We start from the raw sequence: 72,089 nt of genomic DNA on the forward strand, positions 1-72,089 counted from the left end.
GAAACAGTAAAAAGAATTTCATTAACATAAACAAGCCCCCCAAATCTTAATGCATTTCAAAAGAAATGGACTCTCATGTAAGCTAAAGTTTGGAATGAAAGCTCGTGTAGAATTCAAACTTTTTAGGAGCTTCTGCACAATGTACTATGATTTCTTTTAAAAGACATGGAAACATTCATGGCAGTAAAATTTCTTCTAGATTTTTAAATAAAGACTGAAAAAATCCAGTCTTTGAGTTCTGGGGTTTTTAAGGAATTAAAGTTCTTACTATGAAAAGGTTAATACTATATGAGTTACAGAATCTATATCCATCCACAAAATTTGAACAGAATTAATCTAAAGCAACCATATAGCATCATAGGAGAGGTTATTTCTGAACCCCCAGGGCATCCCTATTTTCCAATACTCAAATAAAAAGAAAATTCCATTCGTATGCTTCCCACCAAGAGAAATACCTTGCACTGCACGTCTGGCAAAATGGGTCGATATATTTTTTTCTACATCAGTGCTCTTAGGCAACATCAAAGAGCCATGGAAGTACAGAATCAATATCTTTGTGCCAGCAGCAGTGGCAAAGTTGTGACCTAGATGGCGTTTACTGCTAATCAGGTTACCGCCTCTCCCTCTAAACCTTCTGAAAGTACCAGCGGACACATGCACTTGGCAGAGCCTTTCTTTCAGCTATAGCTATTGAACATATTTCACTCTTATCTCACAATGGAAGTGTGATGGCTAAGAAAGGAACAGAGATAAAAACAAGCAATAGAAAAAGGTTTCTAAGTAGTTCATTAAGTGGAAATGTTTCAGAACAACAGTGCTTATTGAATTGTTCTTCTAAGGGGGCTGAGACTATGCAAAAGCTGAGACAGAGTACTAGGGCATCATTAGTCTCGCTCAGGCTACACAATTGGCTTCTGCCAGCTTTCCAGACGTGCACAATACCAAAAGGGAAAAAAAGAAAGGAGTTAAAGATATATCACCAGCAGTATTTCAAATGACTGATGCCCAATTTATACCCAACTATAATGAATGGAATGACACTGTTTAATGTAACTTATTCTGTACTTTAAACAATATTCCCTTAGTTAATTGAAAAAAGCAAGGTTACAGTTGATGATTCTACTATAATATACTCCTGCAGCATAACAGAATTTATAATAACCTAAATGCCTAATAATTCTAAACAGATCTCATGTGACAATAGAAAGAACATTTTTTGACTTCAATTCTTGTTATTGAACCACATGCTTTAAAAAAATCAATACAAAATTATTCCAGATGAAGTAAGTAAATGTTAATTGCTCAGTCACATCCGACTCTTTGCAACCCCATGGACTATAGCCCTCCAAGCTCCTTTGTCCATGGGGATTCTCCTTTAAGATACTGGAGTAAGTTGCCTTCATCCAGGAGATCTTCCTGACCCAGGGGTTGAATCCTTGTCTCTTACGTCTCCTGCACTGGCAGGCGACTTCTTTACCATTAGTGCCACCAAGAAAGCCCAAATGAAGTAAGGTGGATTAATTTAATAAGCAAAATGGAATGCTCAGGTGAACTCAGTAGACACAGATAGTTGGAACCACATAAAAACAATGTTTCTTAATTGAGCAACAGGCAGTATTTGATGTTTTGAATGAAATACTCAAGAAGAGACATTACTACTTAGAACTAGATACATAGAATACCAACATTAAAATGCCACTACTTGTGTCTGACCTGTTTCTAAAATGGTTTAAGGTAACTTGCAATAGAAAGATAAAGGTGCCAACAATCTTAAGCTTGAAGCTTAAGGAGAAAGCAGGGTAGGGTAGGGTTTTTACTCTGCCCTTACTGCCGAAGGATTGAGGCTTCGTAAATTTATGAATTACTTTATTCTTTTTTAAAATGTCTTTTCATCAAAATTTGCATTTTAATTAATATATTTGGAACATAAAGTTGGCAAAGTAGATAGATTTATTTTCTTCTGCCTTGTCAATTGGTAAAGGCAGATGAGATGAGGTGGAATGGGGATGTGGCTCTTAGTAACTGGGTTCATTGCCCATGTTTAACTCCTCATGCAGTCATGTTTGATTCCCCAGTATTCCCCACAATGTCTGACACATGAGTATTCAAAAGCTTTTCATTAATGAGTTAAGAATTAAAAAATAAATGCCAAAATTCCTCATCACTCAGTTTTCTGTGGCTGATAGTATTTGTAAGAGATAGAAACATGCATTTTATTCAAGAAAAAGTCACCCCCAATTTTTAAAACTTTTAAAAATGTTTTTCCTCCTGTAATACTTAGGAGAACTTATCACTTTAAATAATAATGAAGTTAACTATGGGCAAAGATGAGATCTTAAAATAATTAGAATCAATGCTCACATTTGATTTTTTTTTTTTTTTCCAGGAGCAGGATTCTATTGATTCTAGATTCTACCTTAATTTCAAAGGAAGGTTTAAAATCTAGTTTAACTTCATGGCTAATGGATATAGGAATGCAGAGCAAAACACAATTACCACAGTCAAAGTGCAGGAGTTTTGTAACGTTTCATTTTGATGTGATTTTAGGAGTTGTTAGTGATTTCACAAGAAATTCTTACCAAAATAGAGGTTCAAAATTCAGAATTTGAATCACATATGTCCTACTGCAAGACTGTCAGAGAAATATACAAGTGATGGGTAAACATCATAGTCTACATGGTTAATAACAGTGTCATATAGGTGCTATTTTAAAGAGGTGGATTTCTATGAAAAGTACAAGCATAACAGAAGAGTGAAATATTTGCCCACTTCAATAAATTTTCCAAAGTAAAATTTAATTGATATTTCAAATTTTAAGAATTCATGCAGGGAAAGAAAAACACATTTTATAATTATTTAATTCTAGTAAATGTAAAATTATGCAGTTTTTATATTATGATGAAAATCTCTCAATGAAAAGTATTTTAAAATATAAAAAAGCAAATGCTTAAAGAAGCATACAAAAGAAAATAAAAATTAGAATAGGTTGAGTCATTACATAAAGCTAACTTTTGTGTTACATAATTGTCAAACTATAATGTACAAAAGATCTTAGCTGTTATTTAGTGCAAATCCTCAACCTATCAAACAATACCTCTGATCTAGCCGATAAGTTGTCACTAACTCAAACAGCTAATGATAGTCACAGCGTGTTTGGGAATCTCTTCTTCTATAGTGGGGCATCTTCAATTGCTATCAAAATCTTCCTTTTATTAACTGCATATCTGAATCCCATGAATCATCACCAATTAGTCCTAATGAGAGCCCTTCTTTTATCTAAAATTTTAAACCACTTTGTTATCTTCTTGGGGAATTTTATTTCATTCAAGTTTAATTTCCACACTTTGTTGAACTTGTTTCTAGACTTTTCATTGCCTTGCTTATCCTCTGATGGAACTTGTCTGCTAATCAAGAGCATCCTCTGGAAATATAACCTGCAGGGTGAGGTACCATAACTCTCATGTCACTGGGATCTTATTCCACTTCCCATCTATCAATGATAGTACTATCCAGAATTCTAAAATTGCATACTAGATTTTATTTCGCTTTCTATATTTATGTTTAGGAGCTTCCCAGGTGGTGCTAGTGGTTAAGAACCCACCTGCCAATGCATAAGAGACATGAATTCGATAATCGGGTCAGGAAGACGCCCTGGGGAAGGGCATGACAACCTTCTCCAGTATTCTTGCCTGGAGAATCCCCATGGATGTAGGAGCCTGGTGGGATAAAATCCATAAAGTCACAAAGAGTTGGACACAACTGAAGACTAGCAAGCATGCACATATTTATGCTTAGATTTCATTTTATTTTCCACATTTAATAGTTTTGTATCAATATAAATGGCTTACATTGATGACTTGTAAAAGTACAGAAAAGGTCAACTAGTCTTATGCAGCCTAGAGGTGCATATCTAAATATGTACTTAAGTTCTGTAATCCAAGCTCATTTTAGACTTCATGGGCATCTCAAAATTTTTCTTTTCTTTCAAAATATATATGTCAATTTTCTTTCATATGTTAAGCATTCAGTTCAGTTCAATCGCTCAGTTGTGTCCAACTCTTTGCTACCCCATGGACGGAAGAATGCCAGACTTCCCTGTCCATCACCAACACCCAGACCTTGCGCAAACTCATGTCAATTGAGTCGGTGATGCCATCGAACTCTCATCCTCTGTTGTCCCCTTCTCCTATTACTTTCAGTCCTTCCCAGAATCAGGATCTTTTTCAATGAGTCAGTTCTTCGCATCAGGTAGCCAAAGTGTTGGAGCTTCATCTTCATCATCAGCCCTTCCAATGAATATTCAGGACCAATTTCCTTTAGGATTGTCTAGTTTGATTTCTTTACAGTCGAAGGGACTCTCAAGAGTCTTCTCCAACACCACAATTCAAAAACATCAATTCTTCAGCCCTCAGCCTTCTTTATGGTCCAACTCTTTGGTCCAACTTTATGGTCCAATACATCCACACGTGACTACTGGATAAACCATAGCATTGACTATATGGAACTTGTTGGCAAAGTAACGGTTCCTCTTTTTAATATGCTGTCTAGGTTTCTCATAGCTTTTCTTCCAAGGGGCAAGCATCTTTTAATTTCATGTCTGCAGTCACCACCTGCAGTGATTTTGGAGCCCAAGAAATAAAATTTCTCACTGTTTCCATTGTTTCCATATCTCATTCAGTTCAATTCAGTCACTCAGTCATGTCCAACTCTTTGTGACCCCATGGACTGCAGCATGCCTGGCTTCTCTGTCCATCACCAACACCCAGAGATTGCTCAAACTCATATCCATTAGGTCTGTGATGCCATCCAACCATCTCATCCTCTGTCCTCACCTTCTCCTCCCACCTTCAATCCTTCTCAGCATGAGGGTCTTTTCCAATGAGTCAGTTCTTCACATCAGGTGGCCTAAGTATTGGAGCTTCAGCTTCAGCATCAGTCCTTCCAATGAATATGCAGGACTGATTTACTTTAGGATAGACTGGTAAGATCTGCTTGCATTCCAAGAGACTTTCAAGAGTCTTCTCCAACACCACACTTTTGAATTCTATGGCACATCAATTCTTTGGCACTCAACCTTCTTTATAGTCCGACTCTCACATCCATACATGACTACTGGAAAAACCATAGCTTTGACTAGATGGACATTTGCTAACAAAGTAATGTCTCTGCTTTTTAATATGCTGTCTAGGTTAGTCATAGCTTTTCTTCCAAGGAGCAAGCATCTTTTAATTTTATGGCTGGAGTCATTATCTGCAATGATTTTGAAGCCCCCCAAAATAAAATCTCTCACTATTTCCATTATTTCCCCAACTATTTGCCATGGAGTGATGGAACTGGATGCCATGATTTTAGTTTCCTGAATGTTGACTTTTAAGCCTGCTTTTTCACTCTCCTCTTTCACTTTCATCAAGAGGCTCTTTAGTTCTTCTTCACTTTCTGCCATAAGGATGGATGCTGTCATCTTTGTATCTGAGGTTATTGATATTTCTCCCTGCAGTCTTGATTCCAGCTTGTGCTTCATCTAGCCTGGCATTTCGCATGATGTACTCTGCATATAAGTTAAATAAGCAAGGTGACAATATACAGCCTTGATGTACTCCTTTCCCGATTTGGAACCAATCTGTTGTTCCATGTCCAGTTCTACCTGTTGCTTTCTGACCTGCATATGGGTTTCTCAGGAGGCAGGTCAGGTGGTCTGATATTCCCATCTCTTTAAGAATTTTCCACAGCTTGTTGTGATCCACACAGTCAAAGGGTTTGATATAGTCAATAAAGCAGAGGTAGATGTTTTTCTGGAACTCTCTTGCCTTTTCGATGATCCAATGGGTGTTGGTAATTTGATCTCTGGTTCCTGTGCCTTTTCTAAAACTAATTTGAGCATCTTGAAGTTCATTGTTCATGTTGTTGAAGCCTGGCTTGGAGAATTTTGAGCATTACTTTGCTAGCAAGTGAGATGGGTTCAATTGTGCAGTAGTTTGAGCATTCTTTGGCATTGCCTTTCTTTGGGATTGGAATGAAAACTGACCTTTTCCAGTCCTGTGGCCATTGCTGAGTTTTCCAAATTTGCTGGCATATAGAGTGTAGCACTTTCACAGCATCATCTTTGAGGATCTGAAATAGCCTAACTGGAATTCCATCACCTCCACTAGCTTTGTTCATAGTTTGGCTTCCTAAGGCCCACTGACTTCACATTCCAGGATGTCTGGCTCTAGGTAAGATCACGCTATTGTGGTTATCTGGGTCATGAGGATCTTTTTTGTATAGTTCTTCTGTGTATTCTTGCCACCTCTTCTTAACATCTTCTGCCTCTGTTAGGTCCATACCATTTCTGTCCTTTATTGTGCCCACCTTTGCATGAAATGTTCCCTTGGTATCTCTAATTTTCTTGAAGAGATCTCTAGTATTTTCCATTCTATTGTTTTCCTCTATTTCTTTGCATTGATCACTGAGGAAGTTTCCTTATCTCTCCTTGCTATTTTTGGAACTCTGCATTCAAATGAAATAATCGGACCAGATGACACTATCTTAATTTTTTGAATGTTGAGTTTTAAGCCAGCTTTTTCATTCTCCTCTTTCACCTTCATCTAGAGGCTCTTTAATTCCTCTTCCCTTTCTGCCATAAGAGTGGTGTCATCTACATATGTGAAGTTATTGATATTTCTCTTGGCAATCTTGATTCCAGTTTGTGCTTCATCCAGCCCAGCACTTTGCATGAGGTACTCTCCATATAAATTAATAAGCAGGTGACAATATACAGCCTTGACATACTCCTTTCTCAATTTGTAACCAAAACATTGTTCCATGTCTGGTTCAATGTCTGTTTCTAACTGTTGCTTCTTGGCTTGCATACAGATTTCTCAGGAGGCAAGTAAGGTGGTATGATATCCCCATCTCTTTAAGAATTTTCCACAGTTTGTTGTGATCCACACAGTCAAAGGCTTTACTGTACTCAATGAAGCAGAAGTAGATATTTTTCCTGGAATTTTCTTGCTTTTTCTATGATCCAACAGATGTTGGCAATTTGATCTCTGATTCCTCTGCCTTTTCTAAATCCAGCTTGAACATTTGGAATTTCCAGTTCATGTACTGTTGAAGCCTAGTTTGGAGAAATTTTAGCATTACTTTGCTAGCATGTGAAATGAGTGCAATTGTGCAGTAGCTTGAACACACTTTGGCATTGCTTATCTTTGGGCTTGGAATGAAAACCTACCTTTTCCAGTCCTCTGGCCTCTGGGAAGTTTTCCAAATTTTGCTGGCATGTTGAGTGTTAAGCTTTATTCAAGGATTTTAAATATTTCAGTGACCAAAGATCTCTACCCTTGTAGGGTTTATACTGTAGAGCTGTGTGGGCAAGTGATGAATAGTAAGAACAAAAATAGTAAAATTAGTATGTAGGAAATTAAGTGCTATGAAAACAAGGAACTCTAGAGCCAGGTAATAAAAATCAGGAGAGATAAATGGAAATTTGTGATTGGTCTCCTTGAGAAGTTGACATTTAGGCAAATTCGAAGGACAGAAGAAGTTGGAAAGGGCAAATTTTGTATCAGAGTTAAGAGGCATCCTTGAAGAACAATGCAAATATAAGTAAGCTAAAATAGGGAGAAAGGAAAGGTATTTATGGAAAATCCCTGTTGCAATGTAAAGAAATTGTAAGCAATATAAACACTAACACTGGTAAAATTTGATCAGCTGATTTAATAATTTTAAACAAACTATATATTCTTAATCCAGTTATTCTTCCACTCTACGTAAGTTGGTTATTTTATTTCTTTTTCTCTTTTTTCTAATCTGTAACATTTCCTTTTCTACCCTCCAGGTTAGCCCATGACTTTGCTAATTCACTGAGAATATAGAAATAATCAGAAGACAGACATTTCTCATCTACTCTTTTTTTAACCTGCCTCTGCCCACATGTACTTCCTTTCCTCATTTGCAGTTTCTTCCTGGTTCCCACATTTCTCAACAGTGAAATAATATGGTGTTCAATCCTTAGATATATTTTCTTTTCTATCTACCTGTATTTTTTGGGGGGGCGGGGGAGTTGGGGGTGCTGAGCTTTTCCAGTGTTGTTAGCTTCCTAGGTGGTTCAGTGGTTAAGAATCTGCCTGCCAATGCAGGAGATGCAGGTTTGATCCCTGGGTCAGGAAGATCCCCTAGAGAAAGAAATGGCAACCCATGCCAGTATTCTTGCCTGGGAAATTCCATGGACCGAGGAGCCTGGAGGGCTACAGTTCATGGGGTCACAAAAGACATGACTTAGCAACTAAACCACAATAACCCGCAGTGTTGTGGCTTGATATATCATGTACAGGCTGATGATTCTCCTCTCCACTTTTTATGGACTTTTCCCATAAATACTATTTATGATAGGTCTGATTGCTTATAAAAAATATCCATTTGGATGGTGTGGTGGGCAGAATGACCTCTTCCCCTCATGTCAACTTCTTCCTTTCAAATCTGTGAATATGTTGCATTAGATGGCAAAAGGGATTCTAAAGATGTAATTAAGATGACATTGCAAAATAGGTCCTCGATTACCCTGGTGGCCTCAATATAATCCCTTGAGCCTTTAAAAGCAGAGATCATTTTTTCTGTTTGAGCACAGAGATATATAGCAGAAAAAGAAGTCTGAGAGATTTCAAGTGTGAGAAAGAAAAATCATGGTTCTGATGAAGTGCATGCGTGCATGTTAAGTCGCTTCAGTTGCGTCCATAACTTTGAGACCCTATGGACCCGTAGCCTGTCAGGCTCCTCTGTCCATGGGACTCTCCAGGAAAGAATACTGGAGTGGGTTACCATGCCCTCCTCCAGGCCACTTGATGTGAAGAGTTGACTCTGGAAAATACCCTGATGCTGTGAACCATTGAAGGCAGGAAGAGAAGGGGACCACAGAGGATTAGATGGTTGGATGGCATTACTGACTCAATGGACATGAGTTTGAGCAAACTGAGAGATGGTGAAGGACAGGGAAGCATGGCGTGCTGCAGTCCATGGGATCGCAAAGAGTCAGACATGACTGAATGAACAAGAACAATTCCATTTCTGCCTTTGTCCTGTTAACTTCTTGTCAGTCTATCAGTCTGTAATTCTTATAAAGTGAAGTGAAAGTGAAGTCGCTCAGTCGTGTCCGACTCTTTGCGACCCCATGGACTGTAGCCTGTCAGGTTCCTCCATCCACGGGATTTCCTCCATCCATGGGATTTTCCAGGCAAGACTGCTGGAGTGGATTGCCATTTCCTTCTCCAGGGGATCTTCCCGACCCAGGAATCGAACCCGGGTCTCCCTCATTGCAGGCAGACACTTTACCGTCTGAGCCACCAGGGAAGCTCAGACCTTCTGATAGTATCTATGGAGTCAATAATAAAAAGTATGATGTGAAAAAGCAGGCACAAATAGGTAGAGGCACAGGAACCCAGAGAAAGAGGACACCATGCAATTATAAATTCTGTCAATTTCCATTAACCAGGTATTGTGTCTGTGTGTGTGTGTATGCGCGCGCGGGCGCTCGCTCAGTCTCTCAGTTCTGTCCGACTCTTTGCAGCCCCACGGACTTAGCCTGCCAGGCTCCTCTGTCCATGTCTGTTTTTAACCAGGCTATAAAATTAAGAATTCCAAGAACCCTCATCTGTGGTTTAAGGAAAACAAAAGGCGTCACTTTTCAACTAGCTATGATTTAAAAACATACAGAATTATCTATTTACAGTGGTTATAATGGAAGGATGGGATTGAGGGGCACAGAGAAAAGGAGGTTTGTGTTTTGGTTGTACTCTTTCCCACTGTTATTAATTTTTCAATAAGGAAATGTTAGATTATATTAAATAATTACTTAAGAACTTGAGTTTTTACCTGGTCATCTCTGAATAGTGAGGTCATCAAACATAAAGTAGTAGAAATATCAGATATTATAAAAAAGTTTGCAACAGCTTATTTAAATAAGATTACTTATACCAAATAGCCTTTTGTTTTTCCTTATAATACAGGAATTTCACTTTTTAAATGTAAAAAAAAAAAAAGCATCATTTAAAATTAAACTACTTGAACTCTTCTTGTATGTGCTGTGAATGATATTGCAATAAATCAAGCAAATAAATATTCATTACAAACAATAAATTTTTAAGGATGCAAAGGGAATATGATTTATTGTGCTGGAAGAGGAAATAGACATTTATATGAATATATTGACATCCTAAGTAATATAAAAGATGTTCTTTTAAATTAAAAATTAAAGGAAAAGGACTTCTTAAGTAGTCCAATGGCTAAGACTCCATGCTGTCAGTGCGGGGGTTTGATTCCTGGTCAGGGCACTAGAACCTGCATGTTGCAACTAAGACCCAGTGAAGCCAAATAAATAAATGATTAATCTTTTTTTTTTTGCAAAGGAAATAATTACTATACTTTATTTAGATAAATAATAATATATAATTAATACCTATAATTAGACATATGTTTAGTTTTAGTAATTTGAAGTGGAATTATGCTATACCATAATTCATGTTCCAAGGCCAGGGGAACTAATCAAATTTTTAAAGAATATTGTAAAGAATGTTTTGAAATAACACTTTGATAAAAGAAAAGAAAAATACTGAAATGGTAGACAGTCTGTAACTATGTGAAGCTCTAATAATTATCTAAAACACTTTTTTAAAACATATTTTTTGAAAAGCTTTTAAATATCCAAGCAGGTTGAATTATGCTACGCATTTCTTTCATTTTTTAATACACTTTCACTGTCAATTATGCTGAACCATATCTAAAGAATTTTTTTAGAATAAGGAAGCTGCAAAAATAGTTTTTAGAAATGTGGTAGGAAAATATCTGGGAGTCGTGAGTAGTTAGATGATTCAACTCCAGGAATAAAGATTGTTCTATTAGGGACAGATTGAAAGACAGACATTTAAAAAGCACATTTCAATTTCTTTTTGAATGCAGCATAACTATGTCAATAACAATTTGAATTTAAATGTAAAAATACATTTATTTCCAGAAATTGAAGTAATTTGACTGAAACCAATAGTATGTATCTACCAGTGACTAAAGCTAATTTATATGCATAGTAAACTAGGCATTGGACCTGAATATATACACCGATAAACACATATGTTTATATATATATATATAATATATGAAGAAAATAGAAAACAAAGAACATATCTGAAATATTACTTTCACATAGTTTTAATTTTTAGCTCACATTTATTTTACTCAAAAAGCCATTAAAAATAAAAAAAAAAGTACAATGATCAATAACTTCTCATCACAATCTTTTTTCCTCATGTCTTTTTCATCTCTCTTTCTTACATTAGTAGATCAGATACCACGCAAGGCCATTCAGATAAAATGATCATTCAAATACAGACCACACATTAGGGAAGTCAATAGTTTAATGGAGAAGGAAGAAAAACAAATTTCAATTCAATATCAGAAACACTATGAAGTGTAAAAGTGCAGGATACCTACATGAGCATGTAGAAGTATTCAGTAAGGCTAGAAATTAAACAAGTGTGTTCAAATTAACTGCTTCAATTAGGAGCATATATGTAAATATTACCCAATTTTCAACTGGACTACTGTTTTTTAAATGTTGATTTTAAAGATAACACTTTATATTAAGGATTTAATGTCAAATCCTCACATATGTGCCATTATATATATAACATTTTTATTTTTATCTAAGTTTTCAAATTTTAATGTTTTTTGTGACATGTAATTTTCAATTTAGTGTTTATGGTTATGGTTTCTTCCTCACTTTTTAAAGTCATGATTAAGAAACTATTTCCCTTGAAAAATGAATAAGCAAATAAATGAATAAATATACAATTCATTCATAGTAGCAATTATTCTTTAGTAATAGACATGCAATATAATACATTTATATATGTATATATCTACTAAATATTTATATATATTCAACATAGACTGTTTAATTATATTACTTAGGCTATTTATAATTTATAATACTATATAATTATATAAAAAGCATAATATAATAATATATAGCAAAATTTACTACCAAGGAAAATTTTGTTTCATTTTTATATACATGAGATCATATAATGTAATTATATTTTGTATTATTCTATTACAGTTTTCTCTTTCTAAATAATTATTTGTAAGGCTACCTCTTTCTCTTTCATATGTACATGCATATAATTATAAGCACATATTCATAAATGCATCAATATAATGTTTTCTGTTAATCATGTGTATAATTATAAATATACTATTTACTAAGAAAGGACACTTTTTAATTCATGACTCCAAATGAGAAATAAAAAATGTAGTAGTATATAACATATAATAATATAAGAAAATATATATACTAGAAAATGAAATCAGAAATTTTTATATATTATTATGTAACATGTATGATATGTAATATGTATCATGTGTTATGAAGATCTATATATGTATATGTGCAATTGTGTATTTATATAAATGGTAGAGCATAACATGTGGGTGGGTAGGAAACTTTACCATTAGGGGCAATATTTGTAATGTTCAAAACCATCTTTATATTCTTCATATATCAAACTCAGAGGAATTGTTAACTCTGCTGAAACTACTGTGATTTGATCAACTTTATTTTTCTAATAATTTTCATTTATATATTGCAATATAATGTTATTTAGTATATGCGATTTTTCACATATCTTTTTTAGCATATCTTGTTTCCATTTACTTTGATTCAAAGTTTGCAATTCCTCCTTTTTTGCACATATCATTCCTTTTAAAAATTTTTTCAGTTATCTTGCACCAATTTTGTTTGTAAATATCATAAACTTGGACATATTTTGCGCTAATCTAAGATTCATTGTCTCTTACAAGGAAAACTTAACTCACTTTTTCACTTTTACAGAAAGGTTTTTTTATATTCTTTTGTTTGTTTAGCATTTTTTTTTTCCAATTTGCTTTTTGTCTCTTCTTTATTGATTTTTATTTTCTCCAGTATTTTGAAAAATAGTTTTAAATGAGTAATAATCTTTAAAATTGCAAAAATAATGCTTTAATAGCATCAATCTAATTACCAAGGTCAAAATATAGTCTCTTCAATGAATTGAGTTTTCCATTTTCCCTATAAGAAAATCAGTTAGAGTTAGAGACTATTCTAAAGTTCCAGGATGATGAACATTTTCCTGAGAGAATTATATGATAAAAATAAGAAGTTTTGGAAGAAAAGCAAAGTTGGAGCAGAATGGATCTGGAGGAAAGAAGAGTTAGAAAGCAAATTAAATGCCAATGAGTCTGTGACTAAATGTATTGAGTTCTGTGGTGGTGCTTCTCCTCTCTATGATTTCACAAATCTTAAGTAAAATCCAGAAAAATCATGAGATGGCTGTGCTTTTGCTGTTCTTTCACGTTCTCTCTGTCCTCCACCTGCAGACCAGTCTCTTTAACCCTGTACCAACTGCCATTCATCCTTCAGCTTTCAGAGCAAACCCCTGCACCACAGGAGCTCAAACCCCTTAGTTGCATATCCGTAGACTGCCCTATATTTTTCCTCTATAGAATCTAAGAGAACTGTAATTAATGTTTTTGTAATTATCTATGCCTCCCCCAGACTCTATAAATATCAGAAATTGAAGTAATTTGAACAAATCCAATAGTATGCTTCTTCTAGAAAATAAGAATACCAATTTATATGCATGACAAATTTACCAAGGACAGGAACGCTGTTTAATTTTTTCACTATTTGTTCACTGGAGCATATCACAGAGGTCATAATCATTGAATATCTACTGAATAAGTATGCAACTATTAAATAAAGATGTATATTTATTGACATGCAAATCTGTCTCTGATGTATAGTTAAGAGAAAAAAGAGATTGTAAAACATCATGCTTTGTATCATGTTTTCAATAATCATATTGAACATATAACTGTGTTCAAGATGTAGAGCAGCATATCCTAGCCTGAAAAATATATTTAAGTTTATTAATTATACATGTCTGGATGATAAAATTAGATATGATTCTTATGTTTTTGATTCTTTACACCTTCCAAATTTGAATGTGCATTACTTTCAAATTTAGAAAACAAAATTCATTTTGGAAAAAAAAAATTCTCTTGGTAATTGGATTGAACTTTAGTGAAATGTAGAATTTTCCTGAATCACAATTTCTAAAAAGAAACAGAATTTTGAAATCTCTGCAGAATGAACTGAAATGGACATAAACTAGAGTCAGAACTTTCAAGAAAGAATCAATTTCCATAGACCAGAATATTGACAGTAAGAACCTGATATAGGGAAGTAACTATACTTTTTGTATTTTAATTTTGTGAATAATTACACACAAATACCAGATATTGGAGGGGTGAAACTTACAACACTTTGGACATGGTTTGTGGTTGGTAGAAGATTGTTTAGAACATTATCTACATGGTATTCTAAAATTATTACTGAGGCATTTCCCTCCTGTACCTCCTCAATGATAACTTCATGTAAGATGGTCCACTATTAAAATAGATCCTGTGAATACTATAAAATATTTTATATTTTCTCCTGTTATCTCCTCAGTTGATAACAGATTATTTCACTCCACTTGCCAGATTCAAGATTCAGAAAAAGAAAGTTAATTACTACAGTCACTTTTGAGCTTCCCTTGAGTCACTCAAGGGAAGATTGCTGGGAGAAATACCAGTAACTTCAGATATGAAAATGATACCACCCTTATGGCAGAAAGTGAAGGAGAAATAAAGAGCCTCTTGATGAAAGTGAAAGAAGAGAGTGAAAAAAACTGGCTTAAAACTCAGCATTCAGAAAACTAAGATTATGGCATCCAGTCCCATCACTTCACAGCAAATAGATGGGGAAATAATGGAAATAGTGAAAGACTATATTTTTGGCCTCCAAAATCACTGAAGATGGAGAATGTAGCCATGAAATTAAAAGATGCTTGCTCCTTGGAAGAAAAACTATGACCAACCTAGATAGCAAATTAAAAAGCAGAGACATTACTTTGCCAACAAAGGTCTGTCTAATCAAAGCAATGGTTTTTCCAGTAGCCGTGTATGGATGTGAGAGTTGGTCTATAAAGAAAGCTGAGAGCTGAAGAATTGATGCTTTTGAACTGTGGTGTTGGAAAAGACTCGCGAGAGTCCCTTGGAATGCAAGCAGATCCAACCAGTCCATCCTAAAGGAAATCAGTCCTGAATGTTCATTGGAAGGATTGATGCTGAAGCTGAAACTTCAATACTTTGGCCACCTGATGCAAAGAACTGACTCATTGGTAAAGACCCTGATGCTGGGAAAGATTGAGGGTGGGAGGAGAAGGTGAGGACAGAGGATGAGATTGTTGGATGGCATCACGGACTTAATGGACATGAGTTTGAGGAAGCTCTAGGAGTTGGTGATGGGTAGGGAAGCCTGGCATGCTGCAGTCCATTGGGTCACAAAGAGTGGGACATGACCGAGTGACTGAACTGACTGACTGAATGACTGAGTCACTCAGGTACTCTAGGTCCTCTCCAACTCATCCGTATTTGCTGCTTTCTTTGTTACTCAAACTTAGAGTGACATGTAAATATTTTGCTGACTTTTTAAAACTTGTTTAATATTTTTAAGGATTCTTGTATGGGTTTTCCTGGTGGTTCAGTGATAAAGAATCCACATATAATGCATGAACCACAGGAGATGCGTGTTCATTCCCTGGGTCAGGAACATCCCCTGGGTGAGAGCATGACAACCTACTCCAGGATTCTTGCCTGGAAAATCCCATGGACAGAGAAGCCTGGGAGGCCATAGTCCATAGTCCATAACATCGCGAAGAGCCAGACACAACTGAAGTGACTTGGTATTTCTTTGTAATTTTTTTCCTAAGGAAAATGCAGATCAAGAATTTCCTTCTAAATATACACTCTGCTCCTTGTTCATCAATATCATAAGTCTAAGGGAAGGATAATGGTAACAAAAATAAAGAAACAAACAAAAAAACAGCAAATACTATGCAATGCTCATCATATTCCAGGCACTATAATAAACAATATTGATTACTGCCATTTTATAGATAAAGGAAATTGAGAAATTATTTTTCTAGTTTGCACAGCTAAAGAACACACATTTTTTTCTCAGAGATACTGAACCACAATTTCATGCCCTAAACTACTTCTCCCTTCACTTTATCTTCTTTCCTCTGGGCAATTAGTTGTTTTATATTGTAACTAGCATCTCAGGCAGCTCTGACCAATGGAAGCAATGTAGTGGGAAACTAGTCTCTTCCCAGTGAGAGGCAGGATTATGAGCTTCGGGAAGTGAGGTCTCTGGAAGAACAACTACTAACATGAGTTGTATTTATAGTAGAGATGGACCAGAGATGGTGATGTCACTTCTTTTTAGATAAAATAAACATTCTGTGATAGAAAATAAGGTTTGGAATCAAAGACTTGAGTATAAAACCTGGTTCCACAAGTAATTAGCATAATCACATTCGATGTCACACTATGACATGATGTCACATTGCCCAGCACCTGTCTGGCATACCACAGCTTTCAGATATTTGCTTAATCCTTTTTTTGAGTGTAATGGAACTAGCGTATAAATTTCATGAGTATAAATGCTTGCTTGTCTTCTTTATTAGTTTAATTTTAATATAATTGGCATATTGTATTTATCTAATGGAGACGAATTTGAGCAAACTCCAGGAGACAGTGAAAGACAGGAAAGCCTCGCATCCTGAAGTCCTGTGGGTCACAAAAAGTGGGACATAACTTAGTTAATGAACAATAAAAACTTAATATTTATTGAATGAACTAATTAGTTGATCTAAAAATTTTTAGAGACTTATCTTCCTTGTCTCTGACATAGAAATAATGTTTCCGATCACTGAGTGACTGAACATATTTCAAATTCCTAGTCTACTGTTTAGAATATACTCGATGTTGTGTTCCAATAAATATTAGCTCCCTACCCTGACCAAAACCCTCAGTTAACTTAGGGACTTAGCATATGTATTAGAGTTTATTTCTACTCTAACTTAAAGCTTATGACCAGAGCATTCTCAAGTGTGCTCCTTTGGATGGGCTTGAAATACAAAAAAACCACTCAGCTAAGAATATCTGAATAGCACTGAATGGAACATATGAAAATCCTAATTAGTGAAAGTTATGCAGTGGATAACTACTGTGTATTCTAAATTATATTTATCCATTACAACTTTGTCATCAAATATTGGATATGGCCTATAGTTAGCGTCACTGTAAATTTGCATTTCAACTAGAGAAAAAGACACCTTCTTTTTGTCTTCACTGATTAACATTTTCAAGCTCTGTAATTTTCTTGCTGCTCACAGAAACAAAGCAAGCCAAGCTCAAACAGAAAGCCTATTCTCCAAGATATAAATATTTGCTATTCAGAAAATCTCAATGAGGGTTTAGTTATTTTAAACTAAAGGAAGAAAATTACTAGTAATGATTGGTTTCAGCTAACGAAATGCTTTTATGCAAATATGTGAACCCTAAATATGACCTGGAAACAAAAGACTGCTTAACAGTTACTATTAAGCAATACATTAGTAGATCAATTAAACAGAACTTCTTTCTAATGAGTACGTGGTACAGAGGTTGCCGTAGAAACCTGGAAAGGAAAAGCCCTTGAATGCTAATTTATTATTATAAGACTGTAAAATACTATAGATCTATTGGTGATTGGAAGTAACTGAGGTTGAAATAAGTCACTCTCGAAGAACTAACTTCTTTTAATTTATAAGGTGGCTTTGCAAAGATTATCTGTTAGATTCTAATCACCTCAGACTTATAGTATTTAGACATGCCATTCAAATATACCACCTCCCTGGTTGCTCCTATAATCCAGACCTGTGTCTATGGAGACCTGTTAGAGCTCATTCTATATGCCTAAACCTGAATTTGCTCCAAGAGGAGAAACATACAGAAAATATAGTATTGATACAATCTTGATTTCTTTCTGTGACATTCCAGTGAGGTAACTCTCTAACATCTCTTATATTTGCATATGAAAATCACAAAATTGGGCTTTACCAAGTGTTGCAGATTTGCAGGTTAGGGAGCAGGGGAGGATTGACATGACTGGGTGGAGAAAGAAGTCAAACTGCAATTCAGACCTAATGAGAAACTTGGTCAATCCCACAAAGACACCTGGAAATAAAACAGGCCTTCAGAATTAGACTCAGTGGGCCAAGCAAACAGAAATTTCATTCCACCTGTTCATGAGTTATTGAATGCAGGTTGTCCCAGGAAAGGATGTGACCTTAGGCAAAACAGGTCTCTGCCACTGACACAGAATCTGACGGCTGAGCTCTCCTTTGACAGCACTCACAGCACAATGAAGGGGAACTAGACAGCAATGCCCCATGGACTCATGAAAGGCTTGAATCCAATGTTTAAAAGCAGAGATTAGACTGAATCCATACATCCTTTCTTTGTGCATAATGAAGAACATGTTTAATCAGATCTTTGTGCAGTTGGATCTTAAATTATTAAAACACTATTGTTGTTCAGTTGCTAAGTCCTATCTGACCCTTTGAAACTCCATGAACTATAGCCTGCCAGGCTCCTCTGTCCCCCACAATCTCCCAGAGTTTGCTCAAATTCATGTCCATTGAGTCGGTGCTGTTATCTAACCATCATCCTCTGCTGCCTCCTTTTCCTTTTGCCTTCAGTCTTTTCCAGCATGAGTTGACTCTTAGCATCAGGCGGCCAAAATATTGGAACTTCAGCTTTCACATTAATCCTTCCAGTGAACATTTAGGGTTTATTCCTTTAGGATTGACTGATTTGATCTCTAAGAACTAGTAAAAATATCAGTTGGGCTGACTATAGAAGGATGGTAGTGGTGGTGGTTTAGTTGCTAAGTCATGTCCAACCCTTGCAATCCCATGGACTGTAGCCTGACAGGCTCCTCTGTCCATGGGATTCTTCAGGCAAGAATACTGGAGTGGGTTGCCATTTCCTTCTCTGTAGAGAAGGATATCATGTACAAATTTCACATTGGTGAAAAGGAATGAATGAAAAAAATCTCACGTGTCCATTGTTTCATAATGTGGGAAATCTACTTAATAGGGAAATGATAGAAGAGCTGTTCCTCTCAAAAAACAATCACATCTGTTTAAGAAGAGGCAAAGAGATGACTACAGCTTTAAAAAGTACTTAAAATACATTCATTTGGAAAACACATAAGTGAAATTATGTAATATTTTATAATAATAGTATGATAGTGAAGCTTTTTAAAAATACTTAATCCTGAACAAATGTATTAATGTATATGAGAAACCATAAAATTAGGGAGACAAGATATTGCCACCAAGAAACTGAATCCCTAATATTGTACAAGCCTGAATGAAGGTTAAGGAGCCTAAAGAGAATGGCAAAAACACTTACCAGAGGAATTATATAGAAAGATAAAAGCAGTTATTGACTCAGAGTTCATAAGAGCTCCATGCTCACTAGGTTGGCCTCTATTGAAAATGGTCAAAGAATATTTGCATGACATTCAACTGTAGAGAAGAGTAGGCTACAGTCTGATGAATCACGGCTTAAAGATGACAGGAATAAGAACACTGGATTAGTAAGTGCTTATAAATATCTTATAATTTCAAAATTATACATATTGTTATTAAAAAATTATTAGTAATTTTATTTTAAAAATTAATGACAGTTTTACCATTAAAATTTGCATGCTTCCAAGTAATAAAAAGTCATGCAGTCTAGGATTTGTTGTGAAGTCTAGGATTTGTTGTGATCCTAGGCAACAAATAAAGATACTTAACCTCACTTAGAATGGGATGAGTTGAAGCAATCTTAAAATTGAGAGTATCTTTGCTGTCAAAGCATTTCACCGTTAAGTGTTAAGGGTGTGAGAATGGTATTCTCCTGATATTTTAAAATCAATCATATAATAATTCCCTGATAGCTCAGACAGTAAAGAATCTGCCTGCAATGCAGGAGACCAGTGTTCAATCCCTGGGTCAGGAAGATCCCCTGGAGAAGGGAATGGTAATCTACTCTAGTATTCTTGCCTAGAGAATTCCATGGACAGAGGAGCCTGGTGGGCTACAGTCCACGGGGTCACAAAGAGTTGAACACGACTGAGCCACTAATACTTCCTTTCACTTTCATATAATAGTATCAACACTGACTGTAACTATATGCTGAATCTTACAGTTTGGACAGATACTCTAGTAGACTAAATGACAGATTATTATAAGCAATGTGAATTATTTAGTCCAAGATATATCAAAGATCCAATGAGGCAGCTATGAAATCTCCAAAGTAATAATGACTGCATATACTTGCCTTCTGGAGAAGACTAGAAGCAGGTATTAGTCTAAATTTTAATGATGTAAGTAAATATATTAACTATTTGAAGAAAACTGAATTATTTGTAAAGCCAACTATGTAAATTCTAATATTTTCCATGTGTAAGTTTTATAAAACAAGTGGAACACTTTTACTCAAAATCATGCGTTTTTCCCCAATTTGAATAGATGTTACCAAGTAATGAGGTAGCTCTTTATATGTTTAATATGTATAAATGATCTGGCTTAATCAAGACTCCTCATCATCTTTTTTCTGTGTAATTGTGAGAATAACTCCGCTACCATTTTCAATATTAGTGTCATATTAGTAAATCTGTATCAATAGATTATTTGGCATTTCTCTGATGACAATGGAATGTAGCTTAGTTTAGTAATGAACCTTAGTTCACAAAATGCTATGCTAGGTCTAGCAGTGATTATTGTTCAGTTACTAAGTCAAGCCCGACTCTTTTTGACCCCATGGACTGCTGCGTGCCAGGCCTCCCTGTCCCTCACCATCCCCCAGAGTTCACCCAAGTTCATATCTATTGAATTGGCAATGCCATCCTATCCTCTGCCATCTCATCCTGTGCTGCCCTCTTCTCCTTTTGCCTTCAATTTTTCCCAGCATCAATGTCTTTCCCAGTGGGTTGGCTGTTTACATAAGGTGGCTAAAGTATTGGAGCTTCAGCATCTGTCCTTCCAATGAATATTTAGGGTTGATTTGCTTTAGGATTGACTGGTTTGATCCCCTAGATGCCCAGGGACTCTCAAGAGTCTTTTCCAGCAACACAGTTTGAAAGCAAGTGGCATGGATATACATTCATTAAACACTTTCCTTTTAAAGTTGAGATTTTGCTTGTGGTTCAAAGTTATAACTAATCTTAAACACAACATATGTATTTTTAACTATATGAACTTTATGAAACTTCTCTGCGTTTGATAATGGTCTTCATTACAGTGATACCATGCATTTAAGATCCTGAATGAGAGGCACTAGAACCATCTGTGTTTTATTTTATGGGTTTTCCAGGTGGGTCAGAAGGTAAAGGTTCTGACTGCAATCTGGGAGACCTGGGTTCAATCCCTGTGTTGGGAAGATCCTCTGGAGAATAGAATGGCTACCCACTCTCGTATTCTTGCCTGGAGAATTCCATGGACAGAGGAGCCTGGTAGGCTACAATCCAAGATATTATTTTATGAGTTGATGATTAATATTTTTCTGTATATAAAACCATATACATTAAAAAACATAAAATTTTCTAAAAGAGTGGAAATTAAATGTGATCCCCAAAACTAAAGATAAAATGTGAGGTAATGGATGTGTTAGCTCAATGAGGGGAATCAGTATATATGTATAGCAAATCATCACACTATGCACTTTAAATCTGAGGATTTAATTTGTCAATTATTCCTCAAAACAACTGGGAAGGAAAAAGAATGGCTAGTATAAAAATAAGTAAAATATATAAATCAAAATATCAAAAGAACAAATAAAATTACACTGATAATTATAATTACATTTATTCATATCCTAAAAAATATTTAAAGTACTAATATTTTCTGTATATAAAAATGTCATAAAACCATTCTGGACTTGGCATTGCCCTGAATTGAAATAATAACATTAAAGCTCATGAGAGCTCAAGGGAAACAACTTTCAGACAGGCTTCTATAAAACAGGAAAATACTAGTTCTAGAAATGATCGTTTGGAAGAGGGGGAATAATTTTCTAGTAAGAAATGAGTAAGTTCTAAGTTAAAAGGATCAAAAATAGATGATGATTCTGTGGACAGAGTGTCATTAAAGTGAACTGTGTTAGAATAATAGCTATAAGACGAAAGATAACTCATGTGACATTTGATTCAGTTTGAAAAGTTCAAAGACTCTCAATCATTATAGCTAAAGATTGATTTATTCTTGTCCCTCAGCACTAAAGATAATTTTAGATGGAAAAATATCTTCATTTTAAGAAAAATGTTAGGAGTATTACCAAAGCCCCAAATGGATTGAAGTTAATAAGACTTTTAAGAGCATGCATCAAAAAAAAAAAAAAGTCCCCTCCATCTCTCTCTCTTTTTCTGTCTCTCTGGTGTTATTTTTTCTTAAAACTTTATACAATCAGCCAAAAATAATATTACTTTGAGGGAAAATTTAACGTGAAACAATTGTTTTGTGAAAACAGTCATTTTGCCCATGGATCTTATGTCTATCAACTCTTATAACTGCCAGTTAAATTCAGTGTTAGGAAAATATTTTTTAAATGATGTCTTAGGTATTCTCCCTCCTCATTTCCCATTCAGTTTATTCATTTAGAGCAAAAGCCCATGTTTAGTAGAACTCTGCATTTAATATGGCATCTTCAGTGGTTGAAGGAGGTTACTATGCAGAATCTGAAATAGTGCTACAGCCCTTCACTGCTTTAGGGTGTAAGGGGTGGAATTCTAAGTTTCTTACATGTTGCAGAGTGATGAGGAAGTTACAGGATATTTCCATCAAGTCCATCGGGGAAAAGTCCATGGAGATGGGTGAGGCATTATTTCTTAGTTAAATCAAATGGCAGTTGCACTGGGCCTAACAACATAAAGGATAGCCAGAAAAGCCAAGGCAAGAAACAAGAAGGCAAGTGGAACAGATCGGACTCAGTCATACTCTTGATATCACACCAGATGGTAACAGCTAAGGACTTAAGATAGTGGATGAAGTGGAGACTAAAGAACAAAAGCACAAAAGGAGCAGCTCATTTTCTTCACCATGAGGAATGTAAGTTATATGCAGACTTGAATGTCCTCAAAGGAAAAGAACAGGGAAGTCAAGAATAAATCCTGAAGAAGCCCAGTTAACTCTGAGTGAACTACAAAAAAAATATCATTTTGAGTTAGAAAGTGCCAAATTAGTCTTCAAATATCAGATTTTGGTTGCATGTTGTATATATCTGCGTGTACCTGATGTCAATGTCAATTACAGAGGTTGCCACAAGATCAGGGTAAGATGATATATGGAAAATAAAAAAGATTCCCATATTTTCCCCTATGACAGAGAGGATTACAAACTCATAATACCCACCTATGGGTATTATAGTATTGAATAAAAATACATGTATAAGTTTGTGCTTCATTCAAACTAGGTACTACTGATTTTTTTCAAAACAAGTGCTACCTCAAAATAACATATAATAGAAAAAGTCTAACATCAGAATGTTTCAAAATCAAAGGTAAGGTTCTAGCCTTCTTAAGTCCAATATAGTAGCTACATTTGGCTATTGAACACAATAGATGTGACTAATACAAATAGAGATATGCTGTAAGTGTGAAAAATCACACTGTACAACAAAGACTTATTATAAACAAAAAGATTTTAAAATATCTCAATAATGATAGTTTAGTAATGATTACATAATGAAATGGTAATATTTTAAATATATTTTACTTAAATAAAGTATGTGGTAGAGTCATTCAGTTGTGTCTGACTCTTGAAGCCCATGGACTGTAGCCCAAGATACTCCTCTGTCCATGGGATTTCCCAGGCAAGAATACTGGAGTAGGTTTCCATTTCCTTCTCCAAAAATAAATTATATTTTTTTATCACATAAGTTGTGAGTACACAGTACTGTGGTTCACCATCTGTAAGCACTACCGAGTGGTTACAACTATAGGTCTAGTCACAATCCATCACCATACAGATGACCCTCTTCCCCTTTGGCAACCACTAATCTGCACTTCCCTGGTGTCTCAGAGGTTAAAGCATCTGCCTGCAGTGCGGGACACCTGGGTTCAATCCCTGGGTTGGGAAGATCCCCTGGAGAAGGAAATGGCAACCCACTCCAGTACTGTTGCCTGGAGAATTCCATGGATGGAGAAGCCTGGTGGGCTACAGTCCACGGGGTTGCAAAGAGTAGAACACGACTGAGTGACTTCACTCACTCTCAATCTGATCTCTGTATCTAGGAGTTTGTTTTCTTCTATTTTTGTTTGTTTTTTTAGATTCCAAGTATGAGTGAAAAAATACAGTATTTGTCTTTCTATTTTTGACTTATATTTCACTTAATACCCTCAAGATCCATTCATGTTGTAACAAAGTGCAGAATTTCATTCTTTCTTATGGCTGAGGAGTATCCCTGTGTGTGTGTGTGTGTGTGTGTGTGTGTGTAGCACATCATATCCCCTTTATCTATTCATCCATCAGTGGACACTTATGCGGTTTATGTATCTTGACTATCGTAAAGAGTGTTGCAGTGAACATAGGGGTGCATGTTCCTTTCCAAATGTTCTTCAAGTGTTTCTCAAATAAATAAGCACAAGTGAAATAGCTGGCTCACATAGTACTTCTATTATTAATATTTTGAGGAACTTCCATATTGTTTTCCATAGTGGCAGCATCAATTTACAGACCCACCAAAGTGTACAAGATTTATCTTTGCTCCACATACTCCCTAGTGTTTGTTATTTCTTGTCTTCTTGATAACAACCATTCAAATAGGTAAGAGGTGTTGTGGTTTTGATTTGCATTTCCCTGGTAATTGGTAATGTTGATGCCTGTTGGCCATTTGTATTCTTCTATGGAAAAATGTCTATTAAGAAACTCTGCCCTTTTTTAACCAGGTTGCTTGTTTTCCATTGTTGAATTTTATGAGTTTTAAAATATATTTCAGATCTTAACCCCTTATCAGTTATATGACTTTCAAATATTTTCTCCCATTCAGGAGGTTGCCTTTTTGTTTTGTTGATGGCTTTCTTCATGATACAGAAGTTTTTCTTTCTTTCTTTCTTTCTTTTTTTGCTGTAGTCTATTTGTTTGTTTCTGCTCTTGTTTCCCTCACCTTTGGAGTCAGATCCACAAAAACGTTACTAACACTGATCTCAAAAGGGCATTCTGCCTATGTTTTTTCCTCAGAGTTTTATGGTTTCAGATCTTAAATTCAAGTGTTTAATCTATCTCAAATTAATTTTGTGTATAAGCTAAGAGATTGATCCAATTTCCTTCTTTTGTGTGTGCCTGTCCAGTCTTCTTGGCACCATGTATTAAAGAGACTGTACTTTCTCCACTGTAAGTTCTTTGCTCCTTTGTCATACATTAACTTCCCAACAGATCAGATCAGATCAGTCGCTCAGTCGTGTCCGACTCTTTGCGACCCCATGAATCGCAGCACGCCAGGCCTCCCTGTCCATCACCAACTCCCAAAATTCACTGAGACCCACATCCATTGAGTCAGTGATGCCATCCAGCCATCTCATCCTCTATCTTCCCCTTCTCCTCCTGCCCCCAATCCCTCCCAGCATCAGGGTCTTTCCAATGAGTCAACTCTTCCCATGAGGTGGCCAAAGTACTGAGTTTCAGCTTCAACATCATTCCTTCCAAAGAAATCCCAGGGCTGATCTCCTTCAGAATGGACTGGTTGGATCTCCTTGCAGTCCAAGGGACTCTCAAGAGTCTTCTCCAACACCACAGTTCAAAAGCATCAATTTTTCAGCGCTCAGCTTTCTTCACAGTCCAACTCTCATATCCATACATGACCACAGGAAAAACCATAGCCTTGACTAGACGAACCTTTGTTGGCAAAGTAATGTCTCTGCTTTTGAATATGCTATCTAGGTTGGTCATAACTTTCCTTCCAAGGAGTAAGCGTCTTTTAATTTCATGGCTGCAGTCACCATCCGCAGTGATTTTGGAGCCCAGAAAAATAAACTCTGACATTGTTTCCACTGTTTCCCCATCTATTTCCCATGAAGTGATGGGACTGGATGCCATGATCTTTGTTTTCTGAATGTTGAGCTTTAAGCCAACTTTTTCACTCTCCACTTTCACTTTCATCAAGAGGCTTTTGAGTTCCTCTTCACTTTCTGCCATAAGGGTGGTGTCATCTGCGTATCTGAGGTTATTGATATTTCTCCCGGCAATCTTGATTCCAGCTTGTGCTTCTTCCAGTCCAGCGTTTCTCATGATGTACTCTGCATATAAGTTAAATAAACAGGGTGACAATATACAGCCTTGATGAACTCCTTTTCCTATTTGGAACCAGTCTGTTGTTCCATGTCCAGTTCCAACTGTTGCTTCCTGACCTGCATACAAATTTCTCAAGAGGCAGATCAGGTGGTCTGGTATTCCCATCTCTTTCAGAATTTTCCACAGTTTATTGTGATCCACACAGTCAAAGGCTTTCTCTGGGCTCTCGATTATCTTCCATTCATTTGTGTCTATTTTTATGCTAGTATCATCATGACTCCAGCTTTGCTCTTTTTTCTCGATTGTTTTGGCTATCTGGGGTCTTTTGTGGTTCCATATAAATTTTATACTTCTTTGTTCTAGTTGTATAGAATATGTCCTTGGCATTTTGATAAGGATTGCATGGAATTCGTAGATTGATTTGGGTAGTATGACCAGTTTAACAATATTAACTTTTCCAATCCACTAACATGGAAATTGAAGCATAATGTGTTAAAAACAAAACAAAACAAAAAACCCTGTGGAGAGGGGACTAGTTAGCTTAGATAGGATCCACAGCAGAGGATGGTATTTTAGTTGAGCCCTGAAATTCAAGAAGATGGATATAAAGATTCTTGAAACATGAAAGAAGAAAACTAATCTGGGCCCTTGCACTACAATCTAGTCATGGCCAGAATGACTAGATCATAGTGCAAGGGCCCAGAATTACATGAGAAAAATCAAGGAAGTCATGCTCTAGCTTATTAGGGCCCTGTAGATTATTTTAAGATGTTTAAATTTTGCTCAGAGTAAAATATAAAGCTGTAATTTACAACTCAAGTTGGTTTTTTTTGTTTTTGTTTTTTTTCCCACCTATCCCTTTTGCCATCTTTTGTCAGGAAAAAAAGCCTTAATATTCTTTTTGAGAAAATTTAACTGAACACAGTGTGAGTAAACCTAAGTTCCCTAATGTCTCCTGGCAATCATAAAATTTCCCTCAAAATTTGAAAATTGAGCCCAATAATTCAAGGAAAATAAGTGGTTTGTTTTAATGCACTCTTTAAGGACCTTCTGAAGAGTATGTCTATTTCTACTGTTCGCAGTCCAAAAGCTGACATAATCCTTGTCTCTTGGGAACTTTAATTTTGTTTTGTTTTTTACTTTCCCCTCCCCGACTCCAGCTACTCACCTTTACCAACTGACCTGTTTTTTTCTTAATATACTCATCCAGGTGCTATCATCTAATTTTCTGGCTGAACATGACTCAGTTTTTCTCTCTCCCTATTCCATTCAGCATTCTATATTTTGACTTAGATATCTACTAAATATCTCAAACTAAGCATGCCCAAACCAAATCCCTGATTCCTGTTCCTGGCAAGTCTAATCCTTTAGCAGTCTCTGCTGATTCCTTAAAAGAAAGTATCAGACTTCCAGAGGCTCTGGCTGAATATTTTTGAGTCTTACTTGACTCCTCTCTTTCTTTCACTTCCAGTAACAAAACTACCAACAAATCTTTTGGCTCTAGCTTCAGAGTATATGCAGATTCCAATCACTCCTTAATACTACCATGACCTCCACTCTAGTCCAAGACACCATCATCTCTTTACAGGAGCTTTGCGGTGAAAGGTTCCCTCCTTCTGATATTTTCCCTTACCCCAGTATGCTCTCAACATGGAGAAAAATTAGTAACATCCATCAAAATTCAAAATGTACGTGTCTAGCAACCTCACTGCTATGAATTAAAGTATTTACTCACAGAATTTCACTGACTTTTAAGCAGAAGAAAGTTTATTACATTATAGCATTTAATAGCAAACTATAAATAATTTGTAATTGTTTCAGTTAAGCATGATACATCCATAAAAAATCATGTTGCAGTTTTATTTAACTGATAGGGATAACTCTTACCTATGTGAATAAGCAAACAAGAAAAATCAGAAAAACATGCAGCTATGGCAAAGTGCAGGAAAATATGGAACCTAAATTTCCCTCTGCATAATTATTTTAAAAGGAGCATATAAGTGGCTACATACATGTAACTACATACATTTTTTGATTCGAAATTACATGAAATTGATGTCTGGAGTGTTTGGACCAATGGGAAACTTTTCATATTTCACCTCTTTAAAATACTTAATTATTATAATCTTCACTATTCACTTTATATATATTTTAAATTTATCCTGAAAAAAATTCAGACATATTCAAAGTAGAATAATTAATGGAACTATTTCAAACCATCACTAAAGTTAAATATCATCAAAGATTTGTCAGTATTGCTGCATCTGAATCTCTCTGGCCATACCCACCACTTTTAAAAAATTTTCTTCCAACAGATATTATTGTGGCAAGATGGTAATGGAACATATTTTAATTTTCTTTCTTTTCTTTTAATATTTTTAAAGATATAATTGAATATACAGAAGTATATTACCACTGACATGAACAATCACTTGTAAGGGGACAATAATGAAAGTAGAGGCTCAGGAGGGAAAATTGTGCAGTGGTCTTTATGAAAGATGAGAGGTCACTTTGTTGAGCTACATTTCTTTCTAATCTCACTAATAATTTTTTTGATTCCTTCATTCGTTCAACAAATCCCATTCTTACCTCATCAGTAATTATGAAAAAAAAAAACCCTAAAGATACTTAAATATTTTTATTTGTGATATTTCATATTTCTATAGAAATCATAGTGATTAAGAAAGTCACAGAACTAGGAATTTCCAATGGAAAAATAATGTTTTATCAAACTCCTTATTTTACTCTAAAGAAAATAAGACATCCTTATGTGAGGATAAATTTTCTCATGTCTAAATCAAAAGATTATTGTTGTTCAAAGAAGTAGAAAGTATAAAACAAAACAGCAAAACAGAGAAAGACTGAGTTACTTGTATTGTGATTGCCACCTTAATTTGAATACTGTACATTGAACTGTTCAGAGAAATTCACAAGCTTTTCCTCCCATCAGAGGATATAGGTTAAATTACATATAAATATGGGAGAAGGAAATGGCAACCCACTCCAGCATTCTTGCGTGGAGAATCCTGTGAACAGAGGAGGCTGGAGGGCTGCTGTCCTTAGGGTCGCACGGAGTTGGACACAACTGAAGCAACTTAGCAGCAGCTGCAGACATAAATATATAAATAAAATTAAAGATACAGATACTGATATAGATATTGTGTAAATTTTCTAGGGCTGACATAACAAAGCAGCTAAATTCTAAGACCTATGTAGATAGTGACTATGTATTCATAATATTGCTAGTACTCATCCCTGTGATGACACAGCAGATCAGATCAGATCAGATCAGTCACTCAGTCGTGTCTGACTCTTTGCGACCCCATGAATCGCAGCACGCCAGGCCTCCCTGTCCATCACCAAATCCTGGAGTTCACCCAGACTCATGTCCATCGAGTCAGTGATGCCATCCAACCATCTCATCCTCTGTTGTCCCCTTCTCCTCTTGCCCCCAATCCCTCCCAGCATCAGAGTCTTTTCCAATGAGTCAACTCTTCACATGAGGTGGCCAAAATACTGGAGTTTCAGCCTCAGCATCATTCATTCCAAAGAAATCCCAGGGCTGATCTCCTTCAGAATGGACTGGTTGGATCTCCTTGCAGTCCAAGGGACTCTCAAGAGTCTTCTCCAACACCACACTTCAAAAGCATCAATTCTTTGGCGCTCAGCCTTCTTCACAGTCCAACTCTCACATCCATACATGACCACTGGAAAAACTATAACCTTGACTAGACGAACTTTTGTTGGCAAGGTAATGTCTCTGCTTTTGAATATGCTATCTAGGTTGGTCATAACTTTCCTTCCAAGGAGTAAGCGTCTTTTAATTTCATGGCTGCAGTCACCATCTATAGTGATTTTGGAGCGCAGAAAAATAAAGTCAGCCACTGTTTCCCCATCTATTTCCCATGAAGTGATGGGACCGGATGCCATGATCTTCGTTTTCTGGAGACCCTTATTAAACACTGGCTGAATAAATGAATAAACAGCTGACCTATTAATGAGAGAAACTAACCAAGAGTATAGTCCTTTTTCTGTAATATCTACATTATATGTGGCCTATTTACTAACTTAGTTTAGCTATTTAAGATAAATATTTAGCAGCTACTCTATATCTAAACTAATATCGGGTAGTCTGGTGAAGTTTCAGCTCTTCTAATTACTATTGGAGTATATAAATTGTACTTCTCAATCCCAAATTTGTCTTTTTGATTGCAAAATAGAAATATAACCAAAATATACATGAAAGGAAATTGCTGATTCTAAAAGTTGCATGATTTTAAAAATTCCTGATTTGTGAAAATGATAAGAAAGCAATTCTTTGAAGTAAACATTAAAAATAAACCAGCATTCCAAAATATTTAAATTATATTAAAAATACACCTTAGACAATTGCATATACAGTTATTGCTAAATAAAATTTGTAGCAAACTGAGTCATCTCACACGCCAGTAAAGTGATGCTTAAAATTCTCCAAGCCAGGCTTCAGCAATATGTGAACTGTGAACTTCCAGATATTCAAGCTGGTTTTAGAAAAAGCAGAAGAACCAGAGATCAAATTGCCAACATCCACTGGATCATGGAAAAAGCAAGAGAGTTCCAGAAAAACATCTATTTCTGCTTTATTGACTATGCCAAAGCCTTTCCTGTGTGGATCACAATTAACTCAGGAAAATTCTGAAAGAGATGGGAATACCAGACCACCTGACTTGCCTCTTGAGAAATTTGTATGCAGGTCAGGAAGCAACAGTTAGAACTGGACATGGAACAACAGACTGGTTCCAAATAGGAAAAGGAGTACATCAAGGCTGTATACTGTCACCTTGCTTATTTAACTTATATGCAGAGTACATCATGAGAAACCCTGGGCTGGAGGAATAACAAGCTGGAATCAAGATTGCTGAGGGAAATATCAATAACCTCAGATATGCAGATGATATCACCCTTATGGCAGAAAGTGAAGAACTACAGGGCCTCTTGATGAAAGTGAAAAAGGAGAGTGAAAAAGTTGGTTTAAAGCTCAACATTCAGAAAACTAAGACCATGGCATCCAGTCCCATCACTTCATGGCAAATAGATTGGGAAACAGTGGAAACAGTGGCTGAGTTTATTTTTCTGAGCGCCAAAATCACTGCAGATGGTGATTGCGGCCATGAAATTAAAAGACGCTTACTCCTTGGAAGGAAAGTTATGACCAACCTAGATAGCATATTCAAAAGCAGAGACATTACTTTGCCCTCAAAGGTTCGTCTAGTCAAGGCTATGGTTTTTCCAGTGGTCATGTATGGATGTTAGAGTTGGACTGTGAAGAAGGCTGAGTGCTGAAGAACTGATGCTTTTGAACTGTGGTGTTGGAGAAGACTCTTGAGAGTCCCTTGGACTGCAAGGAGATCCAACCAGTCCATCCTAAAGGAGATCAGTCCTGGGTGTTCATTGGAAGGACTGATGTTGAAGCTAAAACTCCAATACTTTGGCCACCTGATGTGAAGAGCTGACTCATTTGAAAAGACCCTGATGCTGGGAAAGATTGAGGGCAGGAGGAGTAGGGGATGACAGAGGACGAGATGGTTGGATGGCATCACTGACTCAATGGACATGGGTTTGGATGGACTCTGGGAATTGGTGATGGACAGGGAGGCCTGCGTGCTGCAGTTCACTGGGTCACAAAGCGTCAGACTCGACTGAGCGACTGAGCTGAACTGAGTCATATTTTCCTTAATGAATACAGCACTTAGATGTGTTGTATTTCTAAATCAATAATCTTATAGATGAAATATAGAATGACAATATTAAATTAGCAATGCAAGCATTTATAATCATGAATAGCCAATGTGGCATAAAGTCATTCAAATTACTAAAAAATACTATATGTTATATATTAAATATACTAAATATATATGTATATATATATACATATGTATATATATCTGATTCTTCATTTCCTGAGCTCTACCAGTCACATATTCCCAAAGAAAGCATTTTCTCTCTTTTGATTATTTATTTATTATTATTTTTTTAACTTTACAATATTGTATTGGTTTTGCCATACATCATCTGAGAGGGAGGTGGGAAGGGAGTTCAGGATTGGGAACACGTGTACATTTTCTCTCTTTTGAATGCTTTCTAGTCAATGGGATCATGAAAGTGACAAAGCCCTTGTGTTGGCCAATGAAAGAAGGAAGAAGCAGACCAGTCGAAGAGGCATAAACAAAATCCTACATCAGAGATGATCTTACAATTACATTTTAGTAAAGTCAGGAAAATAAGAGCAGTCAGACTGATTTTTTTTAAAAGCCTTTCTTTTCATAATACAAAGTAAAAAACCTTTCAAAAAGGAATTTGAAGACAATTATTTTATATCAAACTATAACTCATAACCACAGCCTGTCACCAAAGCTCGCTCAAGATACATAAATGTTTCATCTTTACAGTGTTGATTGACACCCACACTTCACACAAATAAAACTGTAAGCTGATATTTACGTACTTTGTCATAACATGTCTCTAAAATGTTTATATCATGCAGAAATTTTTAAAAACTTATACTTACTATCTTCTCTAAGGAAATTTATTATGTAAATATCCATGTGAGATAATGAAAGATGCATACTTCAAGTCAATGAATGAGTGAACTTGCTTCAGCAAATGGGTTTATACCACCTAAAACTAGAGCTTTCCCTTGTAAATTTACTTAATTAGGGCAAATAGTAGCTATAAAATTTATACGGCATATTTATGCATGTTTCTCAATACAGACAGAATGTAAAATAACCTTTAAGCCATATGGGAATTATTTCTAACTGTTGGATATTATATTCTGTTATGGTGCCAACCATTCTGATTTGCCCATGACTGAGGAGTAACCAGAATAATTTCCCAGGGAAATTGAACCCACTAATCACCCAGTGACAACACGTAGGGGATTTGTCATAAGAAAGAAAAACAAACAAAACAACAACCAAGAAAAACAGCATCAATGATAAAAATCATGTCCCAGAATCAACACTCATTTTAATTTTGTCCTGCTTGATAAAGACTGATTGGAGGAATAATATGAGATTGTCTCTGGCTGAAATGCTTACCATTCCCACCAAAGATAATAAAGGTTGCTAATGACATTAGGAATGTTCACTTTGGTCTCCAAGTCAATAAATTCTGCCTACTAAGAATTTATCTCAAATCTCATAAATCTCTAGCCTATTCTCCACACTTTCTACTGCCACTGTCTCCATTTATGCTTTCATTACTACTCACCTAGACCCATGAAATTGCTTGGGTTTTACTTTTCTACCTTCCAATTTGTCTACCTTGCAATTAGAATGATTCTTAAATTAATTAATATTATAATTTTTTCTTTAATGAACCTAAGACTGCAAATTGGGTGACAAAGAGTAATCATATTTTTTTATTTGGCTATTTAAAAAAATAATATAAATGCCTTAGTTAATCCAAATTCCTGCATATTCATCAGCATCAACTACTGTAATCCCAGGTGTCGCACAAACTTATGTTATGTGTTTGACCTATGAGTACAACTGAGATTGTATATATCAATAGACATAATTAGCATTTAGAAAATGACAGTTATTCACTGGGCACTTTGTACATGTAGAAACCCTTCCTCTAGGACATTAAATTTCAATGGCATCTCTGGTTATTAAAACACATAAATATACATTCAAGTATTTCTAAAAACACCTAAGTAAGAGAGTAATGCTGACAACTGAGAATCACTGGATAGAAATAAACATCATAGAAATACTTGAAGTCTTATCATTTTTAAAACCACCATCCCGTCGTCCTAGGGACTTTTTTTTTTAATTTCTCTGTACCATTATTGTACATGGATTATTACATACTACATGACATATGGGAATTATATACATATGAATCAGGCATATTTATATGTCTTACACACAATGCCATATGTTTTTTACATTTATGTATTTTCATGTTCCTGCTGCTGCTGCTGCTGCTGCTAAGTCACTTCAGTCATGTCCGACTCTGTGTGACCCCGTAGACAGCAGCCCATCAGGCTCCTCTGTCCCTAGGATTCTCCAGGCTAGATATATATGTACCTAGAAGGAACAAAACTAATTTATGTGAAATTTGATAACATGTTTATATGTAAGTCTTTTTATCTGTATCATATTATTTTTCATTGTTAATTTTTTCAACATTATCCATTTGGATACACATAGATACAATTCATTTTAGCTACTAAATAATATTCTATCATGTAAATACATTACAACTAATGTATTCCTCTATAGTATGATATAAGGATTGTTCCCTGGTGGTTTGCTTTTTTTCCATTTCAATGAATAATACTGTCATGTTTCTTTGAGTGTATATGAGAAAATATCCCTTTGAGTACATAAGAGACATTTTTAATTAAATGTTTTTGACATAACTACAGACTTCAATGTAAGAAATAATTGAGGAAATGATGTAAGAAGACCTCATGTACCCTTTACTCAATTTTCCCCAGTGGTAACATCTTATAAAATTTACTGCACTATCACACCCAGGGTGACACTGATGCAGTCAAAATAGTATTTCCATCACTGCAAAGATGTTGCTAGACCACATCCACTTTACTCTCCCACACTGTCCTAACACCTGGTAACCACTGTGAAGTTCTAAACACATGTTATTTCTCCATAACTTTGTCATTAAGGCAATGTTATATAAATAGAATCTAATAGTATGTAAGCCTCTGGGTCATCTGAGTTAAATTCACCCATTCCAGTCCATTTTAGTTCGCTGATTCCTAGAATGTCGACATTCACTCTTGCCATCTCTTGTTTGACCACTTCCAATTTGCCTTGATTCATGGACCTGATATTCCAGGTTCCTATGCAATATTGCTCTTTATAGCATCAGACCTTGCTTCTATCACCAGTCATATCCACAGCTGGGTATTGTTTTTGCTTTGGCTCCATCCCTTCATTCTTTCTGGAGTTATTTCTCCACTGATCTCCAGAAGCATATTGGGCACCTACTGACCTGGGGAGTTCCTCTTTCAGTATCCTATAATTTTGCCTTTTCATACTGTTCATGGGGTTCTCAAGGCAAGAATACTGAAGTGGTTTGCCATTCCCTTCTCCTGTGGACCACATTCTGTCAGACCTCTCCACCATGACCCGCCCATCTTGGTTGGCCCCATAGGCATGGCTTAGTTTCATTGAGTTAGACAAGGCTGTGATCCTAGTGTGATTAGATTGACTAGTTTTCTGTGAGTATGGTTTCAGTGTATCTGCCCTCTGATGCCCTCTTGCAACACCTACCCTCTTACTAGGGTTTCTCTTACCTTGGACGTGGGGTATCTCTTCACGGCTGCTCCAGCAAAGCACAGCCGCTGCTCCTTACCTTGGATGAGGGGTATCTCCTCACTGCAGCCCTTCCTGACCTTCAACGTGGGATAGCTCCTCTAAGCCCTCCTGCGCCCGCACAGCCACGGCTCTTTGGACATGGAGTTGGTCCTCCCAGGGTCGCAAAGAGTCGGACATGACTGAGCGATTGAACTGAACTGAATTGAAGCCTCTGGGATTGACTTCTCTTCAGTCAGAATGATTCTCTAGAGATTCATCCAGGTTGTGGTCTGTGTCAATTATTCCTTCTTTTCAACTGATAAATAGTATACACTGGTATGTATGGACCAGTTTGTTTAACCATTCATTTATGTACATACATCTGGGTTGTTTCCAACTTGTGACCATTATGAATAAAGCTTCTATACATGTCTATACAGGTTTTTGTATGAACATTAGCTTTCATGGATCACAGCTTTGTCATGGTGAAAGGGCTTGCATGACTCAAAGAAGCAGTGAGCCATGCCAAGCAGGGCCATTCATGAAGGATGGGTCATAGGGAAGAGTTCTAATAAACTGCTTCACTGGAGGAGGAAATGACAACAGACTCTGTATTCTTGCTGCGAGAATCCCATGGAGAGTATGGAAAGGCAAAAAGATAAAATACTGGAAGATGAGTCTCCCAGGTCAGAAGGTGTCCAAAATGCTACTGGGGAAGAATGGAGAAACAGATCCAGGGAGAATGAGGAGCCTGAGCCAACGCATAAACAGTGATCACTTGTGGATGTGTCTGGTGGTGAAAGTAAAGTCCAATGTTGTGCAGAACAATATTGCATAGGAAGCTGGAATGTGAAGTCCATGAATCAAGGTAAATTGGACGTGGTCACGCAAGAGATGGCAAGAGAAGAGTGAACACTGACATCTTAAGAATCAGTGAACTAAAATGGATGGGAAATGGCAAATTTAATTCAGATGAACATTATATCTACTACTGTGGGCAAGAATTCCTTAGAAGAAAAGGAGTATTCCTTACAGTCAACAAAAGAGTCCAAATACAGTGTATGTGTGTATGTGTACGCGTTGAGTCACTTTAGTCATTTCCAACTCTTTGCAAACCTATGGACTATAGCTCACCAGGCTCCTCTGTCCATGGGATTCTCCAGGCAAAAATACTGGAGTGGGTTGTCATGCCCTCCTCGTGAGTATCTTCCCAACACAGGGACTGAAACCATGTCTTCTGCAGCTCCTGCACTGCAGGTAGATTCCTTACCATTGAGCCACAAGGGGAAGACCATGGTACTTGAGTGCAATCTCAAAAATGACAGAATGTTCTCAGTTTATTTCCATGGCAAACCATTCAACATCACAATAATTCAAGTCCTATGCCACAGCCACTAATGCTGAAGAAACTGAAGTTGACTGGTTCTATGAAGACCTACAAGGCCTTCTAGAACTAACACCAAAAAAAAAAAAAAAAAAGTCTTTTTCATCATAGGGGATTAGAATTCAAAGGTAGGAAGTAAAGAGATATCCAGAATAACAGGCAAGTTTGGCTTTTGTGTAAGAAGTGAAGCAAGGCAAAGGCTAACAGAGTTTTGCCAAGAGAATGCACTGGTCATAGCAAACATACTTTTCCAACAACACAAGAGACAACCCTATACATGGACATCACTGGATGGCCAATCATGAAATCAGATTGATTGTATTCTTTGCAGCCAAAGATGGAGAAGCTCTATACAGTCAGCAAAAACAAGAGCAGGAGCTGACTGTGGTTCAGATCATGAGCTCCTTATTGCAAAGTTCAGGCTTAATTTGAAGAAAGTAGGGAAAACCACTAGGTATTCAGGTATTAGCTAAATCAAATTCCTTATGACTGTATAGTGGAGGTAATGAATAGATTCAAGGGATTAGATCTGGTAGATAGAGTGACTGAAGCACTATGGACAAAGATTCATAATACTGTACAGGAGGCAGTGATCATAAACATACTAAAGAAAAAGAATTGCAAGAAAGCAAAATGGTTAACTGAGGAGGCTTTACAAATAGCTGAGGAAAGAAGAGCAGCAAAAGTCAATGGAGAAAGGGAAAGATACACACAACTGATTGCAGAGTTCCAGAGAATAGCAAGGAGAGATAAGAAAGTCTTCTTAAATGAGCAATACAAAGAAATATAGGAAAACAATAGAATGGGAAAGACTAGAGATCTTTTCAAGAAATTTGGAGATACTAAGGGAACATTTCCTTCAAGGGTGGGCACAATAAAGAACAGAAATGGTAAGGACCTAACAGAAACAGAAGAGATTAAGAAAAGGTGGGGCGAATACACCAAAGAACTATACAAGAAAGGCCCTAACAACCTGGATAACCACAATGGTGTGTTCACTCACTTAGAGCCAGGCATCCTGGAGTGTGAAGTCAAGTGGCCTTCAGAAACCTTACAATGAACCAAGCTAGTTCACAGTGATAGAGTTCCAGCAGAGCTATTTGAAATCCTAAAAGGTGATGCTGTTAGTGTTGCACCTAAAATGTCAGCAAATTTGGAATACATAGAAATGGAAACAGAAGTGGAAAAAGTCAGTTTTCATTCCAATCCCAAAGAAGGGTAATACCAAAGAATGCTCATACAATTGTGCTCATTTCACATGCTAGCAAGGTTATGCTCAAAATCCTTCAAGTCAGGCTTCAGCAGAACATAAACCAGGGACTACCAGATGTAGAAGTAGGTTTAGAAAAGGCAGAGGAACCAAATATCAAATTGCCAACATTCGATGCATCATAGAGAAACTAAAGAAGTTCTGGAAAAACTTCTCCTTCTCCTTCATTAACTATGCTAAAGCCTTTGGCCTTGGAAAAAAAGTGAAAGTGTTGGCCACTCAGTAGTGTCCAACTTTTTGTGACCCCATGGACTGTGGCCTGCTAGGCTCCTCTGTCTACAGAACTCACAAGGCAAGAATACTGGAGTGGGTAGCCATTCACTTCTCTAGGTGGTCTTGATTGTATGTATTACAACAAACTGTGGAAAATTCCTAGAGAAGTGGGAGTACCAGGCCACATTTCTTGCCACCTTAGAAACCTGCATGCAAATCAAGAAGCAATAAGTAGAACAGCATATTGAACAAAAGACTGGTTCAGAATTGGGAAAGGAGTACAAGTTGTATATTGTCACTCTGCTTATTTAACTTCTATGCAGAGGGAGTGCATGCTGAGTTGCTTCAGGCGTGTTTGACTCTTTGCAAGCCTATGGACCAAAGCCCACCAGACGCCTCTGTTCATGGAATTCTCTAGGCAAGAATACTGGAGTGGGTTGCCATGCCTTCCTCCAGGGAATCTTCCCAACCCAGGGATCAAACTCACATCTCTTATGTCTTCTGTATTAGCAGGCAAGTCCTTTACCACTAACGCCACCTGGGAAGCCCTCTCATGCAAAATGTCAGGCTGGATGAATCACAAGCTGGAATCAAGATTGCTGGGAGAAAGATCAACATCCTCAGATATGCAGATGATGCCACTCTATTGGCAGAAAGTGAAGAAGAACTAAAGAGCCTACTGATGAGGGTGAAAGAGGAGAGTGAAAAAACTGACTTGAAACCCAACGTTACAAAAACTTAAAGATCATGGCATCTGGTCCCATCACTTCATGGCAAATGGAAGGGGAAAATTGGAGGCAGTGGCAGATTTTACTTTCTTTGGCTCTGAAATCACTGCAAATGGTGACTGTTCTTGTTGTTCAGTCACTCAGCATGTCCGACTCTTTGAGACCCCATAGACTGTAGCACACCAGGCTTCCTTGTCCTTTGCCATCTCCCAGAGCTTGCTCAAACTTATGTTCATTAAGGCAGTGATGCCATCCAACCATCTCATCCTCTGTCATCCCCTTCTTCTCCTGCCTTCAGTCTCTCCAAGCATCAGGGTCTTCTAATGAGTTGGCTCTTTGCATCAGTTAGACAAAGTATTGGAGCTTCAGCTTTCTGCATCAGTCCTTCTAATGAATATTCAGGATTGAGTTCCTTTAGGATTGATTTCCTTGCAGTCTCCAAGGGACTCTCAAGAGTCTTCAACACACAGTTCAAAACAATCAGTACTTCGTGGTCCAACTTTGTTGACCAACTTTCACATCCAATACATGATTACTGGAAAAAAAAAAACATAGCTTTGACCATACATACCTTTGTCGGCAAAGTGATATCTCAGCTTTTTAATATGCTGTCTAGGTTTGTCATAGCTCTTCTTCAAAGGAGCAAGCATTTTTAAATTTTGTGGCTGCAGTCACCATCCGCAGTGATGTTGGAGCCTAAGAAAATAAACTCTCTCACTATTTCCTTTGTTTCCCCATCTATTTGCCATGAAGTGATGGGGTCAGATGCCATGATCTTAGTTTTTTGAATGCTGTTGAATTGTAAGACAGCTTTTTCACTCTCCTTTTTCATTTTCATCAAGAGGCTCTTTAGTTCCTCTTCACTTTATGCCATAAGGGTGGTGTCATCTGCATATCTGAGGTTATTGATATTTCTTCTGGCAATCTTGGTTCCAGTTTGTGCATCATCCAGCCTGGTGTTTTGCATAAGGTGTTTTGTCTATGTATAAGTTAAGTAAGCAGGGTGACAATATACAGCCTTGACACACTTCTCTCCCAATGTGAAACCAATCTATTTTTTCATGTCTGGTTCTAACTGTAGCTTCTTGATATTCACACAGGTTTCACAGGAGGCAGTTAAGGTGGTCTGGTATTGCCATCTCTTTAAAAATTTCCACAGTTTGTCATGATCCGCACAGTTAAAGGCTTTAGGGTAGTCAATGAATTAGAAGTAGATGTTTTTCTGGAACTCTCTTGCTTTTTCAGTGATCCAACAGATGTTGGCAATTTCATCTCTGGTTCCTCTGCCTTTTCCAGCTTGAACATCTGGAAGTTCTCATTTCATGTACTGTTGAAGGCTTGCTTGGAGAATTTTGAGCATTACTTTGCTAGCATGTGAAATGAGTGCAATTATGCAGTAGTTTGAAAATTCTTTGGCATTGCCCTTCTATGGGACTGGAATAAAAACTGATCTTTTCCAGTCCTATGGCCACTGCTGAGTTTTCCAAATTTGCTGGCATATTAAGTACAACACTTTAACAGCATCATATTTAGGATTTGATATAGCTCAGCTGGAAGTCTATCACCTCCACTAGCCTTGTTCATAGTGATGCTTCCTAAGGCCTACTTGACTTTACACTCCATGATGTCTGACTCTGTTCTAGGTGACTGATCACACCGTTTGATTATCTGGGCCATTAATATATTTTTTGTGTATTTCTTCTATCCATTCTTGCAGATGGTGAGTCTAGCCATGAAATTAAAAGACGTTTGCTCCTTGGGAAAAAAGCCATGACAAATCTTGACAGCAGACTTAAAGCAGAGACATCACTATGCTGACAAAAGTTTCATATAATCAAAGCTATGTAGTCCAGTAGTCATGTATGGATGTGAGATTTGGACTATAAAAGGCTAAGCACTGAAGAATTTATGTTTTTGAATTGTGGTGCTGCAGAAGATTCTTGAGAGTCTCTTGGGCAGCAAAGAGATCAAATCAATCTATCCTAAATGAATCAACTCTGAATATTCATTAGAAGGACTAATGCTGAAGCTAAAGTTCCAATATTTTGGCTACTTGATGAAAAGAGCTGATTCATTGTAAAAAGACCCTGATGCTGGGAAAGATTGAGGGCAGGATGAGAAGGGGATAACAGAGGATAAGATGACTGGATGGTATCACTGACTCAATGGATTTGAGTTTGAGCAAACTCCAGGGGAAAGTGAAGGAGAGAGAAGCCTGAATTGCTGCAGTCCGTGAGGTCACAGAGACAGACACAACTCAGCCATTGAACAACAACATTATATATGTAATCTCCTAATATTTTCTTCTTGTCTCTTGCTTTTTCATCTATGGATAGATTTCTTCTAATTTGTCAAATTTATGACCAACCTAAACAGCATATTCAAAAGCAGAGACATTACTTTGTCAACAAAAGTCCATCTAGTCAAGTCTATGGTTTTTCCAGTGGTCATGTATGGATGTAAGAGTTGGACTGTGAAGAAGGCTGAACGTCGAAGAATTGATGCTTTTGAACTGTGGTGTTGGAGAAGACTCTTGAGAGTCCCTTGGACTGCAAGGTGATCCAACCAGTCCATCCTAAAGGAGATCAGTCCTGAATGTTCATTGGAAGGACTGATGTTGAAGCTGAAGCTCCAATACTTTGGCCACCTGATGCAAAGAGCTGACTCATTTGAAAAAATCCCTGATGCTGGGAAAGATTGAGGGCAGGAAGAGAAGGTGATGACAGAGGATGAGATGGTTGGATGGCATCACTGACTCAATGGACATGAGTTTTCTTAAACTCCAGGAGTTGGTGATGGACAGGGAGGCCTCGTGTGCTGCAGTTCATGGGGTCACAAAGAGTCGGACATGACCAAGCGACTGAACTGATGTATGTAGAGTTATTCGCAGTGTTTTTTTATTGATCATTTTCCCCACTCTGCAGCATCTGCAGTGGTAATCCCTATTCACACTTGATTTTGGAAATTTGTGTCTTCTCTCTTTTTCTTTGTCTGTTTTATCAGTTTTATTGATCTTTCAGAGAACAAGGTTTTGCTTCATTTATTTTCTCTATTTTCAGTGTCATTGATTTCTGCTCTTATCTATTATTATTTCTTTTCTCTTGATTACTTTGGTTTTATTTTCCTCTTCCTAGTTTTTTGAGGTGGGATTATAGTACTAATTTGAGACTTTTCCTTTTCTTTTTTCTTTTTGTTAATGTAAGCATTTTAGTAACAGTGCCCCACAAATTCTGATATACTCTCATTTTTGTTTCAGTTCAGTGTGTGTGTTTTGTTTTGTTTTTTAATTTCCCTTGAGACTTTCATTTTTACTGAAAGGCTCTTTATAAATGTGTTGTTTAGATTCCAATTGCCCAGAGATAATCTTATTATCTCTCAGCTACTGCTTTTAAAATGTGTTTAGTTTTGTTTTATGTCCCATGATATACTTTACCTTGGTATATGTTCTGTGGACATTAAAAAACTATTCTGATGTTTTGGGGGTGGAGTATTCAATAAGTGCCCACTAGATCCTATTGTTATTGTTATTTTTTTTAATTTTCTGTTCTTGCTAAATTTGTATCTAGTTGTTCTATTGATTTTTGAGAGATGAGTTTTTAAGTCATCAACTGTAATTATATATTTGTCTGTTTTCCTTTATGTTCTATCTGTTTTGCTTCATATATTTTACAGCTCTGTGTTGTGATTAATATAGATTTAGAATGGCTATGTGGGCTTCCCTTGTGGCTCAGCTGGTAAAGACATTGCCTGCAATGTGGGAGACCTGGATTCAATCCCTAGTTTGGGAAGATCCCCTGGAGAAGGGAAAGGCTAATCATGATGGTGTGATCACTGACCTAGAGCCAGAAATCTTGGAATGTGAAGTCAAGTGGGCCTTAGAAAGCATCACTATGAACAAAGCTAGTGGAGGTGATGGAATTCCAGTTGAGCTATTTCAAATCCTGAAAGATGTTGCTGTGAAAGTGCTGCACTCAATATGCCAGCAAATTTGGAAAACTCAGCAGTGGCCACAGCACTGGAAAAGGTCAGTTTTCATTCCAATCCCAAAGAAAGGCAATGCCAAAGAATGCTCAAACTACCGCACAATTGCACTCATCTCACATGCTAGTAAAGTAATGCTCAAAATTCTCCAAGCCAGGTTTCAGCAATACATGAACCGTGAACTTCCTGATGTTCAAGCTGGTTTTAGAAAAGGCAGAGGAACCGGAGATCAAATTGCCAACATGCGCTGGATCATGGAAAAAGCAAGAGGGTTCCAGAAACACATCTGTTTCTGCTTTATTGACTATGCCAAAGCCTTTGACTGTGTGGATCACAATAAACTGTGGAAAATTCTGAAAGAGATGGGAATACCAGACCACCTGACCTGCCTCCTGAGAAATCTGTATGCAGGTCAGGAAGCAACAGTTAGAACTGGACATGCAACAACAGACTGGTTCCAAATAGGAAAAGGAGTACATCAAGGCTGTATACTGTCACCCTACTTATTTAACTTATGTGCAGAGTACATCATGAGAAACGCTGCGCTGGAAGAAGCACAAACTGGAATCAAGATTGCCAGGAGAAATATCAATAACCTGAAATATGCAGATGACAGCACCCTTATGGCAGAAAGTGAAGAGGAACTCAAAAGCCTCTTAATGAAGTGAAAGTGGAGAGTGAAAAAGTTGGCTTAAAGCTCAACCTTCAGAAAACGAAGATCATGGCATCTGGTCCCATCACTTCATGGGAAATAGATGGGGAAACAGTGGAAACAGTGTTAGACTTTATTTTGGGGGGCTCCAAAATCACTGCAGATGGTGACTGCAGCCATGAAATTAAAAGACGCTTACACCTTGGAAGAAAAGTTATGACCAACCTAGATAGCATATTCAAAAGCAGAGACATTACTTTGCCAACAAAGGTCCGTCTAGTCAAGGCTATGGTTTTTCCTGTGGTCATGTATGAATGTGAGAGTTGGACTGTGAAGAAGGCTGAGCGCCGAAGAATTGATGCTTTTGAACTGCGGTGTTGGAGAAGACTCTTGAGAGTCCCTTGGACTGCAAGGAGATCCAACCAGTCCATTCTGAAGGAGATCAGCCCTGGGATTTCTTTGGAGGGAATGATGCTGAAGCTGAAACTCCAGTACTTTGGCCACTTCATGCGAAGAGCTGACTCATTGGAAAAGACTCTGATGCTGGGAGGGATTGAGGGCAGGAGGAGAAGGGGATGGCAGAGGATGAGATGGCTGGATGGCATCACTGACTCGATGGACGTGAGTCTGAGTGAACTCTGGGAGTTGGTGATGGACAGGGAGGCCTGGCGTGCTGCGATTCATGGGGTCGCAGAGTCGGACACGACTGAGCGACTGAACTGAACTGAACTGAACCCATTTCAGTGTGCCCTAGAAAATTCCATAGGGTCACAAAGAGTTGGACCCGACTGGGCCACTTTCACTTTCAGAACTGCTATGTATTTTTGATGGAGTGACTCTTTATCATTATGCAACATCCTCACTCAGTCTCTGGTAATTTTCTTTGCCCTAAAGTCTACATTTTTTGATATTATTATAATCTTTATTGCTTTTTAAATTAATATTTGTGTAGTAATATATCTTTTCACATTTAATCTCAAATTCCTATATTATTATATTTTAAGCAAGTCTTTTATAGACATATATCACTTAGCTATTTTTAATCCACTCAGCTAATCCCTTTTTTTTCTTTTTTTTTTTAAATTTTATTTTATTTTTAAACTTTACATAATTGTATTAGTTTTGCCAAATATCAAAATGAATCCGCCACAGGTATACATGTGTTCCCCATCCTGAATCCTCCTCCCTCCTCCCTCCCCATACCATCCCTCTGGGTCATCCCAGTGCACTAGCCCCAAGCATCCAGTATCGTGCATCGAACCTGGACTGGCAACTCGTTTCTTACATGATATTTTACATGTTTCAATGTCATTCTCCCAAATCTTCCCACCCTCTCCCTCTCCCACAGAGTCCATAAGACTGTTCTATACATCAGTGTCTCTTGGTATATTTAGACCATTTATATTTAATGTGACTATAATATATTAAAGCATAGGTTTCTCACTTTATCATTTAGTGAGTAATGATTTTTGCTTCTGTGACTCATTCATCTGTTTATATTATTGTGGGTTTTAGGATATCATCTTAATTTCTTCATAGTGTTTGGAGGATATTTCTTTGTATGGCTTTTGTTTGTTTTAAGTACTACATAATATACTCATAGCTTCTCATTGTCTACTGTTGTTATTTTGGCAGTTATAGGGAATATAGAAACTGTATCTACATTTACCCTCCCTTCCATATGACATAGTTTTCTTAAATATTTTTCCTACATATATTTGTTACGACTTAAGGGAGTATTTTAGCTTTTGTTTCAACTCTCAGATATAATTTAGAAAATTCATTTCTTTTTTCACCCATTTTTCCTGATTTTCCAAGAATTCTTCTTTTTTCACTTCCTTTCCATTCAGAGGGTTTCCTAAAACTAACTTGGGTTGACAGAATTTTCCTTTCAGCATTGGGAAAATGTGCCACTTCTTTTCGGTTCCCACCATTTCTTATGAGAAATGTGCTGCCATTTAATTGTTTTTCCCATATAGGTGAAGTCTCATTATTTTCCCCACTGTACTCAAGATTTTTCATCATACAAAACTGACAGTTAATTTATCCATTCCCCTATTGAGAGATACTTATATTGTTCTCTGATTATCTTATTTTTCCACTCAAATTAACCATTATACAAATTTCCTTGAGCATATATGGCAGGATAAATATTTAAAGGTAAAATTGAAAAGTTATAAAATTTGCACACTTTTAATTTCACTGCTGCTGCTAAGTCGCCTCAGTTCAATCAGTTCAGTTCAGTTGCTCAGTCGTGTCTGACTCTTTGCGACCCCATGAATCACAGCATGCCAGGCCTCCCTGTCCATCACCAACTCCTGGACTTACTCAGACACGGCCATCGAGTCAGTGATGCCATCCAGCCATCTCATCCTCTGTCCTCCCCTTCTCCTCCTGCCCCCAATCCCTCCCAGCATCAGAGTCTTTTCCAATGAGTCAACTCTTCACATGAAGTGGCCAAAGTACTGGAGTTTCAGCTTTGGCATCATTCCTTCCAAAGAAATCCCAGTGATGATCTCCTTCAGAATGGACTGGTTGGATCTCCTTGCAGTCCAAGGGACTCTCAAGAGTCTTCTCCAACACCACAGTTCAAAAGCATCAATTCTTCGGCACTCAGCTTTCTTCATAGTCCAACTCACATCCATACATGACCACTGGAAAAACCATAGCCTTAACTATTGGCAAAGTAATATCTCTGCTTTTCAATATGCTATCTAGGTTGGTCATAACTTTTCTTCTAAGGAGTAAATGTCTTTTAATTTCATGGATGCAGTCACCATCTACAGTGATTTTGGAGCCCAAAAAAATAAAGTCTAACACTGTTTCCACTGTTTCCCCATCTATTTCCCATGAAGTGATGGGACCAGATGCCATGATCTTCGTTTTCTGAATGTTGAGCTTTAAGCCAACTTATTCACTCTCCACTTTCACTTTCATTAAGAGGCTTTTGAGTTCCTCTTCATTTTCTGCCATAAGGGTGTTGTCAGCTGCATATCTGAGGTTATTGATATTTCTCCCAGCAATCTTGTTTACAGTTTGCGCTTCTCCTAGCCCAGCGTTTCTCATGATGTACTCTGCATATAAGTTAAATAAGCAAGGTGACAACATACAGCCTTGACGTACTCCTTTTCCTTTTTGGAGCCATTCTATTGTTCCATGTCCAGTTCTAACTGTTGCTTTCTGACCTGCATACAGATTTCTCAGGAGGCAGGTCAGGTGGTCTGGTATTCCCATCTCTTTCAGAATTTTCCACAGTTTATTGTGATCCACACAGTCAAAGGCTTTGGCATAGTCAATAAAGCAGAAACAGATGTTTTTCTGGAACTCTCTTGCTTTTTCCATGATCCAGCGCATGTTGGCAATTTGATCTCCGGTTCCTCTGCCTTTTCTAAAACCAGCTTGAACATCAGGAAGTTCACGGTTCATGTATTGCTGAAACCTGGCTTGGAGAATTTTGAGCATTACTTTACTAGCATGTGAGATGAGTGCAATTGTGCGGTAGTTTGAACATTCTTTGGCATTGCCTTTCTTTGGGATTGGAAGGAAAACTGACCTTTTCCAGTCCTGTGGCCACTGCTGAGTTTTCCAAATTTGCTGGCATATTGAGTGCAGCACTTTCACAGCAACATCTTTCAGGATTTGAAATAGCTCAACTGGAATTCCATCACCTCCACTAGCTTTGTTCATAATGATGCTTTCTAAGGCCCACTTGACTTCACATTCCAAGATGTCTGGCTCTAGGTGAGTGATCATACTTTCGTGATTATCTTGGTTGTGAAGAACTTTTTTGTACAGTTCTTCTGTGTATTCTTGCCACCTCTTCTTAATAGCAGAGCGCGGGCGGCTGCGACGGTGTGCTGAGCACGGGTGGCCTAGAGGAGCTACCCAACGTCGGAGGTCAGGGGCAGCAGCGGAGAGTGCCAGGCTGTGACAGTGCAGGAACAGCCTAGAGGAGCTACCCCAGCCCGAGGTCAGGGGCAGCGCCTGGAAGGAGCTGCCCCACGTCCAAGGAGCCGTGGCTGCGCGGGCGCCGGAGGGCCTAAAGGAGCTATTCCACGTTCAAGGTTGGGAGGGGTGGCAGTGAGGAGATACCTCTCATCCAAGATAAGGAGCAGTGGCTGTGCTTTGCTGGAGCAGCCGTGAAGAAATACCCCATGTCCAAGGTAAGAGAAACCCTAGTAAGAGGGTAGGTGTTGCAAGAGGGCATCAGAGGGCAGACACACTGAAACCATATTCACAGAAAACTAGTCAATCTAATCATACTAGGATCACAGCCTTGTCTAACTCAGTGAAACTAAGCCATGCCTGTGGGGCCACCCAAGATGGGCGGGTCATGGTGGAGAGGTCTGACAGAATGTGGTCCACTGGAGAAGGGAATGGCAAACCACTTCAGTATTCTTGCCTTGAGAACCCCATGAACAGTATGAAAAGGCAAAATTATAGGATACTGAAAGAGGAACTCCCCAGGTCAGTAGGTGCCCAATGTGCTTCTGGAGATCAGTGGAGAAATAACTCCAGAAAGAATGAAGGGATGGACCCAAAGCAAAAACAATACCCAGTTGTGGATGTGACTGGTGATAGAACAAGGTCCGATGCTGTAAAGAGCAATATTGCATAGGAACCTGGAATATCAGGTTCATGAATCAAGACAAATTGGAAGTGGTCAAACAAGAGATGGCAAGAATGAATGTTGACATTCTAGAAATCAGCAAACTAAAATGGACTGGAATGGGTGAATTTAACTCAGATGACCATTATATCTACTACTGGGGGCAGGAATCCCTCAGAAGAAATGGAGTAGCCATCATGGTCAACAAAAGAGTCCAAAATGCAGTACTTGGGTGCAATCTCAAAAACAACAGAATGATCTCTGTTCGTTTCCAAGGCAAACCATTCAATATCACAGTAATCCAAGTCTTTACCAACCAGTAGTTACCAACCAGTAATGCTGAAGAATCTGAAGTTGAACGGTTCTATGAAGACCTACAAGACCTTTTAGAACTAACACACAAAAAAGATGTCCTTTTCATTATAAGGGACTGGAATGCAAAAGTAGGAAGTCAAGAAACACCTGGAGTAACAGGCGAATTTGGCCTTGGAATACAGAATGAAGCAGGGCAAAGACTATAGAGTTTTGCCAAGAAAATGCACTGGTCATAGCAAACATCCTCTTCCAACAACACAAGAGAAGACTCTACACATGGACATCACCAGATGGTCAACACTGAAATCAGATTGATTATATTCTTTGCAGCCAAAGATGGAGAAACTCTATATAGTCAACAAAAACAAGACCAGGAGCTGACTGTGGCTCAGATCATGAACTCCTTATTTCCAAATTCAGACTTAAATTGAAAACAGTAGGGAAAACCACTAGACCATTCAGGTATGACCTAAATCAAATCCCTTATGATTATACAGTGGAAGTGAGAAATAAGTCGCTTCAGTCATGTCCAACTCTGTGCCACCCCATAGATGGCAGCCCACCAGGCTCCCCCATCCCTGGGGTTTTCCAGGCAAGAACACTGGAGTGGGTTGCTATTTCCTTCTCCAATGCATGAAAGTGAAAAGTAAAAGTGAAGTTGTTCAGTCGTGTCCAACTCTTAGCGACCCCATGGACTACAGCCTACCAGGCTTCTCCATCCATGGGATTTTCCAGGCAAAAGTACTGGAGTGGAGTGCCATTGCCCTCTCCGTTTAATTTCACTAAATAGTTTCAAATAATTGTTAAAGTAGTTAAATCATATGCAGTTTTAGGACATACCCATTTTTCTACATTCTAGTCAACATTGATATTCATATATATTTCATTTTAAAATTCTTCTGCCACTTAAATGTCTATTGAAATGTTTTCACTGTTTAAAACTGTAAAAATTTATATATGTATCTTATTTTTTCTAGTTCAATGACTCAGAAAGGAAAAAAGTATGCTGATTTTCTCCCCCCAAAATGAGAAGTTATAGGTAGAATGTTCAAAGATTAAAGATTTGTCTACAAAACCCTTGTTAAATTCTTATTTTGCATTTATAGGAAAAAATCTTACAGTGTGGATAGTATATGAAAAGTGGAGCATTTATATTACTTACAATGACAACTAGCTCTAAAATTAAAACTAGAAAAATTCCAAAAATAAAATGTTGTTCCATTTAATAAATTTATTTTCAGTAAAATTATTTTTTTCCTCAGTCAGTCTGTTAGTAAAGGAGTTAACAGCATTAACCTAAGGAAGACAGGTAAAAGTACAATGTATTATTTTGAAAGTAACAATAACGTATGGACAAATGAAGTGTTGTGTTAAGGGATCACATCATGATGTTCTTACCACAAAAACAGAAAATTGTAAACATGTGAAATGATGGATATGTTGTTTATTTCAGCTATGGTAAATATTTACCTATTTATGATCACCGCTTGTTATTACTATTAAATATTGAATATGTACTATTAAATATGTACACTTGCCAATTATATCTCAATAAAGCTAAGGGAAAAAAACAAGTAAGAGATTTCAATTAAATAATTTTAAAAAATAAATTTAGTTAAAAAATAGATATTTTGAGGCAATCATAATGTTCTAAGCTTTTGATGATGAATAGTAGCTCAGCTCAGTTCAGTTCAGTTCAGTCGCTCAGTCGTGTCCGACTCTTTGCGACCCCATGAATCGCAGCATGCCAGGCCTCCCTGTCCATCACCAACTCCCGGAGTTCACTCAAACTCACGTCCATCGAGTCAGTAATGCCATCCAGCCATCTCATCCTCTGTCGTCCCCTTCTCCTCCCGCCCCCAATCCCTCCCAGCATCAGAGTCTTTTCCAATGAGTCAACTCTTCGTATGAGGTGGCCAAAGTACTGGAGTTTCAGCTTTAGCAAAATAGTAGCTGGCTGGATATAAGTAACTGAGAGTCAACTATAATTTCCATTTATCTAGTTCTTTGATTTGTTATATTTTTACTTCATGGGATACTTTTTATTAATTATTTTATTTGTTTTTTTATAAAGATTCATTTAATTCATATAAAACCTATGCAATATACTTGTAACTATTTTAAATACACGTTTAATTGAAGCAGCCTGTTTAACTTTTCCATAATTAACTGTGGGAAAAAAGCACCACCATGTGTCTGTGTGTGTATGTCTGAATAATGCTATCTATTTTAATGTTATATACATTTGAATATCAAGAGTTTTGCATTTGAGGTCAAACACCATAATATTTTCATTTCCATTCTAAAAACAAATCAAATTTTAAATAGTATATGTTATAGTTTCTACTAGATATTTTTATTTTACCTCAAAACTTTATTTTTTCACTGAAATTTTATTTTCTTTGTAGTGTCAAAGGATGTGTTTTGATAATAAAGTGTCAGAAATCAATGTTTCCATAGCAACCTATTTGAATAATAAAAAGAGAATAATAAAGGTTTTATATAAAAAAGTAGACCTTGACAACTATGAATTTTTACCAGAATAAGCTATAATGTATATATCACTTCCTACAGATTTGCTACACAATCCATTTTGTTATTTGATATAAAAATGAAGATAGTACTCATTCCTCCATGCTAGTTCCCACTGTTAAATTTATTTTAATCTCATATTTAAAGTTATCCTACTAACTCTGTCTCATACAAGCACATTTTCAAAAGACTGTTCAGATTTTATTGATGCAAACATTTTTTATTTGTCTATTTATTCCTTGCTTTCTTTCCTCTTCTAGTTTACCATGGATTTCTTGGGTATCTCACAGTGTACATAGCATGATAATATTTACTTTGAGAAATCAAAGAGGATTGAAGATGTCTAAATTATGCACAGCACATTTAGATTTCATTAGACAAAATATATAAATATATGTAATACATTCAAAACCATGATCTTTCCTAATTTCAGATTGATGACTATATATAAGGAAGTCATCAATAGGGAGAATATTTTTATTTGTAATTTAATTTAGCTTCCATAATAAATAATTGGACACATTTTAAAAGCTGATTGAACAATTAAGTGCATAACTGGAATCTTCATTTCCTCTGTAAAGCCTTTATAAAACAAATGCTCATGATGATATACATGAGATGTATAGAAGTTATTTTCTTTACATAAACTGCTTTAAAATATTGTCTTAGTCAAATGTGTGTTTGTGTGTGTGTGTTTCTCTTTGGTAACCAAGAGTATTTTGGACATATGAAAGAATTACTCTAAAATTATTTAAGCATTTGTAATTTTTCCCTATTAAGTTAAACTCAACATGATATATATGCTATTCATTAAAGAATAATGTAGCACATATTAGTACTTTATGATCTCATGATTGTACATGTTTACTGGCTACTTTTCTTCAACATACTTTCTTTTCTGTATCACAATTTCCCGTCTATTCTATTAAGTTCCTATTCTTTATTCCTTTCCATTATTTTGTCTTCTAAAAAAGTATTTTATTGTGAATACCTGTAACAAACACTTTAAAATACTTTTAAACTTCCTCTATAAATACCTTTAATCTAGAGTGATGCAATTAATTTAACAAGTTATGCATAATATTTCTGGTGCTGTTATACGTAAATAAGCTCTATTGTTGGGGAAGGAAATGACAACCAACCCACTCCAGTATTCTTGCTTGGAGAATCCTATGGACAGAAGAGCCTGGCAGGGTTCTTCTCTGTGACCCTGTGATAGGGTCACAGAGGGTGGGACAAAACTGAAGTGACTAAGCACATATGCACAAACTCTACTGCAGTAGAAGTTTATTTATGTTGGATAAGTTTCTTTTATGATGTGTATTTGTCCAAGGTATAAGTAGATATAGACAGATAATATAATCAATGTAATTGTGTTTAATGTGGATTGAAACCAGAGAACATAATTAGACTTAACCCTGCTTAGGCATATGTGAAGCCAAAAATGACTAAAAGAGAAAATATATAAATTTTCCTAGATATAAATTAAATTGAGCCAGAGATGTTTTATAAGATAAAAAAATTTTAAATGAAACTTTATAATAAGAAAATCACTCCATGTGTATGGCTTATATTTTTCCTTATCATCTGAATTTTTTTCTGATGGCTCTCTATAATAATTTGAATAGTCATCCTTAACTATCACCAATTTTTGTTCTATTTGTCGCTTATCTTTGGTAGTCTTTTACAAATAAACACTATCAAACTGTCTTTGTAGATTTTTAAAAATTTATATTTTACATAAGATAAAAATGTCATCAGTTCAGTTCGGTCGTTCAGTCGTGTCCAACTCTTTGTGATCGAATGAACTGCGGCATGCCAGACCTCCCTGTCCATCACCAACTCCCGCAGTTCACTCAAACTCACGTCCATCGAGTCGGTGGTGCCATCCAGCCATCTCATCCTCTGTCGTCCACTTCTCCTCTTGCCTCCAATCCCTCCCAACATCAGGGTCTTTTCCAATGAGTCAACTCTTTGCATGAGGTGGCCAAAGTATTGGAGTTTCAGCCTCAGCATCAGTCCTTACAATGAACACCCAGGACTGATCTCCTTTAGGATGGACTGGTTGGATGTCCTTGCAGTCCAAGGGACTCTCAAGAGTCTTCTCCAACACCACAGTTCAAAAGCATCAATTCTTTGGTGCTCAGCTTTCTTCACAGTTCAACTTACATCCACACATGACTACTGGAAAAACCATAGTCTTGACTAGACGGACCTTTGTTGACAAAGTAATATCTCTGCTTTCTAATATGCTGTCTAGGTTGGTCATAACTTTCCTTCCAAGGACTAAGTGTCTTTTAATTTCATGGCGCAATCACCATCTGAAGTGACTTTGGAGCCCAGAAAAATAACGTCTGACAGTGTTTCCACTGTTTCCCCATCTATTTCCCATGAAGTGATGGGACCAGATGCCATGATCTTCGTTTTCTGAAGGTTGAGCTTTAAGCCAACTTTTTCACTCTCCTCTTTGACTTTCATCAAGAGGCTTTTTAGTTCCTCTTCACTTTCTGCCATAAGGGTGCTGTCATCTGCATATCTCAGGTTATTGATATTTCTCCTGGCAATCTTAATTCCAACTTGTGCTTCTTGCAGCGCAGCGTTTCTCATAATATACTCAGCATATAAGTTAAATAAGCAGTATGACAATATACAGTCTTGATGTACTCCTTTTCCTACTTGGAACAAGTCTGTTGTTCCATGTCCAGTTCTAACTGTTGCTTCTTGACCTGCATATAGGTTTCTCAAGAGGCAGGTCAAGTGGTCTGGTATTCCCATCTCTTTCAGAATTTTCCAGAGTTTATTGTGATCCACACAGTCAAAGGCTTTGGCATAGTCAATAAAGCAGAAATAGATGTTTTTCTGGAACTCTTTTGCTTTTTCCATGGTCCAGCAGATGTTGGCAGTTTGACGTCTGGTTTCTCTGCCTTTCCTAAAACCAGCTTGAACATCTGGAAGTTCACAGTTCACATATTGCTGAAGTTTGGCTTGGAGAATTTTGAGCATTACTTCACTAGCGTGTGAGATGAGTGCAATTGTGCAGTAGTTTGAGCATTCTTTGGCATTGCCTTTCTTTGGGATTGGAATGAAAACTGACCTTTTCCAGTCCTGTGGCCATTGCTGAGTTTTCCAAATTTGCTGGCATATAGAGTGCAGCACTTTCACAGCATCATCTTTGAGGATCTGAAATAGCCTAACTGGAATTCCATCACCTCCACTAGCTTTGTCCATAGTGGTGCTTTCTAAGGCCCACTTGACTTCACATCCCAGGATGTCTGGCTCTAGGTGAGTGATCACACCATCATGATTATCTGGGTCGTGAAGATCTTTTTTTGTATAGTTCTTCTGTGTATTCTTGCTATCTCTTCTTAATATCTTCTGCTTCTGTCAGGTCCATACTATTTCTGTCCTTTATTGAGCCCATCTTTGCATGAAATATTCCCTTGGTATCTCTAATTTTTTTGAAGAGATCTCTGATCTTTCCCATTCTGTTGTTTTCCTCTATTTATTTGCATTGATCTCTGAGGAAGGCTTTCTTATCTCTCCTTGCTATTCTTTGGAACTCTGCATTCAAATGGGTATATCTTTCCTTTTCTCCTTTGCTTTTCCCTTCTCTTCTTTTCACAGCTATTTGCAAGCCCTCCTCAGACAGCCATTTTGCTCCTGTGCATTTCTTTTCCATGGGGATGGTCTTGATCCCTGTCTCCTGTAGAATGTCACGAACCTTCATCCTTAGTTCATCAGGTACTGTGTCTATCAGATCTAGTCCCTTAAATCTATTTCTCACTTCCACTTTGTAAATACAACACTGTATAATCATAAGGGATTTGATTTAGGTCATACCTGAATGGTCTAGTGGTTTTCCTTACTTTCTTCAATTTAAGCCTGAAATTGGCAATAAGGAGTTCATGATCTAAACCAGTCAGCTCCCTGTCTTGTTTTTGCTGACTGTATAGAGCTTCTCCATCATTGGTTGCAAAGAATATAATCAATCTGATTTAGTGTTGACCATCTGGTGATGTCCATGTGTAGAGTCTTCCAACAGAACATGTTATTTTTCTCCAATGGCAGAATAGTCCATGATAGATTATGCTTACATAGTTTTAATTTTAATTATTTAGTACCAGTTAAGCATGCTTTCTTCCCTGGTGGCTCACAGTAAAAGCGTCTGCTTACAATGCGGGAGACCCAGTTTCGATCCCTGGGTTGGGAAGATCCCCTGGAGAAGGAAATGTCAACCCACTCCAGTACTCCTACCTGGAAAATCCCATGGATGGAGAAGCCTGGTAGGCTACAGTCCATGGGGTCACAAAGAGTGGGACACGACTTAGTGACTTCACTTTCTTTCAAGCATGCTTTACTGCTGCACTTATATATAAATAGATACCATTTGTATGACACCAAATTTATTAATGTTCTATTCAATGAGTGAAAATTACTCTGTAAATTGTTGTATTAATATTCACGCTTCCCAGGTGGCACTAGTGGTAAAAGATCCCACCTCCAAATGAAGAAGAAATAAGAGACTGGGATTTAATCCTTGGGTTAGGAAGATCCCTTGGAGGAGGAAATGGCAATCTGCTCCAGTATTCTTACGTGGAGAATCCCATGGACAGAGTAGCCTGGCAGAGTTACTTTGCTACATGGGGTCGCAAAGAGTCTGACATGACTGAAGTGACTTAACCACATACGTGTCAAAGAATAATCTTTCCTGTTGATTATCTTATACTTTCTTACTTGTCTGTCTTTGCTTTCATCTTGCATATTATATTTTTGCATTGAACTAATGTTTAAAATTTGAAAATCATTATTTTAGCCATTTAACAAGATAGTAATATGTTATGATAACAGTATACTCATTTTAGTAGCAGCAGGGTCAATATGGATATCTAAAGGCAGGAATTCTTTCCCTCAATAACTACTATTTTTAAGTGTATATCTAAGAAGTGTATATTTAGCATGTATTTTAGAAATACTTATATTTTGAGGAAAAAAATGCTCTTCCAGGAAGAATGTAACACATATTAGTTAAACCTTAATCCTAATATCTGATTTTTATAAATTACCATGAAGGAAGTAAAACTAGAAGAGTTGGAGTAACTTGCGCAAATGGCCCAAGCTCTTCACTACTTTCTATCAGATCAGATAAGATCAGTAGCTCAGTCGTGTCCGACTCTTTGCGACCCCATGAATCGCAGCATGCCAGGCCTCCCTGTCCATCACCAACTCCTGGAGTTCACCCAGACTCATGTCCATTGAGTCAGTGATGCCATCCAACCATCTCATCCTCTGTTGTCCCCTTCTCCTCTTGCCCCCAAACCCTCCCAGCATCAGAGTCTTTCGCAATGAGTCAACTCTTCGCATGAGGTGGCCAAAGTACTGGAGTTTCAGCTTTAGCATCATTCCTTCCAAAGAAATCCCAGGGCTGATCTCCTTCAGAATGGACTGGTTGGATCTCCTTGCAGTCCAAGGGACTCTCAAGAGTCTTCTCCAACACCACAGTTCAAAAGCATCAATTCTTCGGTGCTCAGCCTTCTTCACAGTCCAACTCTCACATCCATACATGACCACAGGAAAAACCATAGCCTTGAATAGACGAACATTTTTCAAGTGACTGTGTAGCACCTTGTGTAGTATGAGAGGAGTGGAGCATCCTGACTCATATGTTAACTCTAGATTCAGTCATGTGACTTGTTTTGGCCAATAGAATGGTAGGAAATGTAGATTCTTGAGAAGTTCTTGCATAACTGAGCTTACGTTCTCTTACTTCTTGCCGTAACAATGAGGACACCCCGAAGTTACCTGTTGGAAGGAGAGACGCACATGGGACACGCTCAAGTCTTCCAGGTAATTCGAGCAGAGTCTATCCTAGGTCTGTTAACAACCAGCTAACTTCCAGATCTCAGAACAGTCTGGTGCTTGGATAAATAAAACACAGGTTCCAAAAACTGCGTTTCAAGAAAACAGTAGTTTAATTCATAATGTCGTATTCACTGTGAGAATGTGATGGATTCTCATTAGAAGGGTCGTTATCAATAAAAGCAAATGGAAAGCTCCCAAGATTAAGAAGTCAGTGTTTATTCAGTTCAAGGAAATATTGAAACATAAACATTAAGACATTTGGCTATAGATTCCAATGTACATAATACTTCATAAAACTTTTCAATACATTGATGAAATACCACATAAAATTATTCTTTGAAAATTAATAGAAACTTTGGTTTGGGAAGATCCTCTGGAGAAGGAAATGGCAACCCACTCCAGTATTCTTGCCTGCAGAATCCAATGGACAGAGGACCCTGGCAGGCTACAGTCCGTGGGGTAGCAAAGATTTGAACATGACTGAGTGACTAATACTACTACTACTTTCTTATATAAACAAGGGATCTTAGACAAACACCAAAAACTTGCCCTACTCCCATCAAAAATTACCCCTCCCAGTATGATTAATATGCAAAGAAAATGCCTCAAAATCACAACAAAATAAAAAATGTTCTACAATTCAACATTTTGATGGACCATGCTGGTGGCTCAGATGGTAAAGAATCTGCCTGCAATGAAGGAGGACCAGGTTTGATCCCTGGGTTTGGAAGATCCCCTGGAGAGGAAAACAGCAACCCGCTCCAGTATTCTTGCTTTGAGAATTCCATGCACGGTGGAGCCTGGCGGGTTATGATCCATGGGGTCACAAAGAGTTGGACACTACTGAGCTACTAACACTGAGCCATACACATGGAGTTTGTTTACTTATGAAATCAGAAATATAAATTCGGGACCATAACTGTAGGCTATATATTCTAAAGTAGTACACAAAAACTTTAAATACATCTTAACATACAAAATAAAAAGAGAAAACTAAATACTATTTCATGAAAAAATCTCCCATTAACATGTCCTATGATATCCCTTTCCATGTCTTTGTCAACTCCCATAACTGGCCATTCTCAGTCTCTGAGCATCTGTGTCATTATGAGGCCCTCTTCTAATGATCAGATGCTGTCTCTACCATCTTTAGCTATGCTATCTCCAAATTAGTAGTTTGTTAGAAAATAATAAGGCTGGAAAACTAGCTTAATTTCACTTTTAAAAGACTATAATGAACCACATAATATGTTCATTTAATAGTAACACATTTGTATATCAATGCCTTGACATCCACTTTCAATATACTCACAGCACAGGAAATTAAAATGTTCATAAGAAAATAATAAGACTGGAAAATTAGCTTAATTTCATTTTTAAAAGACTATAATGAACTACATGATATGCTCATTTAATAGTAACACGCCTTTATATCAATGCCTTGGCATGTACTTTCAATATATTACAATACTGAAAATGAAAATGTTCACTAGTAATGCCACTGTAGGGCTTCCCTGATAGCTCAGTTGGTAAAGAATCTGCCTGCAACGCAGGAGACCCTGATTCGGTTCCTGAGTTGGGAAGATCCACCGGAGAAGGGATATGCTACCCACTCCAGTATTTTTGGGCTTCTCTTGTGGCTTAGCTGGTGAAGAATCTGCCTGCAATGAGGGAGACCTGGGTTCAATCCCTGGAGATCTGGGTTTGATTCCTGGGATGCGAAGAACCCCTGGAGAAGGGAAAGGCTACCCACTCCAGTATTCTGGCCTGGAGAATTCCATAGACTATATAGTCCATGGGGTCGCAAAGATTCAGACATGACCGAGTGACTTTCACTGACATATATTCCTTATAATGCTACTGTGAATACAGTTCTGCTAGGGTTTATGTTTAACGGTGTAACAATTCGTTCTTTTTAGAATGCACCAAGGATATGTGAAGATTTTCCATCAGCACCTGGTTAACAAAAGGGCCTAACCCCATGCCTTAAGTATGTGAAAGTTGCTCAGTCGTGTCCGACTCTTTGTGACCCCATGGACTGTATAGTCCATGGAATTCTTGCCAGAATACTGGAATGGGTAGCCTTTCCCTTCTCCAAGGATCTTCCTGACCCAGGGATCAAACCCAGGTCTCCAGGGATCGAACCCAGGTCTCCCTCATTGCATCGCAGGCAGATTCTTACCAACTGAGCTATCAGGGCCTTAAATACAGATTATATTAGAAAGGTAAGCTTCAACATCCTCCTCCAAGCAGCTATCTCCAGCCTTGGACCTCTCAACACTGATGCTAAATGAGATAACTCAAGTACCACAGACTGGTTTATTTCTTCTCTTTTCAAAATGAAGCCTTCATAATTCTGATACATTTTATTTCTGATCTGATTGATTGATACATTGATTCCTTCTCATGGTTTATCCTATATAAAAATCTATTCTGTATTATTAATTTTCTTATTACAGCTATTCATGACTTTCTGAGCACCCACAGTGTCTTTAGAACAAACAGTACATGACATAAAAATATAGTGAAACAATTGAAGACATAAGAGCTGAAACAAAAATGCCAGATGAGAGGATGATTACATTTCCAAGAGGTAAATTTACTAGCATGCATGCACTTGCTTTTTATATTTCAATATTATGATCCCTGTTTCACCCCACTATCTTTGAAAGACACTTTTCAAAATAAAGAAGAAATACCTTGAATTAATCCATAATTTTTTTTCCTAAAATGATTTTAAAACAGTTATTGTAAGGAAAAGTTGTGGTCCCAGGTGGTTGAATCTTTTCCCCTAAGCTATTCCATTCCAAATAATATCCATTACATATAATACTTCTAAGTGTAGAAAATAAATTTAAATTTCTCACAGGTACTGCTCCTATTTTCTCCTAACCTACTTAAAGTATGACTATGTTATCTTTATTTCCTTAAGTAAATAATTATAGCAGTCAGCAATATTCTTTTTAATTAAAAATTAACAATATTTTATTCTATTGTCAAAATGTTAGTTTATCTTTATGATATTCAGGTTCTTCATTATTAAAACTTTATGTGGAACCCTGGATTATAATACATGTGAGGTATAAATTATGAGGTCTGTTAAGTTAAATATTTCTGGATAACAAAAACAATGTGTAAAGTTACTAATGAATTTTAAATATCTAGGTTGATTTGTGAAAGATTTTCTCTCATAGAAGTGATTTATAAAAATATGTGAAACTACTCCTATTTATTTTTTAGCCTCTATCTTTGCATAGAAGTTAAAAAACTAAGTGATGTTTTGGTAGAGGAACTGATATTATTTAAAATGTGTAACTTTGCAGAAATAATTATTCTTAAATAAGGAAACAGCTTGGGATTGTATTTCAGTGTTTAAAAAGTATTTTTGTTGTTGTTTGTTTGTTTCTATTTACTTTACATTTTACTTTGAAAATGTGACATCTTGCTCAACATTTCCTCATATGTCATTTTAAAGAGTGCTTAACCGGGAAACTCTGGAGGATAAAATTTTGGTAATGAAATAGGTTTGTGAAGTACATCCTCAAGTCTCCTCTGAGAAAATAACAGAAAGTATAATAATTCAGAGATTTCCTACAAAAATGATGTCTATTCAATATGAATATACTCAGGAGTTAGTATAAATATATTTAGTTACAAGCCATTTTTTCTCTACCATAAATATCTAACTAATATCCCAGAGAAATTGTGCTTTATATAAAATTTATTATAAAATACTGTAGATCATACATTTTTCTATAAAAATAAAATATATAAAAATCACCTTTGCTAGTATAATATTGTCTACTTGAACACATGTTTTTTGCTGTTAAAAATACATTTTCTACTTTTAATTTTATGATTAATTACGATAACAATTTTTATGAGAATTATACCAGATTTCTTTTCCTTTTCAAAGATGCCACACTCCAAAAAAATCCCTGTGAACTTATGTAGCTTAAATATTAGTAATCCTGCCCAATAAAGGTGAAATATTAATTGACACAATTAACTAGTTAGTGGTAGAAGGAGAACTAGAATTCAGGTTCATAGCTGGTTGGTAGTAGAAAGGAAATTAGAAACCAGGTTATTTCATATACAGTCTTAAAACTAGTCAATTGTCCCAAGTTTTGGAGATACTCTAAAGAGAGCAAAAGAAAAATTGTTTATAACATTATAATTTAATTATTCACTCCATGTGTTTGTAATAGCAGCCTAACAGGGCACTAATTTATTAATAATAGCATCTATATATTGGCTAAAAATGTTTTAGCCTATGAATAATCCAGATTTCTGAGAATTATTGTGCTAAAAAACTGCCAAAGAAATCAGAGCCAAAGGAATCCCAATGTTGCATTACACAAATGGTTAAAAAGTATATTTTCAATCAGACAATTTCAAGATAATTCCACAAAACCAGGTTAATATAACCTTTTTATCTTCATGATCAAGCATATTTATAAGGAAAACAATAGTTGTCTCATAAAATTCTTAAAGGGTTAGAGGTAAAATATAGTTCAAACTGCATCAATTAATCAGGTACAGAGTTTTTATTTCATTTTATTAAAAAACTCTTGTCTATACATTTACTAAAAATTATTACAAAGCTGAATTAATATGATCATATTAAACATTGCTGCAGTTCTGACTTTTTCATTCTTTTCTGCTAAAACAACAATAAAAACACAGCCTTCCTTTGCTTCACTGCTCTATCTGTAATCCTGTGTTAATAACCTTCATAATTGTTCTCTAAATTTATTTATGACACATACCAGTAATATTTCTGTCAGTTTGTTTTACAGAATGGGGCCTTATCACATACACATTTTGTGGCTTTTTTTCCTCACTCAACAATATCTGTTGAAAAATTTCCAAATTAACTGACATTTGCAATTCATTCTTTTTAATGGTAGCCTTTTATTCCATAGTGTGAATGCTGTAGATATTTCCTAAATCTTTTAATTTTAGGTTTTGATGTGTATATTTGGGTTCATGTGTTCCACTTGTGCTCCCACAAAAAATGTTACCATACTTGCCTTTTGTGATTGAGTGCTAATAGTTTTTTATTTCTGAGATATAGATTCCCAGGAGTATGATTGACAGGTCAAAATTGTTTACATCATTACATGGCTAACTGCAATAGACATTTTTAAATTGGGATTTTAAAAAATTTTCTTAACAACACACATTAGTATCAATTTATGAGAATGCTGACTTCCTCACATCTGTACCAATAACACTTCACTTTCTCCTAAACTTTCTATAAGTTAATACCTCAGTCTTTCTTTAATTTGTGTTTCCCTGGCTGGTTTTGCATTTGAATAGCTTTTCAAATGTTTGTTAGCTATTTGTATTTCCTCTTTTGTAAAATTCTTCTTTATTACCTCTGTATTCTGTATTTTATCTAATTTGTAAAAGATTTTTGGTTATCACTGAAATTCTCAGTATGTTGCAGGTACGTTCCCTCCAAATCCATTATCTATGAGATCTGTTAATGCTGTCATTTATCATACAAAATTATATACATTACATATTCTACATAGCTTCCAGACTTCATTTTGAATATCTCCTTTATCCTCCGATTTTAAAGGAGAATAGTAAATGTTCTTGCTTTATTTCACTACCATGTACATTTTTACTTACAATGGGATCTGTTGCTATAGTCTCTCTCTATTCCTAGAATCAATGGCAATATCAAATAGAACATTATATAGTAGCTTTATAGTATTACCTGCTAAAATAAAGACCCGATAGCTGTGGTTTCTCTTCACTGAAAATCATTAAAAATTATTCTTATTAGGAACTTGAAAAAATATACTTGATTAAAAATGTTATGCTAAAATCTTTTGGAGAATTGTCATCTTTATGATGTTTCCTTTCTAAGATTACGGTCTTTCTTTCCATTTTTTAGTTATACTTTAGTCTTTTAAATGTTTTCTTTATTGGAGATGCTGTCATTTTTTAATTAAAATTATCTCTATTTGCTTTATTAATTTTTAAATTACTATAAATAAGTTTTCTATTTACATTTTTGAGTGCTAATTGCTAGACTATAGCAACATCTTGGGTCTTCAGGGATTTAGTCATATCACGAGAAAAATAAATTTATATCTTCTTCACCATTGTTTTGTTAATTATTTCACTTTCTTTTCTTACTGCTTTGCTAAAACTAAAAAATGATATCAGGTACCAATGCTGAGAGGATAGCCCTATTTCAATTGCAATAATTAAATTTTTACTCTTGGGTATTTTATTTATTGTGTTTGTTTTTGTTGTTTTGCTTTGGTAAAGAGAACTCTATTGCCTTAAAGTATTTATCTATACACATTATCACTCTTTTTTTGTACATGTATACTGTTTATTTTTCATTTTTTACGGCCATTTAATTGGATATGGCAAAGCTGCCAGTGTAAGATTTTACATTTCAAAATTTTAAAACTTTTATTGAATATATATTGAAAGAATATCTGCATTCTTTTTCAGATTCTTTCCACTGTAGGTTATCACAAGATATTAAACATAGTGTCTGTGATATACAGTGGGTCCTTGTTGTTTATCTGTTTTGTGTATGCGTGAGGTCACTTCAGTCGTCTTTGACTCTTTGTGACCCTATGGACTGTAGCCCACCAGGCTCCACTGTCCATGGGATTCTCCAAATAAGAATACTGGAGTGAGTTGCCATTTCCTCCTCCAAGGGATCTTCCTGACCCAGGAGTTGAACCCATGTCTCTTAAGTCTCTTGCAATGGTAGGAGGGTTCTTTACTACTAGCACCACCTGGGAAGCTCTATTTTACATATAGTAGCATGTATACGTTAATCCCAAACTCCTAATTTATCCCTCACACACTCACTCTTAAACTCAATCAAATCAAATTTTCACCAGTAAAATTCTACCAAAATTTCTTTTGTCAAAGTGACCGATAATATTCCTATGTTAAATCTAATGGTCACTAGCCATTCTTCTTCTGTCCCTACTATTAATAATAATGTTTAGATGGGCTGATATCTTTTCTTTCATATACCTTCTTCTCTTTGTTTACTTCTCCTACAATTTCTTCTCAGTCTTCTTTCCTTCATTCCTCTTATTCTTTCCAACCTTTAGATGTTGGAGTAACCAAAGTCTCAGCACTCAATTCTATAATTACTCCCTTGGTGACCCTGTCCAAGCTTTTCATTCTAAATGTCATCCATTTGCAAAGCACTCCCAAATTTGTATCTCCTGCTCAGAGTTTTCTCCTAAGTCCCAGAAGAATAAATCCAATTGACTACGTGAATTATTATTTTGATAACAGACACTTTAAATTTCACCTATTCTATAGTTAATAAGTGGTGGCTTTCTTCAAATTTTATGCACCTAACTGCTCTACTGCTCTGCTTTTTAGTTCTATTTACACACAGTCTTATAAAAGTAATGATAAACTTGGCCAGAGGTTTAATAGTAATAATAATAATAAATATGTATATTGACAAAATATCTTCTGTGATTTGTCTTTTCCAAATTAAGTATAATATTATTTCTTACAAAGTATAGATTAAATATTGTGGAAGCAAATACACTCATTTCTTGGTATGGAGTAAAAATATATAAACAAAAATAGTTAATAATGTATCACTATAGAGTTTTCATAACAAAACAATTTTAAAATCAGCATTTTAGTGTGTCATGGAAACCCAAAGAACCAGTGTGTGTGTGAGTGTGTTGTATGTGTGAATATGTGTGTGTGTGTTCCATAAAAAAGAGCCATGAAATTTTGCATTCCTCACCTCATTTAATCCTTACAAGAATCCTATATGGTATATAACATAATTACTGTTTTATAAATGAGATAACTAAGATACACAAAAACTAAATAATTTGGTCAAGTTTTCACCCAGACAGACTGATTATAAGACCTATTCTCTTAAACATTGTATTGTTTTTTGGCAAAATATCTAACAATAAAAAAAATATTTAGGCAATATACAAATGACTGCTTTCTTCTACATCTATTATTAGTACATATTATGATAATGACATTGATGATTTAGGAGGAATTTGTCCAAAGAAAAGTATGTTTTGGACATTTATTCAGCCAATGCTCATTGCTGTGCTCTAGTCACATTGTTTTATAGCAGACTGGATTAACTGTGCAAATAATGAAAATAACTCATAGTCTTGATTCAGTCTTAAAGTAGTCATATTTTTATTAATATGTATTTATCACAATAATCTTTACAAGCTATCAACAAGAAATCTATGTAAATTTATTTTTAAATATAATTTTCTCTAGAAAGTAGCTATATACAAAAATACTTATTTAAAGAATTGTGAACAAAGAAAAGATTTACTAAGATATTTCATCTATTGCCTCATCTAGTATAGAATCTGTACTAGTGACTCAATACTAAGTTACTAATTTATTCTTACATTTCATAAAATCAAATTAAATACCTTAGTTTTATGAGTAACAAAAGCTATGCTACTTATAGAACATATTTCCTTATTTCATTCTCAAATGCAATATTGAATGAATGTTAAATATATGCTAACTTTAATATGGATGCACAGGTGTTCTCTCTTTTTTAATTTCTGGTGACTCAAGGCTAGGTAGAAGAAAATCTTATATTTAAGTGGAACCACCAATTTGAATAAAATAACTGTTAGTATAAAATCTACCAAGAATTGTTCAGTGGTTCTGTCTCTGAGAAGGAAGCTGCTTGGTCCTGAGAAGTGTCATTTGGAAGGGGTGGGTACACTTGCTCTGGGCAGCATTGCACAGGTATTGTTCCTCCCATGTCCTGGGACAGGATTCTGCTAAACCCCATCTAGGTCTAAAATAACATGGTATTAGCTGCTTCTTACTTTGGTTCTCATTTGAGAAGTTACTTATACACCCAAATATAAAATATATATTTAACTTATTAGAACTCCCTTGTAACATTACCAAACTTAACAAATACATTTATATAATCCCATGAAAATATTATTTTCAACTATTTTATGTACTAATGATCCACATAAACATTTATTTGAGAAAAAAATCAATTATAATAAGATAAATTTCTAAACAAGAAAGTTTAGGGAAAATATAATATCCACATTTGAAGAATAAAGAGATAAGGAGAATTAAAAACAAAAACTGAAATGCCTCATAGACACTAAAAAATATGAAAAATCAATAACTTTAATCACTATAGTGCACCCCATTTTCCTAAAACTACTTGTTTTTTCAGGATTTCTACTGTTTTTACTGAGTTGTAAAATTGGTATCCAAAATTTAATCATGATTTAGAGGTCTTAAAATATCCCTTAGTTGTTTGATGAATATGCCAATGCTTTGTCACTATTTTAAATTTGCATGCAACACACCAAAGCTTTTTTATGCATCATGCTTATTATTGTCATTAAAATTATATTATTAGGTAGAATCTAATTTGACTAAAAGACACTATTTCTCTTACAAATTGCTCATTTATTTTCACACATTGAAAACTAGTTGGCAGCACTTTTTAATGGTAACTTTTTCTAACACTTTTGTGAAAACTATATATTTAGTCTGATAGTCAATGATGATTTTTCATGCATATATCATGGTTTGCCTCTAAGTGATGATGTTAAAGACTTGTATGGATATCTGAATGTAATAAAATTTTGATTAAACACACTAAATTGTTTTTTATCAGATGAAATAATTTACGATAGACAGGCTTTGTGTTTGTTCACTGGGAGACTCTCCTCAACTGTTTTGTGTTCTCGAGTGAGCCAGGGAATGAATTAACATGCTGTGTACAATCACGCTGACCACTGAAAGACAAATGCTGAGTGCGCTGAGAGGCCCCAACCTCTTCAGGACTAAAAGAATTTTCTGACTGCTACATTTCCAAAACATATAGCTGAAAGAGAGCAACATCATTTAAAGCTGCTTCTGAGATCAGTGGAAATCCATTTCCCCGCTTCCATCAAGAGCAGAAGATGGAGTCTACTTCTCAGAAGTTTGAGAAAAAAAAAAAGAACAAATTCAACTTTGCCTTAGGAAGTCTAAATTACTTACATGTAACCTCAGAGTCGTTCAGAGTTTCACAATAAAGCCTACACAGTGCCCGCGGAACACTGACATGGTGGTATATGAAAAGAGAGCCTCTTCCGGGTGTATTCACCTCTGCATCTGTTGATATTATGTGGCCTTGAAGTCTCTAGAGTCTCCACGTACCTTTATTTCTTTTTGGTGTGTTTGGATCTCTGCCTGTTTACTACAGCACTCATGCTGTATGAAAAGAAGCCGGCTGGGATGTTTTATCTCTTGTTTGAGCTTGCTTCAATTAAATTAATGGACCCATTCAGCTCACTCTTTCCTCTTTCAGATGTACCCCTGATGAATACATTAAAAAGATCTTAAGTCTCAAGATGGTACATCATGGTATTAGCCAGGGCACTCATTTCCCTCTGCCTTCTTTTTCTGTAAATCAAATAATTAATGAGATCTCCACCTCAATAAAGCACTTCATCAATATTTTGTGGCAAAGGGAAAAAAATGCCCTCTTTGCGTGTAGTAGAGCTTTTATCTCCATCTGTGTAGGATTTTGTGGGCAAATGTACTAATATTGAAATGACAAAATATTGACTGATTTTTTGCAGTTTGTTCTTCAGAGCTCAGAAGGATTAGTTAAAGGCTTTATACACTGTTCAGCAGAGATGCAAGTGACAAGCTTGTCAATATACTGTGGATGTTTTGTACTCAATATATAAGTTGTAAACATCAAGTGGGACAATTAATTTTGGCAGAGTTTAATGTCACTACAGAGGTTGCATAGGTCAAGAGGGAAAGCACACATTAATTCATCATTTTGTAATGTGAAGAGTTATCTATACTTAGCTATATTTAATTTCTTTATTTTCCTTACATTTTAAGATATTGTACCTTTTAACAAAAAGTCAACTATTTTCTACTTTAGAGTTTCAATTAAAAATGACACTAAACACGTTAAGTGACTATAGTAGTTGTCGATGTTGTCATTTAGCCACCAAGAGTCCCATCTGACTCCTCATGACCTCATGGACTGCAGCACGCCAGGCCACACTGTGACCATAGTGGCTCCACTTAACTTGCTACAGAAGGTCCTTTTTTTTAATAGATTATTAAAGTGAAGTATAAAATTAGAGGAGTAAAATGTTCAATTTGCTTTATGCAACACTCTCCAGCTAGGTTGGCAGCCATTTCTCATTTCTGTGAAGAAGGCTACACCATAAAAGTTCTGGATCTTTCTCTTTCTCATTGATTTATATGGCTAGAATCTTAATCAAAGACAAAGGTTTGTTTTCCTGAAGTCTTTAGATTCACTTTGGAATGCATATCAATAAGCCATATTTGATGTTTCCTTGGGCATCTAATATCAATTCATATGGGTCATGGTCTGAATGGGAATTGAGTCTGGAAAGAAGGCAAGAGAGAAAAGAGATGATAGACACAGAAGTAGACGTAGAGACAGAGAAGAGAGAGAGGAATCTGATTCCCACTGCCAGAAATTAGGTTTACTTAGTCCATTTAAATCACTATCAATCCAAACACAGCTTGGTAAACTACCAAGCAAAGGAATGATGTGGCCCTTATCTTTGTAGATTATGGATTCAAACAACCAAATTTAAAGCAATAGGAAGCCTAAAGCATAAATACAGGCATATGAACAGGGTGGGGCAAGCAATTAGAGAAAGTTAAAAGGCTTGTTGTCTTTATTAAAATAACTGGATACATTTACAGGAAAACTGAGAAAGACTCAAGAAGAAAGGGAAATTTGGTGGAGGAAAAAGCATGCTCCTCCGAAGACTTACAAAGTATAAGAGCTGTCTTCAAGAAAACTAAGTTGAAAAATAAATAACTAGACATTGTGGTCAAAGAAATAGCCACTAATGATTGAGTCATGAATCCAGTATTGATATGTAGTATGTAATTAAACTTTGTCTCAAAGGCATCATAATTGAAATAATACTTACATGTCTACATCCAGGTAATTGAGGCAAGATTAATATTTTAAATATTCCAGAATGCACACAGTGTCCAGCAAATGAAGTGGATACCCAAATACAAGTCATGCACTGTACTGGATTTTCCTCAGTCTACTTAATATTTATGGATATGTACAATTCAAGTCCCAAATGATTTGACAAAAAGAGTAGAGAGGAAAGGTAAAATAGAAAACTTACAATGGATGCTAGAAAAAGTTGAAATTTACATGCTATAAACTTAAGAATATATTGATAGATTTAATGAACATAAATTGAAACAGCACAGAATCCAATTTATGATTCACTCTTCAAATAAAAATGTCAATTTAAGGTTAAACTACAATAAACTGATTTATTTTATTATTTTGGGGATCAAGACCATCCACAAGAAATGCAAAAGGGCAAAATGGTTGTGTGAGGAGGCCTTACAAACAGCTGTGAATAGAAGAGAAGTGAAAGGCAAAGCAGAAAAGGAAAGATGTACCTATTTGAATGCAGAGTCCCAAAGAATAGCAAGGCGAGATAACAAAGCCTTCCTCAGCGATCAATGCAAATAAATAGAGGAAAACAATAGAATGGGAAAGTCTGGAGATCTCTTCAAGAAAATTAGAGATACCAAGGGAACATTTCATGCAAAGATGGGCCCAATAAAGGACAGAAACGGTATAGACCTAACAGAAGCAAAAGATATTATGAAGAGGTGGCAAGAATACACACACTACACAAACAAAATCTTCAAGACCCAGATAATGACAATAGTATGATCACCAACCTAGAGCCAGACATCCTGGAATCTGAAGTCAAGTAGGCCTTAGGAAGTATCACTGCCAACGAAGCTAGTGGAGGTGATGGAATTCCAGTTGACCTATTTCAAATCCTAAAAGATGATGCTGTGAAAGGGCTGCACTCAATATGCTAGCAAATTTGGAAAACTCGACAGTGGCCACAGGACTGGAAAAGGTCAGTTTTCATTCCAATACCAAAGAAAGGCAATGCCAAAGAATGCTCAAACTACCGCACAATTGCACTCATCTCACACGCTAGTAAAGTAATGCTCAAAATTCTCCAAGTCAGTCTTCAACAGTATGTGAACCATGAACTTCCAGATGTTCAAGCTCATTTTAGAAAAGGTAGAGGAACCAGAGATCAAATTGCCAACATCCGTTGGATCATCAAAAAAGCAAGAGAGTTCCAGAAAAACATCTACTTCTGCGTTATTGACTATGCCAAAGCCTTTGACTGTGTGGATCACAACAAACTGGAAAATTCTTCAAGAGATGGGAATACCAGACCACCTGACCTGCCTCCTGAAAAATCTGTATGCAGGTCAAGAAGCAACAGTTAGAACTGGACATGGAACAACAGAATGGTTCCAAATAGGAAAAGGAGTACATCAAGGCTGTATATTATCACCCTGCTTATTTGACTTATGTGCAGAGTACATCATGAGAAACGCTGGACTGGAAGAAGCACAGGCTGGAATCAAGATTGCTGGAAGAATTATCAATAACCTCAGATATGCAGATGACACCACCCTCATGGCAGAAAGCGAAGAAGAACCAAAGAGCCTCTTGATAAAAGTGAAAGAGGAAAGTGAAAAAGTTGACTTAAAACTCAACATTCAGAAAACTAAGATCATGGCATCTCATCCCATCACTTTATGGCTAATAGATGGGGAAACAGTAGAAACAGTGACAGACTTTATTTTGGGGGGTCCAAAATCACTGCAGATGGTGACTGAAGCCATGAAATTAAGACAGTTGCTCCATGGAAGAAAAGCTATGACCAACCTAGACAACATATTAAAAAGCAGAGACCTTTGCCAACAAAGGTCCATCTAGTCAAAGCTATGGTTTTTCCAATTGTCCTGTATGGATGTGAGAGTTGGAGTATAAAGAAAGCTTAACACCAAAGAACTGATCCTTTTGAACTGTGGTGTTTGAGAAGACTCTTGAGAGTCCCTTGGACTGCAAACAGATCCAACCAGTCAATCCTAAAGGAAATCAGTCCTGAATATTCATTTGAAGCACTGATGCTGAAGCTGAAAGTCCAATACTTTGGCCGCCTGATTCGAAGAACTGACTCATTTGAAAAGACCCTGATGCTGGGAAATATTTAAGGCAGGAGGAGAAGGGGATGACAGAGGATGAGATGGTTGGATGGCATCACTGACTCAATGGACGTGAGTTTGAGTAAACTCCAGGAGTTGGCAATGGACAGGAAGGCCTGGTATGCTGCAGTCCATGGGGTCACAATGAATCAGACAAGACTGAGGGACTGAACTGAACTGCAACTGATCTATAAATGGTAAAAATAAATAGGAGAAGGAAATGGCAACCCACTCCAGTATTCTTGCCTGGAGAATCCTGTGGACAGAGGAGCCTGGGGGCCTGCTGTCCATAGGGTCTCAGAGTCGGACACGACTGAAGCGACTTAGCATGCATGCATGCATTGGAGAAGGAAATGGCAACCCGCTCCAGTATTCTTGCCTGGAGAATCCCAGGCACAGAGGAGCATGGTGGGCTGCCATCTATCCGTCTGTCTGCACAGAGTTGGACACAACTGAAGTGACTTAGCAGCAGCAAAAATAAATAGGAACAAACAGAAATAAGCAGGAAAAGTATAAATGGTGTCTATAACTGACAGCTGCCTTAGAATTAAGATCAAATTATTAAACATAAAAGAAGGACAAATGGTAAGATACAAGAGGATGCTGTAACAGTCATGAATTTTATGCATATATTAATAAAATATATAAATATCTAAAAGTGCTAGATATGAAAAGCAACTAAAAAAATCATAAATGTAGAAGTCTTAGAATATTTCACTGAGCATTAATTGATTTCAAAATTAAGTATAAAAGGAGATTATCTGGAAATATAATAAAATTTGATTTAACAAGTATATAAAATATATTTTGTACTCCCATAATAATAGCCTCATGGAAAAATATAGGAAATGTGACCATGTATTAACCTAAAAGAAATATATTGATAAATTTTCAAGGGCAAATATGTTTGCATTTTTGTACTACCATATAATAGAAC

This window comes from Bos grunniens, chromosome 20 (assembly GCF_055505025.1).
Source record: "Bos grunniens cultivar Pamir isolate PY7600 chromosome 20, Bosgru_T2T1.0, whole genome shotgun sequence".
NCBI lineage: Eukaryota > Metazoa > Chordata > Mammalia > Artiodactyla > Bovidae > Bos > Bos grunniens.